This window comes from Hippoglossus stenolepis, chromosome 11, assembly GCF_022539355.2.
Source record: "Hippoglossus stenolepis isolate QCI-W04-F060 chromosome 11, HSTE1.2, whole genome shotgun sequence".
NCBI classification, from domain to species: Eukaryota; Metazoa; Chordata; class Actinopteri; order Pleuronectiformes; family Pleuronectidae; genus Hippoglossus; species Hippoglossus stenolepis.
In genome coordinates this window covers 11545258-11616215 of record NC_061493.1, presented here as the reverse complement: position 1 = coordinate 11616215, position 70958 = coordinate 11545258, and the positions used below count along the sequence as shown (strand labels likewise).

The window sequence follows — 70958 nt, the reverse complement described above, 5'->3', positions numbered from 1 at the left end:
TCGTTTGTGTGTTGGTTTTTCCACAATGCAATGTGTCACATTTCATACATGCAAAAATGACCATTCTCCAACTCTATATTTGTCAGTGATAAAGCAGATTTATTAAGATTTTACTTGATTTCTCATAGAATAATTTATGGATGTTTAAGGGACTGATGGTTATGAACGTTTGGAATTTGGTGCAGATCCAAATCTAGTGAATTTAAATGTGGGTTCACAAGCGGACTGCTGGGCCTTGGCTGAGGTGCACTTTACTGAATGCCATTCTAAAGTCTTGTGGTAAGTTGACATACACAAGTGTCAACTCTTTAATTGGTAACTTTCTTCATCTGATGTGAAAAAAGTATTGTTCAATCAGTCCATGCTGATTGTCAGGTAAACATCGAGTGAGTCCTCAAACCAGAAAGCGCTGATAAATATGACATATTAACCAGATCAGGGAAGGGACCACTGCTGACTTTGCATTTAACATCCATGACACGTGTTCTTGTGTTAGGCTTCTAAGTGTCCCTTGTCCCCTGATTCTGGGCTGACGCGTCCTAATCTAATAGAGCTGATATGGAAGCTCATTTCCTTTCCTTTCCTCCTTCTGTCTTCTATCAGACCGCCGCTGATTCGACCACCTCGTGGCTGAGACACACACACACACACAAGTTCAGTGCATGACCCACTGCATGCTCATGCTCCCCCATTGTCTCTGCTGGCATTAATTCTCCGCCCCACAATGCTGGAGAGACAGTGTTATCTAGGATGGCAGAATACCCAGGGCCTCTCCCTTCTCCTCCCCAGTCTATTTCTGTCCCTGCGTCTCTCTGCTTTCAGCAAAGTGCCTCTGACGTCTTTCTCTGCACTAAACAGATGAGGGCTGTCAGTGATGGGTATTCAGCTGAAGGTCCCAGCCCAAACCAACAGAATTTAAATAATGCCTTTTCTTTCTTTTTTTTAATCTTTTTTTACTCCCCCAGATTATGTTTCCCACCTCAATCGCTTTTTTTGGGGGAAAAAAGGAGCGTCAATGGACAATGGATGTGTTGGTGATGAGTGCAAAAACTGTGCTGTCGCTCTTTGCTCTGATTGAGAGTCATTACAGTGATGAGATGTTATTTTTATGTGCAAAAGCAATTAAGTAACGAGACATGAACGATCACTGGGAGTAAGCGGGGGGGGAGAAGAGGAGGGTGACAGAGTGCCAAGAGGACAAAGGGGATAAGGAGCGGAGGGAGCAGAGATGAGAAGAGGGGGATTATTTACAAATATTCATCCCTGAAATTGCTGAGTCACTAGAAGGGTATAAAGCTGCAGACCAGCTCTCTTCCCCCTCGTCGGTCTCTTTCTCGCCCACAAGCCCCACACCAAGTCACACAGCTTGTCTCCACCCCTGCCACCGTCACAACGAGACACACTCCTACACACACAGAGGATGACGGCTGAGGGAAAGAGGATGAGGCATTTTGTTACTCCACAGCTACACTGTGTTTTCATCATATGGACGATCACAGAAAGAAATCATAAAATCATTCAAAACTACAACAGATTGGAGACTTTGTGCTCAGATGACGTGCATTTGTTCCTAATATGTAAATATAAATAAGCATCTTTATTTTGCGTTATGTGGAGAACACTATGGCATTCGCCCTGATGGACATATCTTTCCCATATGTTTGTTGCTGTGGTTGTAAAACCTCTGACTCAGTATAAAATTTGAGCCACATGCTCCACTTACAGCTTCGCAGGTCTCCCGAGCAGAAATTAGTGTGTAAAAATTGATGATTTTACACTGCTCAGTGGGCAGAGAGCATTTATTTGATTGGTCAGGATGGATTGTATTTATAGTCGTACTTATCAGCAGTGTTTATATAACAACAGCAGCAAGTTGGGAAGAAAAGATGACAACAAACTAAAACATGTATTCTGATGAAGACTTCTCGTAAAGCAGCTAAGTTAAAAAAGTAGTTCTTATACCATATCATTGAGAGGAGTTCTGAATTCTGCTGCATTAAAATATTACTTGTAAAACTATATATACATTCTGTTGTACTCGAATAGATTCTGAACGGAGGACTTGAGTATTTTTACAATACATTACCTTCACCAAAGAGATTATGTTTTAACCCCTGTGTGTTTGTTTGTTGGTTGGTTTGAATGATTGTTAGTTTGAAAGCAAGATTACGCGTAAAAACTGATTTCCATAAAATTTTGTGGAGGGGGGGCACGACCCGAGGAAGAACCTATACAATTGTGTTGTGGATCTGGATTCAGATTTTCACTGATTAACCAGAGAATAATTCATAAATCTTAATGAAAATATGAATGAAAAATGTATGTGTGCAATTTGTTGCAGATTGAATTCAAGGGGACTGAGTGTCATTTTAGTTTCATAGTTAATTTCCGTGTAAGGTTAGAAAACTTCTTTCACTTCTAAAACTTTAACATTTTAAACATTTTTAACTAATTTATTAGTATAGTAAAGTATATAGTATGAAGTAATAGTTTAATGTAATTATTTTGTAATTAGACGTAATAGACTTTGCATTACATTTGAAACATTTTGCTCCCGATATGAATGAATAACCCGATTGGCGGTGGAATTTTGCTAAAACATTTGTTAACATTTGTTAACTGCACCCCCTGCTGTTTGTGTGATGGTGACAGGAAGAAGAGGAGAGTAGAGGAGAGGAGAGGGGAGGAGAGGAGAGAGGAGAGGAGAGGGAGAGGAGAGAGAGGGAGAGGAGAGGAGAGGAGAGGAGTCTGATGTGATCCAGTATGACTCAGGGCTATGAAGTCAGAGTGGGTTTATGCAGAAATTAAGGGATTAAAGAGCAAGGCAGAGAAAGCTTGGGCAGACAGATAGAGTCCACTAAGAGTCCAGTAGCCTGATGGAGAGTAACACAGTACTGTTACTCATCAAAATGCACTGTATCAACATCAGATGTGATCACACCTCCGGAGGATTTTCAATGTAGTCAGCACTGTTTATTTCTCAAGTACAAGCTCAAATGGTTTCTTGGGAACATGTCTGTGTCCTGTGAGGGGGCTGCCTCGGGGTCAATGAGGCTGTTCCATAATCACACAGAGTCACATCACATCTCCCCCAGAGCTACTCCTGTTGAAGTGTCCTTGAGCAAGATGCTGAGCCACTGCCGTTTACTTCAGTCACTGGAGACAGAAACAATCAAAGGGTAAATAGACCTGAAAAGCTCAGTTTCTTTAGAAAATGTAACATGACCCGCTTACTCATTGGAATATTTATAAACTCCACAACACCAAAAAGGGAAAATATGAAATAAACAAAGATGTTCATTTATGTTTTGTCTATATGAATGTCATTTAAAGTGGTGGATACTTTTACCCCACAGAGGAATAATACAGTTATAATCAATATTCCATAACATACTCATGAAGGGGTCACTCATAGTGATCGTCTCATTCAGAATTATCACCCGACTCTAAAGTTCTGTTTGTTCTTCTCTCCTGTCACCAATGTTTCCAAATGCAGCAGGCAGCTGTTTACCATATAAACAGTATAGACGGACACAAGTGACTAGTTTCCAAACATAGTGGAGCATTTAACAGCTTAAGTGCCAGTGATATTTCCCTCAGGGCTTGTTGTAAACCAAAAGCGGAGCTGGAGAAAAAGCCGATATTGGAATCATCTTGTGGTCAGAAACGAGTGATAAATAAATGATGAACGAGTGAAAATGTCGCTCTGAAACTGCTGAACATGTTATTTGGCCACTGTTTAATCACAGGTTTTTGACGTCAACTTAAAAAAGATATAGAAATGTGAGTGTCAAAAATTGTAGTTAGTGCGAGTTTATGGCTGATTGCACTCGACACAGGATACAAGACTGATTTACTACTTTTACAGAAAGTGTGTGTGTGAGTGCGTGAAAACTATGAGGGAAAAGGTTTACATAGTAGTAGAACAAATTCAAATGTGACCAAACACACTAAGAAATAGAAGTAAAGGGTTCAAAGCTCTATCAGTTCTAACTCCTCATGAGCATTATGTCATGTATGGACACAGATGTGCAGCCATTTTTCGGTGCAGTGAAATTTTACAGTATAACACCACTGTTACAGTTCTTTCTCCAAAGGTCCGGACTGGTTGATTGGGGTCAAGTACTCAAATGTCACCCACAAGACACACGCACGCATGCACGCACGCACGCACGCACACATGCATGCACACACACAGTGGTGTTAATTATAGTTGTGCATAAATGAAGGCAGATGTATTCCACCTCAGTCTTGGGGTCAATTAGCTGTGACAGCAGAAGCTAGGAAATAAGACTCAATTAATGACAGGATTTACTTATTATCACACCAACTGGATACAATTACATGAAGACATTTAGTGTTATGATGCACGGAAGATGCTCTCAGCACCACGGTTAATCATGTTAAGATAGACTAATGGCATGTACCAGATATATATATATATATATATATATGTTCACGTTCGAGGACAGTAAATCTAGTCTAAACGTTAGCTGAGGATAAGATGAGGAGCAGATGAGAAAAACTCCTGTGGGAGACCCAACCTGACACCACAGCACTTCATCATCATGTTCACCAGGACGTTAAATTATACACATAGCATCCAGAGGTGATTCATTCTCTCACCAGAATGGGTGATTTTTGGACTTTGGGGGGACTGAATATTTAAAAATGGTTTACTGGAAGCCAGAGGCAGGTGTGAACCACTGTGAACCTCTGCTGCTCACTGTGAAAACGTCCAGAAGAAAAGATATATCCTCACCGCTATGAGGAAGACATTTCTAATATGATAGACTGATATGTACATCACATATATACTGTATCAAACATGTTAAAGAGTCTCAGCACTGAAGGGGTATTATGTGTTTCATCTAAACACGAAAGGAAACACATGTGTTGTTCTGCATCTGGGGACCTTATAATGTCTGGAAACTCTTTCTACTCTTAAATGACATTATATTGTGTAATAAACCATTTATGAAATGTTATTATACTGTCTCAAAATTCTGTTACCTAAATAATAAAACTGAAGATACTGTATCGTCCTGTTTGGTCTTTATTTTGTAAAACATGTTCACACACACACGTACAGGAGCACACACACACACACACACACACACACACACACACACACACACACACACACACGCATGCACACGACTCACTGGTCGATTCAGCTCAAGAAGAAATGCATGATACAGGTATGTTACACCATCCCTTTAAAGATTCCATAGTTCAGGTTGCATAGGGATGTGTTGCTAATAATAGAGGAATTTAATCAATGTGCATGCACGTACACACATACACACACTAACCTTGGTTTGACTTTACGACTCTGCTATGCAATCTGCCTGCAGTATTTGACAAAAACCATCACCAGCATTTCTCAGCAGGGTGGAGATGGTTCTTGTGCAGGAGCGTGTGAATGATCTGTGAGTGTGTGCTCTATCCGGTAAAGCGACTGATATCTGGAAGAAGAGCAGGATGGAAGGAGAGGAGAGGAGGAGACCTCTATTTTTGGAGACGGTATTCTCATGGTGTCCCAGGGGAGAGGGGCCGCTGTGGGCTCCCCCCTCCTTGGATTGCAGCGGCGGAGAAACCTGCAGGAGAGGAGCAGCAGAAGTTGTCATTCACAGAGACGAGTAAAAAATAAGAATTCATTATTTTTTGGGGCCTGGCAGTTGAAAAACAACATTATGTTCTGTGTTAGCTTAAATTAACAGCTGGTTGCACTCTCACTCAATTATTCCACTCGCCCTGAAAACTCAATGACCTCCACGTATTTACTGGACGCCCACTGGATACAGACGAAATGTAACAAAACAACGAAGCCGGCCCATTCCTCCAAACATCCAGGCCTTCTCTGTTGCTGTGACAACAACAAGGACAAGAGGAGACAACCTTGGACGCCGGACAGCTTTGTGTCGATACAATGCTGGCTCCCTCACGAAGGCTGTCAGTCTTACAGCAACTCTGACTCACACCTCGCACAAATTCCATCTGCGGTGAACCAATCTGAAATCTCTGTGGTCAAACTGTTTAAATCCAGAATCACCAATTTATTGTTAGAAGGATTGAACTGAGGCTGTAACCGCACAAACCACCACAGCTGCTAATGAAAGACAGAAATGATGCCTCTGTGGGTAAAGCTTTCTAATTAATGGGTCTAGTTGAGAACTCTGAAATGAATTTTGGATCCTCAGTGATTGGATAAAGTCAAGTATAATGTTAACTTAGCGAATAAGCTATTTGGTTATGTAGTAACTCCACCTCTAAAGGCAGGCATACATATGTACATCATGATCAGGGCTGTAGCCAAGATTTTTAATAACAGACATCATGAAAACAAGTTTCCCCGACATTCCTTCCATCACCATCAGCAAATTTGGACCCATCGCTACATAGGTGGTTTCAATGTTTCAATCAAATGATTTGGATTTATCATATTCTATCAAATTCTGTTTATTCGTTCTGTCTTATACCCCAACATTACAGTGTAAAAGTTCACACTGCTGCAAATATGATTTGGTGATTGTATTATTAAGTTCTACTGATTCAAATGTTAAAAAAGACTAAATCGGCCTGTAAAATACTCACTGTATTTAAATAATAACCTAAACTCTCAAATTGCTAGAATACAACTGAAGGTTATGACCTCAGTGACCTCAGAGGAAGGTGTGGGCAAACTCCTAATTATCACAATGACATGAATTGCTAAATCAACACAGGTCGTGATATTATTTCAAAGGCTCGCCATGTACATAATGATGTTATATAAATTTGTATTTTTTTTCAAAAAAGGCCATGAATTTTTGTTATTCCTGTTCTGTTTGGACATTATATATCATGAATGATAAATGGGTATTCGTGTGTCAGCATTTGAAAATAAAATGAGATTTAAACATAAATAGGCCTTAGTGAATAAATAGTAAATGATTTGACACAAATGAAAGTCAAACAAATGTCGATAGTATGAATACGGCCACAGTCTTTGATACATGTGCGTGATCACGACTGATTTCTTGGTGATTGGGTGGATGCACTTTATTATTGCCACATCGCAGCTGAGTCACACACGTACAGATTGTTCGGCACAAGATAAAACAAAGAGCTTTCACCCTGAAAAAGCTGTAAGACAGGCCCCCAAGGGTACTGCATCATTCACTCTGCACACCGGCCAGTCCATCATCTGAAGTCTGTTAGAAGAGCCGGGGGCAGAGACTCTGTGTTTAGTACGACATCTTGTGGTAGAAATAAGCATTTCAGCTACATGCCATGAAACCGATCCCCCCCTCATTGTTCTATGGCAGCAAACATTTCAAATTAAAGACACATCTGGAGCAGTTTTTTGTTAAATTTATCATGTATTCATGGTGTTTGCAATGTTTGCTATTAATAAAAGGATGCAAATATCTAATTAGATATGTCAGAATGTTTGATAACATGGTAACACAATGGGGTACCATGCATTGTGAAGGAAAGCATCATTTGCATTACTGAAGATATTTGAGGCCAAAATAAAATATATGACCAAATCATGTGCCAAGCATTTTAAATAAATTACATTACATTTCATTTAGCTGACGCTTCTATCCAAAGCGACTTACAATAAGTGCATTCAACCATGAGGGTACAAACCCAGAACAACAAGAATCAAGAAAGTACTATTTCATCAAGAAAGCCAAACTACTAGTTTAAACTTTTATTCAAGGTATATACAAAATTTGTCATAGCTATAGGCTGACACAAAACTTAAACTGATAGTTTTAAGTATGTAAGACAAACAATAAACAAACAATAACAACACACACTGACAAAATAATGTTGTTATTGTTTAGGTATGTAAGATAAACAATAAACAAACACACATTGACCAAAAAGTGTTTTCTAAATAAAATACATGCAATGGAGATACAGTATTATATACATTTTAACAAGTAGTTTGTCTTAAAACAGTGTACTTTATATAAAAACGTTTTAGAAAGTATTTGTACACTCCACAAAAGTGGGAATTTGCAGGAGGGTCACAGCGACTGGAGGAAAATGTGGAATTAATCAACGTTGGATGATGTGAAATGCGGTTTTGGGACTTTCGCTGCTTCCTCATATTCAACCCCCCCCAACATATAACAATGACGCAAATACAACAATGTACCTGGTTTTAAAATACAAACAACTATTAAGCGTTCTGTGAGTTTTCAGCTACGGAAGTAAACCGAAAGAAAGCCAGTAAACCTGGCCTCAGATCCCAGAGTGCTTTGGGAGCCGCGTGTGCATCCTGGTATTTGTAGTCCACGGGACCAGAGTCGTTTCCGCGTTACTAGCCTCTGTTCGGTGGAATCTGCAAAGACAAACACATGTGAAATTATAGATCAGGTAGGAAGAACACTTTATTCCCGCGGCTCCCTCTTATTCAACTTGTCGACCACGTTATGAATACTGTTTTATTTGTCACGGTCAGTCCTTGTGTGTTCCGCTAAACCCGGCAGCGGCGACCAAGATGCAAAAAGCAGCGCTTTACATGGCGAAGCATTTCCTTTTGTTCCGCTAGCGTATGTCCAGAAATGCAGGAGGCGAATTCTCAGAACTGTTTCTAATTTATGACAAACTGGGTCTGAAATGGTTTTAACAACATGAGCTAATAGCGGCTTCTAATTATAGACACACCGCAGCTAAGCACACCCGACAGTAATGGATACGTCGACATTCATTCTCGCTAGCTCAGGTGAAGTTACATATTTATTAGCCATATAGTTGTCCGTCTAAATATACTACTGTGTTAGCATTGAGCTAGCATTAGCACGGGCTTGTCGCAGTTAGGTTGTTTACATCCGGTATTGCGGGTTGATTTGCATTTGTGTAGGACCGAGCGGAGGAGCAGCTGGGAGACACGACTCTGTTGTTACATGAAATACTGAATAATGTGAGATCTGTTGTGACCTGACAGGTCAGTGAGGGATGGGAGCGTCCTCTGGCCTCGTCACTTTCTCTAACTGACTTGTGTTGTGTCTCACAGGGTGGTGTGAATATATGGAAACATGTCAAAGAAACGGGGCAGGTAGGTTCAGACTAAACTCTGGAGCACAGTGTTTCACAGTATACTTTCTGTGACACACCAGGAGATACTTACTCATATACTCTGTCAATTAATGCCCGTTCAATAAAAACTTTTTTTCACGTTCACTTAATTTTTTCTGCATTCCTCCTCAATTCTGTTCTCGTGGCTTGAAACTTTCCCAAAACTATTTGACCTATTTTATATTCTATAAGTGCTTATATTTAATATCTTTTTTTCTCTATTCATTATTGTTTTGTGATCAGTTCTTTGGAACTTACTCTGGCTTGATAGGGTTAGGACAATCATTAATATCAAAGTTATGTGGGTTTGTCAGTATAAGACTCCTCATCAAATCATAAATCTGTAAAGTAACAGAGGTTTAAGGCAGTGGCTAATTATAGACTCTACAGATACTTTCAATGAGTTCAATTAGCTCCGATAAATCTTCACAATAATTGTTTACTAACCAACACTTCGCACCTTAATCGCAGAATCTCTGAAGTTACCTTGCCTTGTATATACTGTATAATATGTAGAGTAGAGATTTTATCTGATAGCCGATACATTATACACAGGAAATATATATTCATGTTTTATATGATTGCTTGTAATAATTTAACTTTTTTATATATATATATATATATATATATATATATATATATATGTGTGTGTGTGTGTTTATGTATATTAATGTGGCTCACACTATTCTTTGCGTACACGTGACAGTTTTGTAGAATAGAATTCTCACTATCAGGGGCGACAGTATCCATATGGCACCCCAGATGTTTGGTAAAAGGTGATGTACCTGTTCATATCTTATCTTAAAGATCGCCTTAGTCAAAGCAAATACCTCAAAACTAGAATCGCTCAAAGAAATGACCCCAAAAAGTACATCGTACTCGATCTGTAACTAATTTATCAATGCTTTCATTGGTCTTATTCCCTCCGTTGTTCCCAGGAAGCGCAGCAGTGGCGAGCTAAGTGAGAGCTCGGCGTCGACCTCGACCCTGAGCGCAGACCCTGACAACCTGCTCGGCCACAGAATCCAGCACAACTGGAGGGAAAAGGGTAACATGACCAAGTGGAAAGGCACCGTGCTGGAGCGTCTCACTGTCAACAGCTCCCTCTACATGGTTAAATATGACGGCTTTGACTGTGTCTATGGCATCGAGCTGTTCAAAGACAACCGGGTGTCTAATCTGCAGATGCTGTCAGAGAAAGTCGGTGAGTTTAATGGCATACGTATCCCTCGTCATGGACGTATTATGGCGTTGCTTGGGGTTAATTTAATAAAAATGAAGCGCTAGTTGTTTCTATGGCTCTTCTGTAGATCATTTCTCCAGTGTTGTCCCTGAACTTTAGATTGAAATTAAACAGCCCTCTGGCTTTTATTTTTAAAGATTTTCTGTTAAAGATTGAGTTTGTCTCTGCGTCAGGTCTAGTGTGGTGACTATTGTACCTAACAATAGCTACCCAGTTCTTCTGTTTACTCCAAACACACTGCTGACTGACACATGAAACATGGCCGTGTTTTTTCGTCTGCCACTGACGGTTTGTCTCAATTGTTAAAACTTTAAATTGAAGCTAAATCAAATCCTGGACGAATCATTTTATTATTATCAATTTCTTATATCCATGAGCTAATGTAAAGCTGATATTAAGCACAACTGATTGCTTTTGCGGATTTTGGTCCTAATTTACCATATCGTCTGGTTTCCATAAAGTTTTCCAGTTAAAATGCTCCTCGGTTTCTTGTCTTTCTTGCAGTGAATAATAAGATCAAGGTCCCTCCGGGGGCGGAGGAGCTGGTGGGCCGAGCTGTGGAGCATCTGTTCGAGAAGGAGGACGGCGAGAAAAACGAGTGGCGAGGCATGGTGCTGTCCAGAGCCCCCATCATGACCCACTGGTATTATATCACCTACGAGAAGGACCCAGTGCTGTACATGTACCAGCTATGGGACGACTACAAGGACGGAGATCTACGTGTCCTGCCGGAATCAGGTACGGAAATGAGATTGTCATTGTTGATGTGCACAAAACTGCTCCTGTTTCATATTTCTGATTCTCCTGGAAAGGTGGGAGTCGGGGAACAGGATACATTTACATAGTTATGCTGTATTATGAAACTCTCCACCCTCTTTGCCTTTTTTTTTTACATTTTGTGCAAAGTTACCTCTTAAGTCAAAGAGATGAGGTAAGAGAGTCCATTCTTATTAGGAGGTGACAATACTATCGAGTAGGAGTTGGAGGAGACAAGGCCAGGCACAAAAATAACCAAAGTTTGTAAGGGGTTAAGGTTCTACTTCAAACTGAAGATAATTTACTTTCTTAAGCTGGCAATTTTTTTTACAAATGTTTAAACTCTGTCTGCTTTAGAAAGAAATCACCTCTTTCTCTGGCCTTATTTTCACTTATCTGCCTTTTGTCTATGCATCTCTCCCCCAGAGAACAAACACCTGCTGCCAGCAGACAGGAAGCCTGGTGAGGAGCCAGAGAGCCTTGTGGGTAAACAGGTGGAGTATGTCACAGATAACGGTCTGAAGAGGACAGGATTGGTCATCTACCAGGTCCCAGCGAAGCCCACGGTATATTACATTAAATATGACGATGACGTTCACATCCATGTCTACGATCTAGTCAAGACCACCTAGAACTGACTGTCCGGGTTTCATCTTCAGCTGATGGCTCATCTTTGTCCCGACCAGTCGTTACCTGTTAAAGTGTTAGAGATTCCAGTCCCCCTGCAGTGGGAGACACTGTGCCGAAGATCAAAAGCCCCTTTTCATTTTTATTATTTCAAGTTTTTTTGGCCTCCAGAGGCAAACTCTTACATTGCGAGACATCTTGGTCTTTGATTCTCAGTTTTTAAGTTGACCTTGGTTTATGACTCAAAGGTCGGCTTCGGTGTAAATAAAGCAGATCTGAGAAGGGTTGTATAGCCCAACAGATGACATGAAGCTTGACGTTAGATTTGGTTCAAACACACTTGTATAGTGCAACTTTCAAATTCCAAATTCAAACTTTTTCTAAGATACACATCAAACTGAAGGAATTTAGCTTTCTTACCTATACATCTGTGTTTTATTCATATTTGATCTCACTTTTATATGCCTGTGCTATTTATTTCATCTGGAATATTTGGCTGTGCCGCCGGTAACATTTGAGCAAATCTCCTCTGGTGTGTTTTATGTGCGTCACTGGGTAGACGTTTGGTTTGCTGACTAAAGAAGTAATAGTCATTCATCCAGTGTGCTAATTTGATCATCACCAGATTTCAGCTGAAGTCTATAGTCACTGATCAGACTCTGTCACATCATGGTTAAAAAAACACACAGATTCATCTAAAATGTCATGTATCATATTTCTGTTTTTACATTATAATAATATATGAGATTTGCTGATGTTGATGTAAAGTTGTTTCCGTGGTGTTTGTGCTACACACTATTTATGTAGTTCAAATTGGCCACCAACATTGTTTAGTAGTTTGGACTGAAGTCTTTATTATTTGCCAAAAATGAAAACAATGTGATATGATATTATTCAGGCCTCAAAATATTGTTCTTTGTGACCCTTAATATGTTTTGTTGTGTAAATATAATCTTGAGACATTTTTATGAACGTTAAACAAAGCTGCTCGAAAGTGATTTCTCTCGTCCAGTTATTTGTTAAATGCCCTTGCAGTGGATTCTTTGTCCTTTCAGATAAGTGGGCACCTTCGTGGTGGTAAGAAGTACAATACATTAATTTAATCACTCAATAAAAACTTTTTATAAGATTAGGAACATGAGCAACTCACTATAGTTTTTTGGTTTATAAGAAGCACTTAAAGAGGTCTGTGAAATGAATAGAAGTCTGGATTTAAATCTGTTAGTTAATGACGTCTGTTAACATAATTGATAGTATGCTACATTTTAAGATATAATACATAATCCAAGGTTCTGATCTCATTACCTCCTTTTCGTGTCTGAGACTAAACATTGCTGATAGAGTGCCACAGTTTAACTGTTAAAAATGTGAATATTTCCATAATTAATTGCAGGTCTTATATGTTTATTAACACATGAAACTGAATGTGAAATGCCCGAATGATCTGAGAGACATCTCTATTTGACCTTTTGGAAAACAGTGAACACTGTTGAAAGGTGGACGGACTCTACACACACTTTTCTAATAAATGTTACTGGAATTCCGAAGCATCCTCATCTTTCACATAATTCCCACAATTACATTGTTGGAATACTCTGCGCATGACAGGATTACAACCAACTTTAGTAAGTGTGAGAGGAAGGTCACTAACATAAATGAGTGGCCTCAGAAAGTTGCTTTGTTTCATGTCAAAGACGAACAGAACATATGACGTCCATGTAGCTCAGGTGTTACTGTGTAAAAACACCATATTTGATTACTAGGCAACAGCTCAATCAGCCTCACTGCATAAATAAAACATGACAAACGTGTAAACCTTATTGCAAGAGGTGAGCAGACACATTGTCAAGTTGTGTTGACACATGTCACGTTCCAACATGTAGTGCTGCTTGAAGTTTACACCTATAAAACAAGAAACACTCGGGCTGACTCAGACGAGAGGAGAGTCTCTACAGCATAGGGCTCGGCGATACGTCCAAAAATGATACCAACATAAAAATATTCACATCAGTCTATATCGATAACTATCATAATAAATGTCACTTTATTAACGAATAGATCTTTGCTCCTCAGTGAAGGTTGTGATTTTAAACTCTTCTCCATTATCAGAGAATGACAAACACTTCTACCAGCAACAAAACATTTAGCAAATCCTATAGATCAGTGATATGTTTTACCTCCATTTTGCTCAGTGCATAAGCATTACATCAATGTATTTTGAACGTTTCTTATATTGCTATTAATGAAAATGACATTGCTATAGTTATTGATATTACTTAAGCTTTTCGGAGATAATAGACATTTATAGATGTTTATCTTATTGGAGCTGTTTCTTTTAGGGGTTTTGATTTCTGCTTTTTTGGTCTGTGGCCTGGTTTAAGCCGGTGATATTTGCTTTGACCAGATCAGGAACTTTCACCTCTCTTTTGTATTTCGTTTTTCATATTTACCAAAGAAACAACAGCTATTACATCTGTTACATGGACTAAACAACACTAACAAAACTTGAGCAGAAAATATTGCTCTGTGAGGCTTTACTTGGAGCAAAATGCCAACACATGCATGCTGAAATGCCCAAAATAACTCTGCTAACATGCTGTTGTTAATCAGCTCTAATGTTTGTAATGTTTAACATCATATTTGAGCAGGTTAACATGCAGAAAGCACAAAGTTCATCTAACACTGGTGGGAGTGTCAGGATCTTTGTGAAATTGGACAAATTAATATTTTGCCCTGATGATGGCACTAGATGAATTCATTCTGAGGGGACGAGGGAAATAATGATTAATCTCCTGGGAACAACCAATACCTGTACAAACCTTTATGGCCACTCGATATTTGGTGAGATATTTGTACCATGACTTCCAGCTTAATGCTTAAAATGAACTAGTATAACTCCTAAAGATAAAGTTTCCGTCTAGTTCAGCTGCTTCACCATTTTTTTGCCAGTTTTAATCAAACTCCTGATTAGCTTCTGTATTTAAAGGCCAATGAAATCAGAAGAGCAGAAACTATTAACACAGTAGCTAATTTAGGATCGGAGTCATCTGAATGTGTTGATCTTACAGCAGCAGGTTCTCTATATAAACTCAATATCATCATAATCCTTATTATTAGTTGTGCCTCATAAAGAGAGCTATCAAAACTCTGCGCACACTGACCGTGCAGCAGCAGTTATTTGTCCTACAGTCACTGGTGCATCTTAAAGGGAACATCATTAAAATGATTATAGGATCATATAATTACTCATGACTGCCTGTCGTTAATCTCTACAATTCATTTTGATGGTTTGTTTCATGTTTGTAAATGACTCGGCAACAACAAAATTATATCAGACTTGACCCTGCTCAGACATCTGCAATTATTTTTATGCCAATAACGATCTGCCGTGAGGTGGAGCTTCGGTCTGAGCTCCATCTGTGTCTGTTCGTCAAATGTCATCCTTGCTTTGATGGCGAGCAGAAATCTTCTCTCCTGATTACCCCCTCCTGGCCACACATGTAGCCACATGCTGACTGCCCGCCCCCAGAGCCCCTCTGAGGGGGCAGGGTGCTGCTGGTGACGGGTGCCAGTACAGACGTCGTGGAACAGTTGGCATACCATCACGCCAGGCTGGGCGCCCAGATAGTAACGACAACGAGGAGGAAGGACTTGCACTACGCAAGGTCTGCGCTCTTGGGAATGTGTCTGATGCAGTTTTGTCACCTGTTGTGCATTTCTCGCACTATCTTCTGCCATTGTCTTTCTTTGTGAAGCCATCTGCCTGGACTCCTGGCAACAGATCAAATTATCTGGACATAACAATTATAAACTGGAGTATATGAGCAGACTGTGAGTCCGGTCACAATGAGGCACCATATGGGCCTGTGATGTGTGATTCTGTCCCCTGCCAGTGGGGGGTGGTCACAGGTGCCTGGGGTGAGCATGTCTTCATCCCTGAAAGTGATCAGACTCTCGCCCTTCTTTTTATTAACCCAACAATAAATATGTAAAAATGATGATACCAGCTCTACAAGCAGAAAGCATCATAAAATGATCATTATCACTGCTTTCCACCTCAGTAGCTTTTTTAATTTACATTAGAGCAGGAGATTTATCTGTGGTTTGAATGTTCTGTATGAAGCTAAAACCAGCAGTTAATCAGCCAATGGTGTTTTATGGTCATTATGAGGATGCAGGAGGGAAACGTCTTGATGCACGACACTATTTAAACACCTCTATAAGATCATATTCATAGAATCCTCGCCATCTATTTTTTTTCTGGGACCTTCCCCCGAAACCTTGTAACTTTGTCTGGATTCTTATTGGCCAATGAACAAATGCACTTGACTCTTTTGTGTTGCTTAGCAACACAAGCCAGTCCCTGTTTATATATACAATGCATTTGTAATTAAAACGTTTGCAGAGACCTTCCTCCATGAAAGGGGGGCCGTGCCATAGAGTCTATATAAAAAAGGGGCAGCACACATTGTTAGAGATCATCTCAACAGGAGATGGAGACGTGATTGATTTTATTTCTTCACTGTCAGTGAAGATAAAGATGATTCATCATTTTGATGTAACTTCCTGCCTTCATGTCAGCTTAGGATTTTAAAAATGGTGAAACTGCCCTTACTTTGTATCCATCTCATGGGATTTAATATAAACAAAGTAACTAGAAATTAGAAATTAGCTAGATTTTATCTTCTGAACACCATGTTTGCCATACATTAAAAATTGGGGATGCATAGTCAGTTATCTCATACAGCAATCCAGGTTATAACAGAATAAACAGTATGTCGTATGTTTTCATATTGTTTTTTTTAATGAATTTCAATAGGTTTATCTATGCTTTCCTTACAGTATCTTAGTGTGTTGGTGTTATTTGTCTGTGTCTGTTACTGGATTTTTCCTTCTCTTCTGTCAGTTAATTTTCCTCAACCACATGACCATAGTGTCAGAGAGCAGGATCAGACTTGTGTCTTCACCGATGTGTGAACACACCTCTGGGTCTTTGTGGTGACTGTATATCTTTTATTTGCTCCGGCCTGTTTTCTAATCTGTTTACTAACCTGATTAATATGATTCATTTATTAATCAAAACTCAAAAAACAGCCCAGGTCTGCATCCACCCCTTACAAAGACTAAATAATGGCACTAAAATGTAGCACAGGCTAAAAAAAAAAACTTACTCACAAGGATAGATGCTCGCTCCTTGTTTTTTCTGATCCTATAGGGACCTAACACTACTTCTAAGTTCACACTGCTTGGTCTTCTTTCACACCATGCAGCTCGGCAGTGTCACTTTGTAGAAATTCAGGTCAGACTCACACTTGGATCCTGACACTTGACTCTCATAGTTGTTTTTTGATACCGTCATTATTTTGTGTGTATTACACACTCACCACCATGTTGACCTCTCCTGCAAAACTAGGAACCTGTCTCCCCTTTTAATTCTCATGGTCAGTCTGAGCCGTCACATACTGAACATACAGGAGTGCTAACCACTTGAGATGTACACCCCTCTTACTGATGGAGGACATATAGGAACCGATTTTTGGAATTTCCTACCTACAGAATAAACAGATCTGAAGACATTAAATGTCAAATTAAGTAATCTTACATGATAACTTTACTCATTTGATAATGTCTTTCATCTGTGTCTGATTAATTCATAATTTCATTCTAACAATGTATTGTGACCTTTTTAGATTAGAAAAGCTGAACCAGATCCAGGGATTGCAAATCAGCCTTGGCTAGAAATCCCACACACATCACATCACTTGTGTATCAAGTTCCTGCGACCTGTTACAACAATGTCACTGTCGATTAAACAAATAAATTCAAATAGTAAGGCATCTAGTTTTCTGTCAGCAGGTCATCTCATCAAGGAAGGTTCATATGTTATAGAAGAACAGAGGGGACTGAAGAGAGGGCTTTGTTTTCTTTGTTATCTTCTCTGCATCCAGTGTGTGTTGAATGAGAGGATTTCAGGTCTAACCCGCATGTTGGTACTGATGTGAGAAAAGGCAGAAACAGAGGTTTAAATTGAGAGGTTTTTATTTCACATATACAAAAGGCGAGTTCCAGTACAGATTAATGGATGAACATTTAGACATGAGCTGAAAACAGTAATACCAGGTTATTCGAGTCTGTTCAGAACAAAATGTGCTCCTGTGTGTCGTTATTACAGAATTTCCCCAGGGTTATGGAGCAGCTTTCAATGAATATCGCCAGTTAAATGATGCTTTTGATTGCAATTTTTTTGAGTGTAATTAACATATCTGAATCCACACATTACACATCAGGGCTGGATCAGAACATTGTTCGTGAGTTTTAAAGGGCAGATTTCACGTTTTCCTGAATAAAGCCGGCAGTGAGCCAGCAAACAGATTCTGAACCTAAGATGCGTGCAGGCTGACGTGGACTGAAGAGCCCTGCTTGTGCTGAGAGGCAGACTGGGACTTGTTGTTCTATCATCAGCGTCACAACAAAATCACTAGTCTTCCACTCAGCACCACCAACACTTTCCCTCCTCGTCCCCTCCTTTCACTGTCCACGTCAACTGCTTCAATCTGTAATAAAAAAGAAAAAGGGACAAGCTTTTTACACCACCGAGCCTCCAAGTACTTACGCCTCAACATTTCCTCCACTGTACTGCTGTTAAAAATATTATGTATTGATTATATCACCAATATTAGGAGGGAGGGAGCATTTCAGGATATATGTGTGTGCAGAGCGTTAGACCACCGGCGAGTGGTGTGTTGATAGCTTGTGAACTTTAGATGTTGGAGATGGGAGACACTTCCTGTCTCTGTGCTTCCCCTCAACCTATTTCTCTCTGAAGCCTGTTGACATTCCATCCTCCCTTTGTTGTTGTAATGCTAACCTTTCAGCTCCTCTCAAAAAAAGGGGACAGGAGGAGGAGGAGGTGAGGAACACACATATACAGAGAACGAGAGCAAGAGAGAAACAGAGATAGAGGGGGTCACAGCAAAACACTTAGAAAATACCAAAATGTAATTAACAGAAACTCTAAAAGCTGAAAACTAAAAGGACAGAAGTGTGAACGCATAACATCCACAACAGTGTTTTGTGTGTGTGTGTTTTCCTATCCAATAAGTCACAACTGGACTGAGAGAGAGCGAGAGGGAGGGAGGAGAGCGAGGAGACAGACAGATTGTCCTGCATCTCTAGTATTTTTCTGAGCTGGTAGCTATGCAACAAGACTGGGAGTCAGTGGAAGAGGGGGATGGGAAGCTGGGGACAGTTTAGTGAGAGGAAGGAAGCGAGGAAGGTAGGAAGCGAGGGAAGGATGGATATAAAAGGAGGAGGAGGAGCAGGAGGGGGTCCTTGAGTGCAAACTGGAGAAAAGAGGAGTGCTGAGCAAGGCAACAAGAGTACACCCCACAGCAGATGGCCAATAAAGTCATTTCAATTTGGTATTGATTAAAGAAAAATAATCACTATATTTGCTTTGGCTCTTGACATTCAAGCATATGCCACTGGTAAAATCTCCAGTTTAGTTTCCTGCATTGAACTGGTTGTGTTAATAATCAGCAGACACGTCAGCGTGATTTAAAAAAAAGAAGCAAATAAACGTGTTTGATCGCAGCTTCAAATGAAAGTGAGCAGCCCTCGACGTGCAGGGAGCTGTCCAGCGCGTCGGTGCTGAATGACGCCCTACTTTTTTCCTCCGCGTCCATCTCCTCCTCAGCATCTCGACTCCGGCCCGCGAAGAAAAAAAAAAAAAAAAAAACCAGGCCACCTGTTGCTGCACCGAAGTTTTCTCTCTGGAGGTTTTAAAGCCAGGTTGACCTCTGATGTGCGACGTGCATCCTGTGTCGCGGGTGCTGGTGCTGATCTGGAGTAAAAGCTCAGGCACATTTTCTGTCAAATCACAGCAACATGTCATGATAAACATTCACCCCCCCACCCTCCTCCCCTCATCCAGCACCCACCACCACCTTCAGGCGAGGCAGGAAGAGGAGGAAGCGGCTGGTATTTCATTTCCATTTCTATTTCCCCCTCTTCCATCCATTGGCTTCATCATATTTCTCATCTCTCGTGGGGGAAAAAAGCATTGCAAACATATTGACATCCTGCAGAAATAACCAGCCCTGCATCCTCTCCACAAACCCTCCGGCGCGAGAGACGCACTCACCGTTTATCGTCGGGGAACAACAGGTGCTGTTTGGGCTTTTCTTTGAGGGATCGGGGAGCCTGTGCGCCCTCCCATCATCCACAGCTCCGCGTAATGATGGTGGTCGTATGGTGATGTTACTGGGTAGGCTGGCGTGGAGGGGGGACGTGAGCGCTGCGTTTATATACGTCTGCTGCCCGGAGAGAACAAGGCGGGGGCGGGTCGCTGCTGAGTGACGACTGAGAGAGGAGGCCAATTGACGAGCTTTCTCTTTTTTCTTTTCCATTTTTTTCTCCTTTTTTTCCTTTTTTTTCTCCAGACCTTGTTAAGGGTGCGGCCCCAAAGCAGCAGCCAAATTACATTATATGAAGGTTATAAGGGCGCGTATGAATAAAACATATGGAGGCCCAGGGTGTACATGGGTGGAATATACCCCTCTGGGTTCTATTTTAAGAAAACAGCTTGTCACCAATACCGGCTCATGATTGCCGAGAGTCATCTGAAATTATGTCATGATTAAAATCTTCTGATGATTTGTTTGTCTCCCATACTGCATCCTACTCCTCACTGGCGTTGTGAAGTGAGTGTTGATTTATAGGTTTTAAGTGTGTCGGCTGTAGCGCCTCTAGATACACAAGAATATCTCTAATTAATGCCATTGAACTCCCTATTTTTAATAGATGGAATCAATTACATAGGCTGTATATGGAAACATAGAAAATATGTTTAATACTCAATTGAAATCACGCGTCCCATAAGAGCAGATGTGATTGTATTAAAGCTGAACTGTTGAGTTCCCGATTAGGCCTCTAATTAACTGGCAATGGAAACAACAGGAGTGGAATGTTACACACCTGCAGGGCTGTGGGACCTGCACAACCACAACACAACAAATTGTTGAGTTGCTGCAAAACACACCTGCTGATTTACCCTCCAGTGAAAATACATTCACACACTTTATATACACATTATATAATTACAACACGTGTTTGTATAGTTTGTTCAGTCAAGGATAAACCTCAAAGACAGTAAATACACGAAATACACAAATGACCGTACAACTTAAATGAATGCATAAAAACTGCATCACAAAATAATGAATGAATAAGCTTTTTTCTCAAAGCTAACGTCGTCTTTGTGTTGTAGCAAAAGATGACCTCATGATTTATTATACATTACATATCCAAGTCTGGACCATATTTCTGCTCTGTTTACTATATTTTTCATTCTGTTGTACATAACAATACCGGATTCATTGTACCACTTGAAGTTGTTTACACCACAAGCTCAAGCACATCAGACAATGTACCGGTTGCCGTCATTTTTGTGTACCTATGTGTACTTCATTCTTCTTATTGTTCCTATATAGTTCTATTTTATTCTATTCTGCTTTTATATTATATATTATAGAAACAATATAACAGTCAATGAAGTATTATCTTATCTTGTCTTAAAATAGGGTTTCCCATACACTGGAACTGGAACCTTTTGTCCATTGAGAGAAATTGTCAGAAGTCTCTTTTGCAATTTATAGGAGATGATAATCAGAACTCATCTATTATTCTCTCACTGCAGCCCTTTTAAATGACTTGGTAGAATAATAATAATCAACTTTTACTGTTACTCATTGTTTTTTAACCTCCTGACAGTTTAGCAGTTAATGTAGGATGGTAGAGAACAAGGTAGAGGTTTGGTTTGAAATCACTGGTATTGGATTTTGTATTGAGTAACAGTGACCGCATTAGTCCCGAGAGTCGTGTTTGCATGAAGTAAGCTTTATTGTCACAGTGATTAGGTGGGAGTCTATACTGACACCAAACACAATGATGTGTAGGAAGCATTTCCTCCCTTTAACATGCACTAATTGAAATGTGAAAATTTGACTTAATTCTATCTTTAAGCAGTGGATAGTTTTAGCCTTAGTATCACAACTAAAATAGTACTCATTAGAGCGTATACCTCCGCCCAGGCCCAACCGTCTCCTTGAATTCAACCAAGCTGCACCAAATTTGACACACTTAGATATCAGTCCCTTAAATACGCCTCATCTCACAATGTTAAAGGAAGTGTAAAGACAGTTCTGGATCCGCCCCCTGACCAGGATCAGCACCAAAATGTATGGTTTCATTCTTGACCCAACCTGTTTCGTGGAAATCCATCCAGGAGTTTTTGAGTAATGTTGCTATCTAACAGCCAAACAAATAAAACAAATAAAGAAACATATAATATATAACAAAACTGTTAAGTAAGCATTTAATATTAAAAACCTTTGTCAAGAATTAGATATATGGATTCGCCTTAAAGAAGTCTTCAAGTATCCATATAATGTGTATATATATCATATGGACGTATAGACTATTATATACATACACTATAGGAAATAACTCAAAATGTATCCAGATTTATTGCAAAATTTAAAACATTTGTACAAAGACATGAATAATCCTGTTCCTCATTCAATGTTAGTCTATTCACCAAGAATATGAAACCAAAAGTGATTTGTAGTTACACTCAGAGAAAACTGTTAATATTTTCAAGGCACTATGGAGTATTTTTACTAAATAAAACTGGAACCTGCTTATTTTGTTGTATCAGCCAACAGCAGACATTACAGCGGGGGTTAATTTAAGGACAATTTCAATTTCATTTCCCCCCCCCAAGAAAAACAATAAATGGCTCCATGACAAAATGTTTCCCGTTGCTTTCAGCGTCGCGTGTGTGGCCTGTTTTTACAAAAATCTTCATGAAATCAGCCTCCACCAAATCTTTATGTTGTTCTGTGATCCCTTTGTTTCCCCAGAGGGAGCTATTCAAATCAGAGCATCTTCTCTGACACCTGCCAGACGACAGCTCATTACAGTTTACAGGCTGTGGAAAAAAGCACGCCACTCATTTATCATTGCAAAGGTGCTTCAGGGGTGAGGGACTATAGTGTCTATTTGTACATAAGGCACACGAGTGACCCTCTCCGTGCTCTGTTCCCTCTGACAAAATGACCAAACGGGAGTCTGGGTGGCTGCAACCATTACTTATCACAAAGGCCGTGTTCCTTTGATACCCTCGTAGGCTGGTTATCAATGCAACTCAAGAGACGGGCTTAGCGAGGAACCTGGGGGAAGATCCTGCTCTCTGTGCTGTGAGGCTTTAGTTGTATAACGAACATCGCTCTCTGTGCCTCTTGATAGAAACATCAGGAGGTAGGATTATGCATATTAGCCATCCCCCTCTGTTCTCCCCTCTTCTTTCAGGGCTTAATGTTAACATCTGCCCACCGAGAGCCACAGATGAGCTGGGAGACCGTGCTGAATGTCTTCCATTCAGGTGATTTATCTGATCACTATAATGGACCATGCGTGTTATTTAGATGACATTATAATGGAGTCTGAAGGGGGAGAAAAGGCTCGGGCTCTCTGTGGTGTTTGGAGAAGCTGAGTCACGTATGGTACCTGATCTTCATCACCAAAGAAAAAAAAAAAATCACTCCAGGATAAAGACCTTCACCTTTTGAAATCATGAAATTGAAATTGGTGTTCTTCATTATTTCTTCTGTCCTTTGTGAATGTCAGCCCTGGCCGAGGACGATTTGCTGTTTTCTGTCTGTAAATTTGTCAAAAACACTGGAGCACAATCACTGAAGATGCCTTTTTTTTTTTTCTTGGTGCATTTAGAGCCTCCAGCTGTTGTTTACACTGATACAAATCCATTTGCTGTTTAAATGTGTAAGAGTGGGTTTGGATGGGCCACAGGGCACAAGCAGACGTGTGGGAGCTTTGGGAGGTGGTGAACATTTGTTATTTTTCATGCTCTGGGTCAAAACTATGCTTGCGTGGGACGAACTGGGAATATGATAAATATTTACAGATTTCCAGGGAACAAGGTGAAGCCACGGGGTGTTTTGCGGCTTTTAGAAACTCTCCTCCTAACAAACGTGGTCCTAAACTCAGGATGAAGTGAAATCAGATAACCTTGTGGTGATGTTATCTGTCTGTTGGGATGTTTGACCTTCCTCATAACCTGTTACCCAGGCAGCCAACATTACTGCTGCTAGTTTCCTCTAGTGAGCTCTGAATCAGATTCTCACCTTTAAGGTGGTTGATGCTGATTGTGCAAGTGGGGTGGCAGCAGTGTTTGTTGAAACTGCTCATGGGAGAGCTCCCTCTGGTGTTCACTTTGTATTCTGACGCCAAAAAAAGCCACAACATTCAGACAGGTAACATTAAAAAAAAGGGCGACACCAAACGATTCAGCAGAATTTATAAACTATGCGAGTTATATGGAATAGAGTAGCTAGCACAGTCACAATTAAGTTGACATTTATTGGAGATTTTGATCTGATGTGTTAGATTCCTCATCAAACACCAAATGAGGGACTATTTATACTATAAAGCTTCTAGTGATGGACTATAGAGCTTCAAAGATGGAGAACTGAAGGTCATGGCTGCCCAACATCTTTCTAATACACTTACTAACTTTCTTTAAATACACCACTTGTCTGTACTTATTTTGCTCAGTATGACATTTATTGCTATGTGACAACTTGAGTATCTTACATATCTATTTGTCAGAGAAGCATTACTTGATGTGCTGACGTATATTGCTATAAAAATTTCTTAAAATGTTCCTGTATTATAGTGTTTTTACATCCTGCTGTTGTGAATACTCAAATCTTCAATGTGTGTTACTCTGCAGTTGAAAAATAGTCCTCAACAAAGCCATGAAGTACTTGGGTAAGGATTTTCTCCAGTGTCGAGTATTTATTATATATATATATTAAATCAAATATATTATTGTATGTTTGTGTGACGTTGATGAAGATTTACCTCTTCCTAGGAAATGACTGGGCTTAGGGGTGAGTGCCACAGACAGTAAGGATGTGAAATATTGAGAGATGTCTTGATTTCAGCAGCAGCCTGATTTTATTGACATCCACTCTCTGGTAATGGGACAATAAAACAGCGACGACATAGGGTACAAGATATGGTCATTTAATTGTTGATTATCTCTCAGTACAGAAATATTTTTTCTTCTTAACATTCTTTCTGTAATTCAAGTTGGCAGCATCGTCTTGATGTTGAAGTGGTATTAAAGTAAATTTCCACAGAGTTTAGCAGTGAACCTGCTCTTCACCTCCCCTCAGATAACATTAGTAAACAAACATCCCACCTCTGTACAAGAACCTTTCACAACACAAATAAATAGCATTCATTTAAATGTGGCACGCTAGCTGACTCCAACATTCATACAGGGGAAGAACAAAAAACCCAAATTGGAAATAATGCTACAGATGATTTTGTTTGATTAAAAAAAAAATAAGAGCATGACTGCTCAACACAGAAATGGTCTGAAGTAGCAAAGACAAGTGCCCCAAGCTTGAATATCTTAGTCGACACGTCACAGAACAGCAATACAGCTGCCTGGTCTCATTTGAAATGTTGTAACTGTGCACTTTAGTTACCATTTCAAACTCATCTGATAAACTCAAGTGTTTTTCTTTACTTTCCTTCCTGATTATCATTTAAGAAACAAGACTTACACACACGTCACATTAAAATCTTCAATTTTGAACATGAATTATTTCTGTAAGCGACTGTTCTACAGTACGGTGTTACTTTCTTCTAAGATGTGCCGACTTCTCTTTAGAAACGATGAAACAATATTTGCCAAAACTGCTCAATATCATTTAAGTAAAATGAACTTAATGTCATGTTTAAAAAAAGGAGATGAGGCCCATTCGGCCAACCGTTATCATTCCTTGAAATGGCACAGTGTTATGAAATCTGTCATCAGTGTACATGAGATATTATTGCCTGTCGGTAAAATACAAAAAGACAAGCTTGGATGTTTATGTAAACCTGAACAAAGCCAAACACGCTCAAAAACTGCAGTTACACATAATGGGGATCTAACAGCCTCTGAAACAAACACACGAGTAAGAATTTGGGTTAAAATAAGTAAAAAAAAACAACAACTCAATAAAATAAATAGACAATCAAAGACAAACTTAATATTTGGCAGGTACGCACAACGTCAGTCTGTAAACAAAACATAAATCGCACCAGGGACATAAAGCCCCTAAAATCCTCCTCATCCTCAGAGCTCTCTGGTGGCCTGGAGGAGGCAGTGGCTCCACCATTACTCAGGAGGAGGTGGAATACTGTGTGTACTGAACGTATGTCCTCTGCCCTCCACACTCCTGATCCTCCAACCTCCCAGCAAAACAGCTCGGCTCAATAAACTAAGGGCAATCGAGGGGAGGTCCTCCGTAGACCACCGAGGTGAAGACTCAAAGAAGGGCGCCAACTTACAGCTCGACACATGCAACAAAGAATTCCCTTCCCGCCTTTGTTCCCCTCGTAGAACAGGGGGCGTGCTCACTACCGGATCCTTGTGAAGAGGTTCAGCACCGACACCGATTCCTGAAGGAGGGAGGGAGACAAAAGAAAGTAAGAAAAAGACCATTGAAAAAATATCAAGGATATAGATAGTCGAACAGTTTTTGAAATCGAATGGAGAGATTTAACAAATGGAGAGAAGAGAACAGCACAAAACAAAACCAAGAGCAAGACGTTAATATGAGTGAGAACAAATGGAGTAAATACCTTAGTGGATCTCATCTTGCTGAAGACGTTCCAGAACCGCAGAGTTTCATCTCCAGCCCCCGTCACAATGGCCTCTCCGTCAGGGGACATGGCCTGAACACAACTCTTTATTATACACTGAAGAGACTGTTTAACAACAGCATGTAATCGGTTCATTAGCCTTGTTTATCGATCTATTCAAATTTTTGTGTGGGTGGATTTGCTGCTGCTTGTTCAGAGAAGGAAAGTGCTCATGGATGTTTAATAATTAAAACTTTCAGAAGTTAATGAAAACATAAATCTGCGCTTATAAAAATATATGAACAATCAGAATACTACTAACACTTCTTTTAGAGAACACATGTTTCTGGTAGTTTTCCTTTATCCACAATCGATTTTGTTTCAAGTCTTTTCAAGGTATTTTACTTTGTCGTACTTTGTAACCTTGGATCGACGTCCTGCAGACAAACATAAACAAACACATAGTGTACAGTATACTGACCAGGTAGAGAACTCTGTAGGAATGCCCTGTGAGTTTGGCCACTTGAGTTAGCGAGGGGTACTTCCACACCAAGATCTGGTTCTGGGAATAACCATGAGTGCTGACCTGCAGGATGATTAGAAAATGATGGAAAATATGAGATTCAGTGAAATGGCTTTGCTAATGGTTGAAAGCAAAGTTTATACAAAATAACAGTTATCTGAAACTGTTATTTACAAGTTGCATCTCAGTAACCTGCATATTTTATAACTACTGTGTGCAAAGCCGGCGTCTTTACTATGAAAACAGGATGCACTGAATGCTAAGTTCTGGGTGAACAGTAAAGCACATTTAATCTTCTCATCTGACTCCAGGTAACATCATTAACAATTTATCAAAGATGTAGTTCCTTTTACAATGTACACTTTTCTGCTTCTGCATCTTCTTCACAACAGAACTGTCCAGATCAGAGACTTGAGGACCCTCACCAGTTCGTTTGTGTGCTTGGACCAGGCCAGGTTGCAGACTTGAGAGCCGGTGTCGGTGCACTGCAGCGGCTGGCCTGTCAGAGTGTTCCAGAAGCGGATGCAGCGGTCGGCGGTGCCGCCACCAGAGGCCAGTAAGCCGTGCTGGTGGGGAGACCAGGCGATGGCCTTCACTGCGGCCAAGTGCTCTGTGTACTGCTGCACCGGGAGGACGCTCGAGTGGTTCCACACGAGCAGCTGCAGACAGCAGAATGAAACAAGTAGGGCCAGGGAAGGAAAGGAAATAAGTTTGTGGTAATTGAACGTGGTGCTGGTGCAGAAGTACAGGTGAGATTCTCTGTCTGCGTACCTTGTTATCATTTCCACCGGATGCAAGCAGCTGATGGTCCGTGCTCCACTTGAGCCCGCATACTTCCTGTCTGTGTCCTTGGAGGCGGCGCTCAGACTGGAGAGGCGGGGCTCTGATGTCCCGCTGTAGGATCACCCGATCACGGCTCCCTGACGACAGCTGGTCGGCATTCCACGCTAACGCACCTGGCAGCAGAGAATGAAACATCCAAGCGAAGATGATTCACTGACCATGAATGAGAGATGTTGCTGAACAACTGCGAGAAAACGAAGGCAATGATGTTTCAACTCCGGCAACTGCCTCCGTCACGACAGCCTCGCTCTACTCACCCACTCTGGCTGTGTGTCCCTCTAGTACAGACAGCTTCTTTCCCGCTGCTGCATCCCAGATCTGTACGTAGCCTTTATGAGTCCCCACTGCCACCAGGTTACCCTAAAAATAGACAGCACACTTTTAATATTAAACTGACGTATAAAGAAAAAAAACTAGCTCACGAAAGGATGAATCGGAACACACACACACAGTGACTCTTTGTCAGATTATTAGTGAATCTCAGCCATATTTTCTTTTGGTTAGTGTAACCTCGATGACAACAGATAACTGAGAAACTCACCCTCTCAGACCAGCCCACTGATGTTACTGAATCTCCTTCTACAGAAAGATCACATAGACGTGTCACCTAAAGAAATGGAAAGGAGACAAAAAGATTGACATGCATCCAGAAAGCAGTTCCATTATATTTAAAGACTCTTTTAGTTAATGTGTATGACACAGAGGCAATAAAAGCCTTTGTGTACAGATCCAGTGTGATTAGAAACATTTGAGGGAGAAATTTATACTTTTAGATTGTTTGTAACCACAGTGAAGGCCACTGCTTCAGGCCTCTTTGACCCCATTCAGACCTGGAAGTAACATTCGTCCTAAGTAATCCGATCACAAGTGGTCAGCGTTAAGTTCAGGTCTCAACGCAGCTGAATGTGTCCTGAGATCCAATCACTCAGACCAAATTCCAAGGTGGACTTTTCTTAAATTGGTACAACAGTTAAAAAATATCAGCATTCATTCTCTCCATCTCTCTCTCACTCCTGCTCAGACACAGACACACACACTAACACCATAAGACTCATTTGTAAACTCAAAATGAGTAAAAACAACATAATTTTGTCTCTCATAACGGTCATGTTTATTTACATATAGAGCTGGGAAGCGAAATCCAATCACAAGTGGTCATTTAGGATGCATTTCAATACCAGGTATGAACAAAAAATGATCAGATCTGTCAGGACGGATGTTAATACCAGGTCTCAACAGGCCGCTTTGCTCAGTGCAGTCAGATCATATACACACACACACACACACACACCTGGCTGGTGCAGGCACTCCACAGGTAGACACAGGTACCCAGTCCAACACTGAGCACATTCAGAGAGGACCAGTCCACAAGGTTGAGGTAGAAGTCATCCTGAAGCTCTGGAGCATCCAGAACTTTGAACGGAATTTTGGATATTTTGCGCGTAGGTTTCCTTGGCGACCGTAGCAGTTTCTGGCTGCAATGCAACAACACAAAATAGTGAGGGAGGGATATTAGGCTCTTTTCCTCTTGAATTGAAGCGCTAATATCTGATGTGTTACCTGTTGCTACTGACAGGTGATAGAGAATATGGAGATACTGTATTTCCATCCTCTTCTGGCAGAGCTCTCTTTGCACTGACAGAGTACTAAAAACACAAACAGATGATTACTGATGCAGGAAAAATACAGCAAAAACCAGTAGCGTAGAGTAGAGCTGTGTTAACGGTCTTTACACTAAAAAGGCTCCTTTTGGCAGGAGTGGACGGCTGCAGGCGGCGATCTTCTGACTGCGGGTCCTGGACTTTCTCGATACCAGCTCCTAGCAGCTCGTTCTTCAGCAGAGCCGAGTACGCCAGCCCATCCGCTGAAGGAAGAGACAGAAATTATTCACTTCAAACTGGTTTTCTCCCTTTGCAATTTCATTTCTCAAGTTTCCATGAGCCTGCCTACACTCAGTAAACAAGAGGGTCAAAGGATCAACTCAGACCCCAGCAGACAGAGATACCGGTGAAAACTCCCACTAAATATCCAGCAACAACAAAGAATAATATCTGTGTTTGGGGCTGAGAATCACAGGTTAAAACATGATATATTAATATTATCATTATTAGACCCTTTTCCACTCGTTAGAAAACCCACTAACGCCCGCCAACATCTGGCTTTTGTCTGAAATGGATACAGTCGGCATTCACACCTGGATCAAATGACTCTGCAGTGGGCACAGGTTTTAATCGGCTCTGATCAGCAGGGATGGAAACATGAGACCTGAGTGAACATGCTATGTTGACCAGAGAGGGCCACAGTTTCCGGCACATTCATGCTGTTGAACATGACGCACTAAGGTAAAAAGTGAAAGGCAAACTCCTCTACTGACGATGGAAAAAAAGTTAATTGCCTTTTTTAGTGGGTTTAGCTGTGTTTAAAACAGTATACCCTCTAATTTTGGTGACGCAGATGTTTATGTTATCTCAGGAGTCATAATACGCAGGATTTCTAAATACACAACATACTGAAAGGCTACAATTAAAGTAAAACAAGTAAACATCAAGAGTTTTCAGTTTCAAGTCTTTTAGATAAAGCAACAAACTGGTGCCATCTGTGAAAATTTCCAACAGCAATGACAAAAAAAATGAAATGTCTCAAAGAAGAACAGTTTAAAATGTCTGCAGTAAAAGAAGGACGCACCTGTCTCCTAATAGCAGAGCAGAATATTTCATAATATTGGTGCCAGTTATCATGTCAAGATACATTTTCATTTGCTTGAATCTCTTCTCTCTTGGTAGAAAAGTATATTGATTACCTTTGTTGCTGTCTGTCGTGCCATCTTTGGTTTTCCTATTTTGATTATGCGACTTTTCAATTTCCTGCAAAAAAATTGAAACAAATGAATAACCATTCTGAAACCTAATCTGAGCAAGTTACAACAGACTAATTGACAGAAAATGCTAAAACTTTATGTTCATCCTGAGATCATTGTTCTTTTGGTGGAAGAAGAAGACAGTGAAAGGCTTGAGTGTTTCACAGCAGACTCACATTGATGCGGTGGAAGTTGACACTCCAGTTGGCTCCGGCCCGGGAGGGAATGAAGCGATCACCATGCTTGCTAGGGGAGGACAGGGGGGAGCTGGTGGGTGTTAGAGCTCGCGCAGCACCTACAGCTTTCTACACAGGGGTGGAGAGAAAAGAGCATTTTCTGACTAGAGGACAAACACAAACAAGCTTCAGACGGTGGTTTGAAAACTTGATGACAAAACAGGACGATCATTTAGGTGGCAGATGGTGCATTTGTTGAAGGCGATAACAACAGGAGGCAACATTCACAAAACCCAGTCATTTGGCTGGTAAGATCTTGTTTTCACTCAACACTAGTGACACCGTCAAATGAAAGAGACTAGCCTGTTGAAGTATTTACGCTGCCAACACAGAGAGTAACACCCTGTCCGCCCATCTTAATACTACTACTTAATCCACTTTGGGGGGGGCAAACAGTATACTATAGTCAAGATGATGACTAATAGAAGAATTATTATACTAGTCAAGACTGTACGCCTTTTTTTTAAGGAAGTATTAGTTCAAATGCACAATGACAGGGACATAATAGACAAAAATACAAGTGATCGTATTCTTTACTTACTACGGGGCTTGCATTCTCATTCTGGATGTTGATCTGCCTGAGCAGCCTGCACTCATAGTCCTGATCCATGATACCTGGAAAACATGATATAAATAATCAACACTATCATAAAGTGATCATAAAAAAACAGTTTTTAAATGAACATGTCAGATGGCAGAAGACTAACAGAGAGATTTATCCCGACTTGCTGACTTCTGGTTATTTAGTCTGACTCAGCATAGGGCCGAGTAAAAAAATATCAATAACCATCGCAATATAATTTTCATCAATAACAATATAATAAAAAGTCAAATATATATAAAGCGTATGCATTGTGCAAGCATAGCGAGGACATTTAACACCCAATCGATATATACCTCCTTAACTCTTCTTTATGGATAGAAGTTGACAAATAACAATGAGCACAGTAAACGATGACAGAGAAGAGTGTTCACATTAAAGAAGCCGGAATCTGCAAAGGTTTGACATTAGATTGACGAGCTACTAAAACAACGATTGGATTTCAAGTTGTTAGTTTTGTGCAGACCAGCCCATTGATTATTCCACCAGTAGTTTCAGCAACACTAACCTGTGTGTCTGTGACATGTCAAAATGACTAGTATGACTGCTTATTGAAATGACCACAACCTGAAGGCTACCAGACGAGCTGGTGATTCTATTACAGGAGAGGAAGGATCACACTTATCAGCCGGGTGTGTTTTTAAAAAAGGTAAATAAATGAGTTAATGACCGTCATCACATTAAAGTGGTTGTTAATGACAAAACAAACTTCACAGTCACCTTCAGGACACACTGGTAGAAACAACCCGGGGATAAACCCCACACCCGGATTTATCTGCGGTGATAAAGTAGACAGCAACTCTGTCTATTACAATTCAATGTTGCAAACAAAGAACATATAATTTAATAATGCAGCATACGGAGCTAGGCTAATGCTAACGCTAGCTCAGCTGACTAACCTAAGGTAAAATACGCTAGCTATCCTGCTAACCCATTAGCAACATTGTTTGTCCACCATCCACACTTGTTTTCACACTTTCTGCGTGTCGATGCGCTCTTTCCGTTACGTACCGTGGAACTAGTTTCCCTCGCTGCGTCGATTCCAGTAGAAAGTTTTTCGTTCGACGCTTTTTTACTATTAAAAAACAGAGCATAGAAGATGTAAATGTTTCCTTCAGCCGATGGTTCAATCTGGGTTCGCTAAGCACCACGGGAAGAGCGTGACGTCACTGCTTTTTTGAATCGCACATTTGGCCGTTGCTAAGGAAACGTGTCTCTCTCGTTCATACACACGCACGCGCACACATACACGCTCTCTCTCTCTCGCTCTCTCATACACACGCACGCTCGCACACAGGAGCTCTTTATCAGGACACTGTTTACCTCCCGCTGCTGCCTCTGAATTCATGGTGAACAATAAAAACGCGTTTAATGATGTGAAAGCGAGCGCGTGCGTGAGTGAGCGAGCGCGTGCCTCATAAACACTCTGGATCCTGACACACAGAAGAACATCTGGAAATGTAACAGCTGCTTGTATTTATTCCTCTTTAGCACCAGTGTTCTCTCTCTTTTCTTCTATCCACCGATTCACATCTGCACATTTCTTCATATCGCTGTGACTCTCAAACTATGTGATGAACACAAGCTGAAGACATTTTGAATCCACTGCTGACAGTAGCTCAATACTACTATTGAAGGGTTGTCAAGGGAAACACTTAGGGACCCATGCTGAGAGGTGGGGCCCCAGAATCAGCTGATTACATAAGTGCACAAAAAGACTAAAAACAAAAGAAAAAAACGAACATACAGTATTTTACCACTCACCCAAAGGGAGGTATTATCACACACCTAAGCTTAGGGTGGATTTGGTTTGAAACCCTTATCAAAATACAGTGTGAGGTGCAAGTGCCCTATGAGTTGATATAAGCTGCTTTCAGTCACGCACTGAAGTTCACACATTTTCTTGAACATTTCTGGAGGGGCTGTATGTGAGGACGCAGATGTCAGTTGCTCCAGACAATTTCTCGGGTCGGGAAAACAGTGAAACAAGGACTAACAAATGCCTCGTACACTGCAGGGCTGAAATTTGGTGCAATGAATTAGTGAAAGTTGAAGGCCTGCAGCGTGGGAGACACTAGTTTGAATGTGTGTTTGTGTACCAAATCATTTTTGAAACATTTTAAAAAGAACCAACGTTTTCATCTTGACCGACACATTGCACAGTGCAGGGATTTACAGTAGCTTTCAAATGGCTTTATTAATTAAAAAAAATAAAATAATAGGAAGAAACAAACAGTCTAACATGAAGTAAAAACAGAATGAAGACATTCCATGTGCAAAAGGTTTTAAAACTGGAGACACATTTAATGACATATCCTGTTTGTGGTTAAGACTGTTGACTGGTGAAGTCAATATTTCACCTATCTGCAGGATACAGCAATGGCCTGCAGTGAAATGTGGTTGAGAGCTAAATTAGAGCTCATGATTACACTACACTGACAAAAAGAAATAATATATTTTTAAAATCATGTCAAGAGCCTTGTTTCTCAGCGTGGTCCAACAGCTTATCTAAAACAATCAAAGTGCCACAGAAAAGGTACAGTAGGTTCAAGTAAATTAATGAAATTCTAATCATAAAAAAACCTTAAAACCAAGTTAAGTAATATGTGCAAAATTATAGTTTTTTTTAAACTAAATATTCTATATGGGCTGGCTCATAAATACATACTGGAGTGTTGGAGTAAAATGTGTGGCTCAACTGAGCAGATCAAATGGCTCATGCAGTTCAAATTAAGACAGTGAAGACTGCCTAAGGTTTTTTTCTGAATTGGCCATGCACTTCTTCAACAGTGTGCATTAACATCCTGAACTGATTCTCAGTCAAGCTAATTTCACAAATAGTCCTGATAGAAAGTCACAGTCCCGTCTGTACAAGACAAGTATGATCAGAATAGATCCGATAACATGAATGTTCAGCTTGTCCAGTAGTAGACACAGTATAAAAACACATTTTATACATTTAACTGATTAACCAAGGCAGAGGTCTGAAGATGAAGTGGCAAGAACAGTCCCTTAAACAGAAAAAATAAGACAGCGTTGATTTTACCCAAGCCCTGTGTTACCTGTAATGACCAGCAATGACAGAAGAGAAGTAGTTGATTATCAGACACCCTGCCAGAAGTATCGAGCAACACTAAACATAATCAAAGCATTGAAATTCTAAAAGTCTAGAGTGTGCACAGTAATGCCATGGCTTTCAAATGAGTAAGGACTAGGATTTGGAATGGCGGAACGCTGGTCTACAGGGAGGAGCTGTCACCAGGCGTAAGTTGCAGCCCGTTGCTGACCTGGAAGCGCGTCTCATCTGATATACCATACTGCTCCAGGGGGTCCTGCAGAGACAAGAGACCATGAGCAAAGACTGTAAGAAAACAGTTGAGTGTGCAACAGAACAAATGCTCTGTTGTTGAATAGAATTAGATCTTAGATAACGTTGTTAGTTCAGGTAAATAACACAAAACACAAAGACAAATAAGAAAAAAAAACATAAAGTAGTTTACCATTTAACCAGAATGGTGTCTACACTTGCAACAAAGTTTGGGTTGGATTTAGTGAAGTTTTGAGATCTTTGAGACCTCAAAATATGGTGTGTGATGTGGGCAAAATTTAATTTTAACAAATCTACACACCATCCAAACAAAGAGAGGGCAGTAGTTTGAGTAGAGTATGAGTATAAGCAGCTTTCAGCACTGAAGTTCGGACATTTTCTCGAAGTTTACTGGAGGGACTGCTTGTGAGAAAGCAAATGTCCATGTCAGTCGCTCCAGATGTTATGTTCTAAAATGGGACAGTGTTTAGTTTAAAAAGGCAGAGAGGTAATGGTGTCCGATCGGCTGAGCGGGCCACATGGTTTTCATAGTACTGCCATACAGGCCAGTAGCCAGTCAGATTTACCTTTAGCCTCAGGGTACCCTTGTTGATTACAAGCCTAAACACTTGATAATGCTATGGTGCACAACTGAAGTTATGTCCCTAACTGATGCTGATGGCTGCTAACACCTGTTAACATCTAATGGCAGTTGGTAACTTAAATTGTGCAAAAGACCTTCAAACATACAAGGTTTTCTATAATGCTTTACGTGACGATATAAATTTTGAGTGCATTACTACATAACTCTGTTATAACCACATTAGTACATTACTGTACTTCAGTGTCCCAAGTCTCAGCTACAAAACTTTACCCCACAAAATCCAAACTAAGCATGACTCAAACACTGCCAGTGTATTTCAGAGTGTGGGCAGGGAGACGCTCCATCTGTTTGGCATTTAGTGCTGTGAAGGGTCTTACCTTGCCAGTGAGCCTGTGGATTTCAGTTCGATAAAATACCAGATTCTTCCTCATGAACTCGTAACTGCAGGAGATGAGAAGAGTTATTTTGACATGTGACGAGAAAAATGTTTCTAAGTGAATACAGTAGAGATTATACCTGCAAGTATTTGTGATCAGTTCAGTTCATCTCTATAAACTTAATCATGTATTACATAATGTACAACATTTTGTCTTTGGGGACCACTGCATCATTCATTAAATTTGTAACAGTGTTGAATCAACATCCTGCAGCAGAACAACACCAAAGAAGTAATGATCACTGCACATATGTAACCATAACAAAATGTTCATTTTTATGGCTATAGTTAATAAGATGAAACAACAAAGACATATTTCCTTGTTTCCTTGTATAGGTGTCTTTATCTTCACAGAAACAATGCTGGTCTAATCTATGGTCGAAATCTTTGTTTGTGGTTTCAAGGTGGAAGAATGAAGGAGTCATGACTACCTGGCTTTGATGATGGAGTCGACCCACTCCCCACACTGTTCCTCTGAGTCACACTCGAACAGATACTTCCTCTCTGCTTCATCCAGGAAAGCTGGAATCAGATCAAAAGATTTGAAGTTTAATGGTGATCCATAGTGCAAATTTACATATTAGAAATTGTAATAATAAATCCAATAATACTGGACTTTAATTCATTTCTCTGTGGCTGCTCTGTGATAAGTTTAACAATGCATAACAATTTGAATAGTATCTGCACAAACAATGAGCTCAGTAATGCAAACAGTCAGTGTGTGTGTCACCTGACGTGAAATGAAAACGAAAGGAGGCTGAAGCTCACCCAAGGAGAAGCTCTGACTGTCCTCTCTCTCCACCCTGCACTGCTCCAGCAGCAGAGCTCCAATCGGCTGACGAACCAATAAAATAATGACTTTAATAACATGATTATTATTGATTATTAAAACGGATCAGCTGTTTAAATGTTTCTCCAGCTCACCTCCTCCTCATCAGTCCGGAAGTAAAAGAGGAAGTTGACTACGAGCTTCACCAGCCTCCTCTTTACAACTGATTATAAAACAGAAAGAGCTGAGGTGAAACTTCACAACAATCAGCAGACAAGACAACTACAGTGTGAAGCCACAGATCAGCTGCTGCTCGCATGACGTTAGACAGAAGATAAGAGTGGTGTGTGTGTGTGTGTGTGTGTGTGTGTGTGTGTGTGTGTGTGTGTGTGTGTGTGTGTGTGCTGGAATAAACAGTTACCGTCTCCTTTCTTGGGTCCTCTCATCCCCAGCTCAGCTGCCTTCTCTGACGGCTGCCGGCTCAGAAACACCAGCTCCTTCTCGTTGAACCGCATCACTGACGCGGACACCCACAGTCTGTAGTCACAGACACACACAGAAGCTACAGGCGACACACGACATAACAACGCAGCAGCTAACAGCGGCACGAAGCTACAGGCGTGTTCTTTAAATATCGCGTGGTTCCTTATCTGCCGCCGCGCAAAAGTGACGGAGGGAGTTTGGTCATTTCTGATGGAGAACGGAGGGCTCGGACCTGTCCTTCATGTTACACACACCGGACACGGACACACACACACACACCGCTCCGTGTACACTGACACGCCTCACTAGAAACAGCACGGCGGCCGATGAGGGCCAAACTAGTAAAAGCGCGAGTGTAGAAACCCTGGAGGGATCCTCAGCCAGAGCGCAGCACATTATACAACTAGAAATACACACATTGCCACTACAGACATTTACAAAATGACCCCAAAGACATAAAATGACCACTACATGATCACAAGAGCGACAAAATGACCCACAAAGACATATAACTGACCACTACATGACCACAAGAGGCACAAAATATCCACTAAGACCAACAAAATGACCACTACATGTCCACAAGAGGCACAAATGGTCACACAATGACCACAACATGACCACAAGAGGCACATAATTACCACAAAAACACACAAAATGACCACTACATGATCACAAGAGAGACACAAAGACACAGAACTGACCACAAGAGGCAGGAAATGACCACAAAGATACACAACAGGGCCACGAATCAACCTCACTGAAACACAAAACAACCACAAAGAGACAAAATGACCACATGAAGACAGTTTGCTCTCATTGCATGTCTGACCCCAGGGGCACGGTGATCGCAGCTTGCAGTCTATTTTTATTTTCACAGAAAGATGAACTGCGTTTGGAAGTGTGTGTTTTTTGCCAACAATAACATTGGATGAGTTGTCTAGAGCTCATCGACTGTAGTCAATGATTTGAGGAATAAGTGAAAAGACTTTTTGTGAGAATGGTCACAGATCCAAAATAAACCATTTCAATCTTCAGGGCACAATTCACAAAAATAACTATTTATCATTAAAAAAGGAAATGGGGCATTTAATCAATCGCCTCCTCTAAAATTCAGATGCTGAATTGCACATTTTGTTCCACTTAAAACCAGACAAAGAATATTTCAGGCCAGTTCGGCCTCTGCTCCAGTCCGGCAGGGGGCAGTAATAAGCCTGAAGCTGCCGAAAAAAGCGGATGTAGAGAAAGCCACTTGGGCACGCGCAGTACGAGTTTACTGTGGCGTGATTCTAACGTTGTGGACTCGGTGAGTGTTTTGGACAAAGAACGCTGTTTATACGGTTTCCTCGTGTATACTTCTAATTGTGTCCTATGATTTACAAAGTTATTATCACGTACTACGTTTCACTCTTAGTTTGATCGTTCGGATTCGTTAAAAACCATTCATTGCGAGCTATAACACCGCTAGCTTAGCGTTAGCATTTCGCATAACGTCCGCTAGCATATTGCAGCTAAATGGATTTTGAAGAGAGTGATTTTATAGAAAGCTTTTGTGTCGTAGCGTATTAAACCAAATCATTTAATGTGACTCGGAAACATTTGTTTGAATTACTTTGCTGTTGTCTTTTGCTTTACTTCCCAGTAGTTAGACCTATCCCATGCAAGCTAAGCTAGCATCAAGAACTGTTTGGTCCAATTTAGCATATTGATGATTTTTATTTCCTTCATCTACTCACCAACCGCTTAAATAAACATAATATACATGTTTATTGAAATTATAATTTGTCACATGTACAATAAAGTAAATTATCATTACAGTTAAAACAGAGTCTTAAAAGTTTGGTAATATATGTGAGTCCATCCTGGGCAGCAATGTCTGAATGTTCTACGTTTGTTTTCCAGAGAATCAGGAAGGATCTTCTTGAAGGACCTGTCCAGGTTGGACTGGACACTCAGCTGTGCGTTTGAGTCCAGAACTTTGCAAAGATGGATTTCCAGCACCGAGCTGGAGGGAAGACGGGGAGTGGAGGGGTGGCGTCTTCCTCCGAGAGTAACCGAGACAGACGGGAGCGGTTACGGCAGCTGGCCCTAGAGACCATTGACATCAACAAAGATCCCTATTTTATGAAGAATCACTTGGGTTCATATGAGTGCAAGCTTTGTCTGACACTTCATAACAATGAGGTGAGGGGACACACGATGGAACTTCCCTCAATTACCTGAACGTCGCAATATTTTGAACGTTTTGAAAATTACAAATTACTCTCTTCATTACAGGGGAGTTACTTGGCGCATACACAAGGAAAGAAACATCAGACCAACTTGTGAGTCCACATCTTGTTTTTACCCTAACAAATGAAAAATGTTTTGTCTCTTAGGTTTAGTTCAGTTGCTTATTCTTATTTTGTGTTTACTTCAATACTTCACTTGCCCACGACTGAGAAACCAAAGTTAATGTTTCCAGTGTATTGAATAACGGAAGAGAAAACTTTTTGTTTGATTCAGAGCACGACGAGCAGCCAAAGAGGCGAAAGAAGCTCCTGCTCAGCCGGCTCCAGCCAAAGTCAAAGTTGAGGTCAAGAAATTTGTCAAAATCGGTCGACCAGGATACAAAGGTAAGCGGGCTATGGGTTATATATCAGTGCATTGTGTAGGTTATGTGGATAGTAATATGACTGCATATACATTGTATTTTAACACATGGTCCGTATTTCTGTCTTCTTTAGTCACCAAACAGAGAGACTCCGAAACTGGACAGCAGTCTTTACTTTTCCAGGTTTGTGTTCTTTGGGAATCCTCATGAAATTCTGTAGATTTTAAAGGATTTTTGTTATTTAGAGAATATTATTAATAAGGAAATTCATATTTAATTTTCCCTTTACTTTGGTATTTGCATTTAGTAAACAAGAGAAATTATAATTATCTTCTCCTCACAGTAATACTTCTCAACTTATACATATAGTGAATTTTGTGTATTTTCATTGTCTTACTGATCTGTAATTCAGTGCTGCATGCAAAAGCTCATACTCTGTTTGTCTATTGTTATGTCTTCTTTATAGAGGAATCAGCAAGCTTGTGGTTCACAGTGTACACTGTTGATTGATTTGATTAAAAATCCCACACAATCTGTTTTTGTGTGATTATTCTGTGATAAATAGCATCTCTACACTAAAATAGTTTAAAATGGGTTCAAAGCAGCACCTCATATGTACTGCTGCAGTGATGTTCTATCCATCAGAGAAAAGACATTAGGACAAACCTGTAAACAAGCTGTTTTTTTGTTTCTCTGTCCATCAGATCGACTACCCAGAGATCGCTGAAGGAATCGGACCGAGGCACCGTTTCATGTCTGCCTATGAGCAGCGCATTGAGCCCCCTGATCGTCGCTGGCAGTACCTGCTGCTTGCTGCTGAGCCATATGAGACTATTGCCTTCAAGGTGAGAGGAAGATGCTCTTTTGTTTCTCTGCTTTTATACGATTTTATTCTTCCTGCGGTGACATCATTATTTTTGGTCCTTCAGGTCCCCAGTAGAGAAATTGATAAAGCAGAAAACCGCTTCTGGACCCACTGGAACAGAGAAACTAAACAGGTACTGATAAGCTGATTTATTATCACAAAGGTAACCTAGGTATTTTATTTAGAAAATAGGATATATGTGATGTAATCCATCTTTCATGTTGTTTTTTTTCATTTCCAGTTCTTCCTGCAATTTCACTTCAAAATGGAGAAAGCTATTCCCCAGTCCACTGGTCCAGTGCCTCCTGCAGGTGTGAAGCGCCCCCTTCCTCTCATGACTGGAGTTGGACCCCGGTCACTAAATGATTCAATGCCCCCTCCCCCACCAGGAGGGATGTCTGTGCCCCCACTCCCACCTGGTGCCCCGGGTGCCCCCCAGATGCCCATGCCCCCCATGCCAATGAGGCCGCCACCTCCCGATGGACTCTCATTATCTAATAATTGATCATCTACCAGTGGATCATGATTGCTTTCTTTCATGGTCTGCAGTCCCACTTCCCTGCCTGCGGTGTCCATCTCACCGTAGGCACTGCAGGTACATTCAGTTTTTATTTTCCCTTCAGTTGATGTTTAAAGTCCACATTAGTAGATTTTTATACATTTGTTTGGTTTATCTAAATGTGTGAGGCAGTCTGCAACATTGTCATAACTACGCTGTACTGTTTTGTATAAATGCTTGGAGTCAGATCTTTTAAGAGTCTGTTTTTGTAATTAAATGATGAGGAGAAAAAACATTTCCATTTTTATGTCTTGCTTTTCCAAAGACATCACACACAAAAATGTATTGATGTAACAGCGATTGGGAGAGTGGGTCACAGCATAAGAAACACAAAAGAAAAGAGTAAGCTAGTGATGGTATTGACTCAGAATTTCTCTTGATCATAAAAACTGAAAATTCACCAAGACCTTTTATCTCTTCAAAGCAGCTCTCGGATGACAGAGTAGGGATCCAAAATGTTGATTAAAATGCAAACGTGATCCATGTTCCCATATTCTGCCTCTTCTGTAAGAATTAGATATTTCTGGCTTCACATTTCAAACAGCTGAGTGAACTGGAAACCTTCATAAGCAGCTGACAGACTGAAATAAGTTTTATTTATTTTAACACTATAAAGAGAGAAATCTGTTAATTACATGGATATTTCAAGTGACAGTGACTTCGCTGGTGAATCAAACAGAATCCTCGATCAAACACGGCAACAAAAAGCTGGAGCACAACGTTTCTGTGTCCTGGAAGCATAGATTACTTTTGAGTTTTAAAGATTGAATTCAAAAGATTCAAATTAGAAAATCATTGTTGATGAATTAGAAAATTAATTGGTGTCTGACAGAAGAAATAATAAACTCATTCCTTTTGAGTCTTTTTCTTCTCTCTCTTCTCCTCCAACCTTTTATTCTTCTCAGGTACTATCTCCTCATCATCGCCTTGATCTTCGTCTTCTTCCCTCGCTGCTTCTTCGAGTTCCTCCTCCTCATCTATTTTGTTCTTGTCTTTGGTTTCTTCATCCCTGGCTTTCCTGACCCTCCTGTCCTTTAATTTCCCATCTCTTTGCTTCGTGAGCTTTTTGTCCGGTAGCGGCCTGTTTCTGAGACCTCTAGGTGTTCGTGCCATTGCTCCTCTCTTTGCTCTCCCTCTTTTCACTTCTACGTCGTCGTCTTCTTCCTCCTCATCCTCTTCGTCATCAAGGTCTGGCAGCCACAACAACATTAATTCCCACAGAGATGTCTGAGGCTAGAGGGGGGGAGAGCACATGAAGTGGGTGCAGCAGTAAAACTAAGATTGAATAACAAAGTAATAAATAACCAATAGTAATTTACCTCTGATGGTTGTCCTCTGTGACGTGATGTTTCTGACCATCTCACCTTCAGTCCAACAACTTCTTCCTCCTGACCGCGCGAAGTCCCCTGACTACGCAAAGTTTCTGTATTTTTTTTAAAGAAACAACTCATTTACAGCAGTTATTCCATTTTTGTGCGTCATGTTCTACTTTCCTTCTAGTTTACTTTACCATGAAGCCTCTGAAAGCCCGAGGTGAGCACGAGGATGGTGATGGCCACAAACAGACATCGGTTCAGAGTGACGTTCTCCCACGGTGTTTCTATCTGGGCCGGGTTTTGTGTGGACAAGGTTTTAGGCAAGGATGCTGGGGGAAGACAAGAAAGGGAAGAATATATCAAAAGGAAGGACAAATTGCGTACTCTCTTTTTGTTGATCTGTTCCCCTCTTATAACTGAAGCTACAGCCAGCAGCCGCTAAATTTAGATTAGTATAAAGACTAAAGACAGAGAAAAGCTTACTCTGGCTCAAGCAACTAAATCTTAATATGTTATATTGTGTCTTTTTAAATGATACAAAAATTCAAGTAGGAATGCAACAATTTTCTACTTTATGGGGGTTTATATTAGAGTCCAACCGATATGGGTTTTTGGGGGCTGATATTGGGGATTACAAGACATTTCTGATATCGATGTATTTGTTTAAAATAACTGGTAATGATTCTTAAGATGTAAGATCTACCTAGCTACCTATACCCATAAATAAAAAGGGAAAAAAACTTAAATTAAGAAAATAGTTACTTTTCTTACATATAATGTAAACATAGATAGTTGGGCTCGCTCTGTGTTATATGCTGGAGTACTTGTTGGGTGGGTGTAGTGACTTTCATTGGTGATGGCAAATAACCCAAAAATATTAAAGTTATTGTTTTCACAGTTACATGTTTGAATTTTAAAATCAATCAAATGACATTGTAACAGTTGTCACCTTTTACAGAGTGTTTTTCTGTTTAGCCTGCTGGCTCCCACCACACAAAGACAAAGTCGTCTTGACAAGAAAATGAATCAGCTAATATACTTCAATGTTGAATCATGTCCTTGAAAAGCTGAGGGTTACACAGAATAAAAGAAATGGCTCACGTGTTCTAGGGAAGCTTGGTTCTCTGAGTAAAGTCTTGGGTTCTGCCCTTGGTTGTTGTGAAGCTGGAGCCATTTCCTGTTGGAGAGCAACATGTAGTTGAGAATGAAAGAGATATCAGTGGGGGGGGAGACAGTGAAACATTTTTCATGTTGGTTCATTTCCAACTAACCTCTCTGATTTTCCTTGCAGCATACATTTCTGAAACAGACAGATATAGAGTTACTGAGGGGGGGTGCAGTATCATAAACCAAAAACAAACAAAAGTCTGAACAACCATGCCCTCAATATAAAGTTCATTTATCCACATATGTTTAAACCTATTCAGAAATTCGTTTTGACAACATTTTAATAATCCAAATAGAAAATAATAATGGGACATGTATCGTGATTATTATCGATATCGACTGACATTTTTTATTTTCATATAATTTCACCCAGCCCTAGTCTTATTACCAATATACCACGATTGTGTTTAGATGAGCTGAGGCCTACTACAGTTCTCTGACAAGTGAAACAATCTGTTCCCCAACCATCCGTCCAACACGGCCAAGGTGCATTATCACTGTGCTCACTTTGACCAGGAGTCATATTTCAGCGCCTCCCTTCGCTGATGCTCGTAAGTATTTATAGAGTTGGACAATACAACGGATGAGTGCTTTATGTGCAGGCATTACAGATTCTGTGTACGTGTGTGTTAGGATGTGTGTCGCCACCTGGTCTGCGGATCTGTCGAACAGGCTTGTGTGGAGGAGGATCTGCTCTTGATGTCCCTAACTCCTCCTCAAATGTCTCATAGCTTTCTTCCATCCCTTCCCTGACAGAGAGAGGGTGAGAGGAAAATGGAAGGAGCTCAAAACTAAGTTTGTTTCAAAAGGATGTGGCATTTTTAGACATTTGCAGAAGATGCAGTCAGAGTTCAGCTGAATATATGCTGAATATATGATGAATGGCAAAAAGTAACTTCTATTGTCTTATCAGTGCTTCATGTTAAAGGTCGACTTCTGAAGCAGCTTCTTGACCTTCCCGTTTACAGATGAAAGCTGTAAGCCTTATGGGTTGCATGACATTTCTAAATGGACACTGAACAAATGTCCCAGCAGCTATAAATAGATGAAGCAATGCCACTGCAGAGACATGGAAGTGGATGGATACACGCCACATATAAATACACACAAAACAAGAAGAATACCTGATTCTGCTGTAGTATACGTCCGGCTATAGCTCCACTAGTGATGAAACATAACCTCTGACCCTGGTTAATATATAACGACCTACCTGCCTCCACATGTATGGTCCCCAGGGCAGCGTCGGGGAAGCTTTGTCACAGAGTCCGTTGTTCCTCTGCTGAGATGGCAGCAGAGTCATTCTCTGAGCTGTGTGACGGCCGAGCACAGGTGCTGGAGAAGGAAAAAACAAAAAGCACTGAGTGACGGCCAGTCAGACGTGTTGAATGAGGCTGGGCTGACATTACCGTGCACCGTACAGCTGTCACACCCCAGGAGATGGCACAGAGGGGAATACAAGGTTTTACCAAGTTGTGGTAAATGTTGGAAAAATCTAATTCTATTGTATTATTTATAAAAGTAATCAAAATGAATCAATGTCACAGATTTAAAGCAACTATAGGGCAACACCCCTATACATAAAAAACTGTATTTTGTCTGCATACAAAAACAAAAGGACAAAAAGTTCCGCAAATGTCAAGTAAATTCATTTTTTTAGATGCTTTGTATATTGCTCTTCTGTCTGGAAATCTGTTCCGCAGTTCACCAGCAGAGGGCGTCACTCTACTTGGTAAATGGCGTTTACAGCTTTGCTGTAAGTCTGTGTCAGACTTGCCATCATGGAGATTAACAGAGGGGCCAACACATTTTCTCTTTATGATCTGACCATCAGCTGCACCCTCTCTATCAGACAGTTTAGAAACACATGGACAATTTATCATTCTTGTATTTACATAAATACTTTATTGCACATTTCCTCAGCCTATATTGTTCATTGAGCGGGGACAGTATTTATCCCAATGCTGTGTGTGTCTGTTGTGAGGCTTTGAGGCAAACTCCCCACCAACCAGAAGCTGTGTAAAGAGAAAAAGTAAAGATTACAGGGTTATATCAGGGTGAGGAGGTGGCGTCCTCGATTATGTGGGAGGTGAGAGGAAAGGAGGTGTTGGTAAACAGACGAGAGCAATGTTGATGACTCATACCTTTGCTGTGACTCTGCCCAAATCCCCTGAACCGCACAACAGTGTGCCCATCAGTAATCGCTCTGAATGGGACATAAGCTCTGTAACCTTTGCTGCAGGCAGGCTGGCCAATAGACACCGTGTCAAAGTGGTGCACGCGACTCTGTGATAATGCAGCTTACATTCCAATGATGCACAAAAACTGACATAATTGATCGTGTTTGTTCAAGTTACAAAGTGTACAATATGTTGTATGTGGATGTGCTGTAGGTTGACACAGTCCAGTACAACAGTTCACATATCACTATGCACTATGAAGATGTGTTCTTTCAGTGGTGGTTTGTCAAAATTATAACACGAATGAAACTCCTTCTGCTTTTAGCATCAACATCTTCCCCTATCTTGCTCCATCTGAAATTGTGTCTGGTTTCCTTATAGCACATCTCAAACTCATGTGACCATAGATACTGAGAATAGAAGACATCACAATCCAATGCTATTTTTATTATTTTGAGTTTTCAGCTGGGAGATGTCAGGTTGAATTAAATCTTCCTTGGCTGTTCCACAATGTCCTCCAGTTGGGGGGGGGGGGTCGGCAGGGACTGACAATAACTGCCCGTCTTCTCCTGGCTTGAAGTTCAGCTCCTCCCTCTTGTTCCACTGACAAAAATACCCTTTTTGCTCCTGACCCCAAACCAGCTGTCTTTCTCCCTCTCTGTGCTACTACCAGGAGGTTGAGCATCTTCCACAGGGAGTCTACTTGGATGAAGGCGACTTCTACTCCCGGATGAGCTGCATAGATTTAGCTGGTCTCACGTGGATCTGATGCCTTTTCTGTCTCTTGTTTCAGCCTGTGCTTTGGGGACCTTGTTATGACACCTTCTGTATCGCCCCTGGGTAAGTGTGATCTTGCACAGCACCAGTATGTGCACCGGTGGGTCTCACCTTCTATAACTTATATAATGGGTCCCTTCTCATTTCCCACCTGTGCAGGTTTGTTGGTGTTGATAAGGTCCTTCTTTGTCCACTCGCCCTGTCAACCAAGTTCCACACCACCTCTGTCTTCGGCCCCTTCCTCCTCCAGGTGTCAGACTTCAGCTGGGATCACGTGTTTCCTCTGACTAGGGTCTGATTTATAGAGTGCTGGAAGTAGGTGGTTCTGAGTCCTCTTCCCAAGTCTCCCTGTGAAAGAGGTCTAGATGATGTCCTGCATCTTAAGTATGGTGTCTCAGAACATCAAAAACAACCCATAGCAAATTCCATCCTTCCATCTATCATTTGCAAATTCCTAAAACTTGGCACAACCACTCATCCTGTTATTGCACATGGAATAAGGACTGTTTGTGTGATCAGACTCACTGTGACCTTTAATGAAATGATGATACATAAGTATATATTCATATAACCGTATGAGTATTTGTAGATAATTGTATCATTCCACTACACCATCTAACTATCCCTCTATCCATCCATCTATCTATCAGTCCGTACATATGTCCATCCATCCATCCAATAATTTATCGTGTTTGTTCAAGGTACAAAGTGTACAATATGTTGTATGAAGATGTGTTCTTTTAGTCTTATTCTCTTAAACTGAGCATGTCTCCAGACTCAATAAACCAAATGCACAATATCATTCTGCTAATTTATCGGTGCTTATTAGTCTCACAACTTAGACGTCATCATCTGTGTGAACGGTTTCCATTACCACTGGAAAGCATTTGATTATGACACATTCATTCTAATGTATCAACTATACCATGTGAATCTTAAGACTCAGGAGTTTCGTCCGTCTTATTCTCAGCTGGTGTCGATGTTAAAGAAAAGTGAAACTCAGCCATTTTTGGGCCAAAGCCTTTAAGAGTGTTTCAAGGGCGACACATGGCCTCTGTGGACACAATAAAGGGAGCAAATATTGCCCGTGGGTGTCTATGTTCCAAATTCGGGCTCCAGAGGGATGTGAGCTTTGTCAGGCTTTTTGTCCCCTTTTGTCCTTTCATAATGAGGAGGACAGACTGTTCGGCACCAAGTGGGAGCTGCTCTGTGACCTTCCTCACCGAAGAATATGGTTGAGCCTGAAACAACACTACCTGTATTACACTACCTGGATCTCAAAGGCCTCAATGACTTGTATGTGGGACTAATGGAGTGAATTATTTAGCTTTGGTTTGCTGTGAAAGAGCTGATGTCTCTTTAAAAAAAAGCAAACATTTAAAGATGATGCTGTCAGAGCAGTATAGACTTCATGAGTCAGACGTAAGGACTTAGCTTCAAATAAAGCTGACAATCTGACAGTTTTGCCCAAACAACTGGTTGTGTGTAAACAGGTGAGACAGCGCGCAGGATTTGAATGTTTCTTTCAAACTCAGACATGTACTTATATATAACCTACAGAATATATCTGTTATTTAACTGGGTAGAAGTCTCACTGAGATTAAAATCTTTAACAAGAGAGACCTGGCAAAGCAAAACAGTATTATAAGAATGAGTTGACAAAACAGACAATTACAGTTGCCATACACCAGATACACAATACACATACAATCTTCGAGGTGAATTTCAATAAAAACTTTGAGAGCATCCAGAGCCACCATAGTGACCTATTTTCTAAACCCTATACATTTCACATCCTTATGTAGATTAGAGAGGGCAGCATGTTTTAAAGCTTTTTTGTAGAATATTGTCCATTGTCACATCACTTTTTGTGTGCATGACTGAATTTATGACCAACTTTTAAGGTGAAGGTGTAAACGTATCCCTGTTTTGTAGACCTATACTATATTGCTCCTCTCCATGATCATTTCTTCAGGACTCTCGTCCATGTCACATGGTCTTCTTCTGCAAATGGAGGTGTTCAGCTGTCATGGAGATGGATCTGTTGACATCCAGAAAATAGTTGTTACAGTTTCATCCGTAGTGCTTCTGTGTGTTAGTTGAGAAAACTAGGACTAAGAACTCATTGTTGAGATCGTAAATTGTTCGTGCAAAACTACCAAACGTAAATGAACATCGATTAAGGATGGCTCGTTAACAAAGCTAATACAAAAATCTGAGGGTTTGAATCCCTGCTTGGTCGTGGTTTGCAGGTTCTCCCTGGGCCTCCAGGTACTCCGGCCTCCTCCCACGGTCCAAAGACATGCAGCTTGGGGTTTGGTTAACTGGGGACTATAGACTGAAGCTGTGAGTGTGAATGGTTGGTTGTCTTTGTATGTTGGCCCTGTGATACGCTGGCGACCTGTCCAAGATGATGGATATATGACTTGACCTGAACTCAGACCAGTGACTCAAAAAACAAAACTTTTTTTATAGTTGATAGAGATTGAGATAGTGACGCTTGTTGCACAGAGATCTTTAAAAAGGAACCAGAACTGTGTGTGTTCAGTGGATAAATAGATACTTGTAAAGATTGAGATGAGGAAACCTCGCTGCCTGACAATAAGAAAAACTATCCTACATATTTTGTTCCAGAAATCTTTCTTTGTAGTTACAAATTGTTCCATTCAGCTCTATCTGGAGTGCTGAGCTTCATTAATTCAAGTCTCAATGGAGCTGCGTCAGAACTTCTAATTCAAATTATTCACATATAGAGGACAGACATGAGTATCTGCTCAATGTTCAAATGAGGAATATGAGTTAGAGTTTATTCACACCACAATATATGTTGGTTCAAATGTTTTAGCATAGATCTGACTGCCTTGTGTGTTAGTGTAATGATGCCAAATCATACAGTGACAAGTGTTTCTGTTCTCTCAGCCCACAATTCCCCATAGAGACCTGTGTGTATAGAAGAAAGTGAACCCTTATATATCTTTAATGGGTCCTATATAACAGATTTTAAACAGTTTTACTCTCATGTTGATTTATTGTGGCATTTTACTGCTTCATTAACTTTGTCTCTTTGTTCCATTTAAAAAACAACATTAAGATTATTATGCACTGAACAAGCAGCCCTGCCAGTCGCTGGATCTGCACCAACGACCCTCATTTGCCAGAACAGCCTCACAGGACCTGCTCGCCTTCCAGCTCACACATCTGCCTGTGAGTTCAACCTCCTCCTTCTCAGATGTGCTGACACTGTAAAACCTGTATTTGAAGAGGAACGACACTGTATCCACAAGGATTCAGGCGAATGACTCGGTGCTGCTCGACTTTCACTTTGAATCTCATACCAAAGCCTTCAAGTTCCTCTCGGAGCCGCAGTGGGACTCGTGTGTTTCTCTGGATCTCTTCAGGCAGCTCGCTCAGCTCTTTTGATCTTTTAGAAACTACAACATGCAACGGGCCGGATGGCGAGTACGACTCTTGCCAGGGGTTCACGGGGGAGAGCTGCTCATGCTGTAATCCGGACTACGCCCTCGGGCAGATAATGTCCTGGCAATTTGATAATCTGTCCCTCACTTTGCCATCGCAGGAGGTGTTACGTCCAGAGAGATCTCTCTCTGAATGAGCTGGAAGATGAGATGCGGGGCCCAGAGGAATGCTGGGACGTGCTGGAGGATGACTCTGACGGGAGGGTGGGGGGTGATCTGAGGAGAAAATCAGTTATCTGGAAGCCCTGTTTCATCATTATAGGATGAGATCCAGGGAAGATGAGAGAGCTGAAAAGAAAAGATGAGAGAAGGGTAATTGGTTGGAGATATTGGATTTCTTAAAAGTCAATGGAAATCCAATTTGTTGAGTTCGATAGTGAATATTAAGTTCAACTTATCTCCCTTCTTCAGAGCACGTTGCCTGTTTTAATGAAACTTTGATGCCAAGGTGTTAAGATACTGATATGTTTTGTTTTAGTGTCCTGCACTTCATCTTTTTCTGGTTTTGTGTTCTCCTTCATAACCTTTCATTCCAATTTAACCTTTCAAAATCAGTTCAACAACTACTTTTTCATCCTTTTTCCCCACCTACTTCAGTGATGGGCTCTCTCCCCCGCTAACACTTCACTTTCACAGTCACACCAGAGTTTCTTGGCCGAATGTGTACAGGTTTCCCCCGCTCCCTCCCTCCTTCCCTCTATGGCTCCCTCCCTGTCTCTCATTGTATCTGCAGGCCACTTTATTGATGGAGTAATTTGCCCTGAGATTGTACTGCAGTCTCCCGGGTGCTATGTGTATTAATTACCATCTATTCATCTGAGGCTGTTCAGCCTTTCAGCGTGCTGCAGATCAGCAGTTCCAGGCCAGTGCTTCACAGCTCCTGTCATGGCCCTAATGCTCCGGCGCGAAGCGTGTGTGCCTGTGGAGAGGCGAGTAATGTGAAACCTCATGCACCGAGGAAGAGTGAGATTTATAACTGCTGCCCCGGCGCTGACCACTTCCTTGGCGTGTGGAAGGGACACAACACACACACACGTCCAGTTTGGACAAGCAAGATTTTTTAGCTCTGATCACGCGATGAGATGCTGTTTGTCTTCATCGGGGTCCTCACCCCCTTAGTCAAGCAAGTTTGTGCATGTTACTTGTGCAGGCCTATAATCAATAACTCATTCCAGTGTCTTCAACTCATTATAAATTAGTGAAACTGCAAATGAATTTCAGATAAAGCCTTAATTTGTACACAGTGAGAACTGGAATGACGCATGTACCCCCGCCAGGGCCCAACAGTCATGATTCTGAGTGCTGTTTTTTTTGCATCAAGATCTATTAATTATTCCCTGGGAAATTTGGAAAAAAGACCCCATCACACAGTGTGACAGAAAGTGTAAATAAAATCCCTTCATCTGGATCCTTCCACCAAGTGTCATAGAAATCCATCCCTTAGTTTTTGTGTATAGTCTTCCTTGTTTAAACCAGCCAACAAACAGACAGCGGTGAAAACATAACCTCTATTACGAAGGTAATGAGAGGGGAAGATGGAGAGGTGTGTGTGTGTGTGTGTGTGTGTGTGTGTGTGTGTGTGTGTGTGTGTGTGTGTGTGTGTGTGTGTGTGTGTGTGTGTGTGTGTGTGTGTGTGTGTGTGTGTGTGTGTGTGTGTGTGTGTGTGTGTGTGTGTGTGTGTTCTGTGTGTGGGCTATAAAACCCATAGAGGTAAATTACACCCTGACTCCCACTATCATCGCTCATCTGAGCCCAGTGAGAGGGTTACAGACTGGTCGTTTTTCTCTCTCTCTGAGGATGCAAGGTCAGTTTTATTACACACTCGCTTTCCCAAAAAGGTCTTTTTTAATCCTCGATTTCTATCTCACTCTTAAAATACAGCTGTTAAGAGGAATGACAGCCTCCTCAACCCTCATCTGACTCATCTAACTGGCTTCTTCTTCTTCTTCAGCTTATTCAAGGAGCCTGTTTTTTCCCCGATGTGAGCATCAGTGGCAGCGTTCAACTTGTGCTCTTAGGAATTTAATCCTCTTGAGTTTTTTTTTGGCTGGGATGACACACTGTTCTGTTTCTGCACATGTAGGCTCAACCACTGAGATGTTTTTAAATAAAGAAGGGGTAAATTACAGTCTGAGTAAAAATGCATTCAAGTAAATGTGAAAAATGAAAACCATACTGTAGATCTTTGAGTTAAAATGAACTCTGACCATATCCAACAGACAAAACATATTGAATTGAAATGAAATCTGACTTTTCAAATATGAATGACCTTGACAATATTACATATTCTTTATCAGTACATGCACTTTTCTGAGTTGTAGCAGCAGAATTGAATTTTTTCGCTATACACAGTTCAATGACAAACTGTTGCCCAGACGATTGACTCTTTTCACTTGACTTTTCATTACAGAAGCTTCAAAATTGAACGTTAAAAGACTGTAAACTGCACCAGAGTGTGTGATCAGCTGCCACTGCCTCCTTATAGATGATGTGTCAGACAGCAGACAGATATATGCAGACATTCACACAGGATTTATTAAGGTGTGATGTACATTTGTAAAAGCAAAGATAAAAGGCCTGGAGATTTTATACACATGTTGTTATTCAAAATTCACGGCAACAAGAATAGAGCTTCAGACAAACGCACAACCATGAAATGTGTTTATTCAGGGGCAAATCTAGGGGTGGGGGCCAGGGGGCAATGGCCCCAGCAGAAATCTAATTGTACCTCTGTCCTCTAGTCACATACTAACAATACTGATTGTATTATAAATATATAAATATGTTAATATTTATTATTCTCTAAGGTTTTTTTAAGTACACAATGTGCTTGAACAAGAATTAAAAATATATATATATTAAATGACGTGTGGCTTTGCTCAAAGCTGTAGAGCTGACAGTAAACAAGCAATGGCTTAAATCTGCATCTAAGTGAATCAGGAACTGTGTATGGATGTTGGACATACCATAATAGGCCCCTCTGTGTAAATTGTTGGCTTTTTACAGCCCCTGATTCCATCATTGTCTTATTTCTATTTTATACATTACCTCTGCCCAGAGTTTTCACTCTTGTCCTGTGTTTATCGGTTGGTTGGTTGTATGTAAGCAAGATGACACAAAAACTACTTGACAGATTTCCTCGAAACTTGGTAGAAGGATGTGGTATGTGTCAGAGAAGAACCCATTGACTTCTGGTGTGGATCCAGGATTTCTCTTTCACTTTCTTTAACATTGCGAGAAAGGGTGTTTTCAACATTTTCCCAAGGAATGATTCATGGCTCTTGATTTTTTTTTTAAAGAAGAAAAAAAACTGTCACATTTAAAAAACTGATATCTATGAGTGTGAAATACGGATTATATCTAAGGGACTGTTGAGCCTTCGCGGAGTTTTGCACTCGACTGAGTGCCATTCTAGTTGTTTATATACTCTCTCTTTATTTCATTTTTTGATTGTGTGTCTCTTTTATGCAGAAGTTCTTTGGGACATCTAGGAAGCTGCTGTATAGATAAACAGATGGGTACTTTGGAGAGGCAAACAACATTTGGTCGGATACAGATACAGAAAACTGTAGAGACAATAGCCACTTCACATCTGCAAAGCTTCTTTTGTGCTTGTGTTTTTCACAACCTCGCTGCCTGATTTTGAAACTAGCGTCGCCACCATTTTTTTCCTTTTCTCTCCCAGAGATATTTTTTCCTTGCTCCCCGACGCTGTTTGTGTGCGAGCAGCCTTTCAGCCAGTCTCTGGTTGTCAACTGATTGTAGATAATTACAGCTATTTGACTGCAGCTTTCACAGCCCGTCCTTTCTGGAGGCACTTACAGAGGAAGAACATGCCAAGCGAGAGCTCTTAACTGCCTCTGCAGATAGCAGACACAATGACACAGTGAGTGTGATGGAATATAAATCACATATGTGACTTATCAGATGTTCACGGATAAAAAATCTCCTCTTTTTTAAAATCCTCTATATGTAAACAGACGGATTTTGCATTGATTTATCATCCAAAGCACCAAATTACATTCCTAAACATTAAGTACTGCACTCAAGTGCTGCAGCAAATTATAAAATCACACCCTCTTTTTCACGATCTAAGCATTTTCAGCAAGAAATGTTGTTTAAAGTCGATAGAGTGCAAATAAAAATAGCTGCACTTGTCTTGTTAGAAAAATGAAATGCAACCACAGATGATTTAGTGGCAGCGATGGAGGAAATTCTCCCTCTGTCCAGTTTTGTGGACACTGACCCCCTCCCTCACATGTTATGAGCCTAATCCTGGTTTGAAGGAATGTAATTGTTCTTGAGCTGTCATACATTAGCTACATGCCTCTCAGCTGAGAGCTATATCCAGAACAGTAGGAATGAGTCAGAGTCTTTATGATGACAGCTCTCCCCGTTTTCCTCCGTCTCCCTCTTTCTCTCGCTGCCTGTCTGACACTCTTTTTTGTCTCATCCCCCTTCTTTTTCGTCTCCACTCGGTGTCTTCTGCGCCCTCCTTCCATCCCTCTTTTGACGTCTCCTGCTTACATAAGCTGAGCTGTGTGCCGCGGCGGTGGAGACTTGAGGACCCATCACAGCCGTCACTCATTGGGAAACCCCCAACCCCTTCTCTCTGTCTGTCTCCTTGTTTCTCAGGGAACCATGACAGCTGCACACTTGACCGCAGGCAAAAGTGGAAAACAGCAAGAGGGATTAAAGCAGAAAAACATAGCCGACACATGCACTTTTCTCTATTCCATCTTTCTCCATCTGTTCCTCACACAGGCCTTTTCCTCTAACTCTCACATGAGAACATGAGGTTCAGTACTTTCACAGCAGGCCTACAAGTTCATATATGAATATATTTTTAATATTACTCTCACCATGTAGAGTATATAGATTTATACAACACTGTCACCATTTTGACATTACAGATGGTTGACTGAAGTTGGAGGGGAAATGTAACTTTAAAGGATCAGTTCAGAATTGTTTCATGTATTTCTTAATACAGTTCTCACATGCCCATGCACATTCGCTGCATCTCAATTCAGGGGCTGCATCCTCCGGAGGCTGCATTTGAAGACTGATTTCGTCACAGCAGTGTGACTAAGCTTTCCCACTCTGAAGGCTCCTTCAAATGCAGCCAACATATACATCCCCGAGAAAGGAAGGCTCCAACATGTGGATCCAACCCCGGCCCAACCTATCCCACTGCTTTTTAAAGAAGTAGCGACATTACGTCCAATGCTTGTGTAAGACGCTTCAACTCAACTGAACAGCTAGCAGTGCACATGTAAAAAAGACCAAGGGGCATTAACGCGGTCTGCGCAGGTAGAGGCCGCCCCTGAATTGGGAAACAGCTACTGAGAGCGTGTTTGTTGTAGCTAAAGCAACTCAGATGTAAGTGGTGGGGGAAAAATCCAACATGTCTTCTTAGAGGAAAAGAATAATTACAACAATCACTCACTTAGTGTACATAAAGGCATGTGAGAATTGTTTTAAAACAGGCTTGAAACTACAGTGACACTCAGTAGAGCGCAAACCGTGCATTGTTTTTGTGTAATGTTGCTTAAAGACAAAGAAACAAACCAAAGAAATAACAGATATAGGTGAAAACATCAAACAAACTCTTTGGCAGAGGTAAAAAACAGATCCTATAATTGGAAGATTTATTTTTCACAGACACTGTCAAATTATTCTTTTTGTATGAGCCTCATTAAATGCAATAAAAAAAATTGCTGCATTATGATCGGCTAACATGAAAATATCAAATAGCCACTGGTCTCAGTTTGTGTTTATGGGCTGTGAAATGAGGCGTCCAGAGGAAAAAAAGAAGGAGATGAAAGAACTAAGGAGGGGAAAAAAATGGCAACGAATTTATGATTATTGAACTGAAATATACCCCAGGTCTCCATTGAGCTTGTGAGGCGGAGATTCAGATGCATTCACACTCAAACGCACACACAAACACGCACACACACACACACACACACACACACACACACACACACACACACACACACACACACACACACACACACACACACACACTGATAAATGGGCATGCCTTGCTTTTTGTTTATCTCACTGCTGCAGGCAGTCGGACGAACCCCTTCTGATTCCACATGCAGCCTCACATGTGTCACTGTGATGCACTGACTGACTGTTTGCTGGCATCTGATGACAGATTTCCTGTTACCTGTTTGCTGAGTGCGCGTTCACGTTATGTACTCGCCTGTGCACGTTTGTGTGCAGTGATGAGAATTCTCGCTCAAACAAGAACCATTTCTTTAAACATTCGGGAGACGAGGATGCTTTGATCCACATTTTATTCCCTGTTTGACAGAGTTTGCTCTTTTGCACGTGGGAACGGTTGCAAAGACGAGAAGGATTTTTGCTGTCACTTGCTTTGATTCATCCCTCTGGGCTCTTTGGATCATTCTGACCCTGTAATGCTGTCACAAAAGTTTTCTTTCCTTGTTTTATAGCTCTGGAGTTACAGTTACAGCTTCAGTAACCCAAGGAGCCAGATATACGGTCCAGTTCAAAACAGAACAGCAATGAAAAATAACAATCAATACTCAGATCAATACAGGGGGGTGGGGGTGCTGCTTGGGTGCACTGTACGTATAATGGATTGTGTGTTTGATTGTGCGTTTGTGTGTCTGTTTGTGTGTAGCTGCCATTAAGGACGATCAATCTATGCCTGGTAATAACAGTCCAAGTGTTTCCATCTTAGCCGTACAGTCTCACGCCAGGTGCCAAAATAAAATAGGATTACTATTTATTTGTTTCAGTGCAGTAAGAGAGCAGTAATTAATGCAAACCCGAGCATCATTTATCAAAGTTTTCTTCTCTGGATGCGTGAGATGTCGTTTTACTTGACTAACTGCTTGTTAATTTGTTAATATATCACAAGGTAATTGGTGCCTTCTGTGAATGTAAACAGAGCTCATACCGACAAACCTTTCTACAAATATGATGAATTATAGAACAAAAACACAGTGATTTTTTTTCCCCCTGACATCCCTTTGCCAAGGCCTGTGCTGGGGCCATAACTCACTATGTATGCGCTCTCTGTAACAATGAGGTGTGTGTCAGCTGTGGTCCACGGTGCTGCAGTGGCCCCCGGTCTCAGGTGTTAGGTGGTCATGCCAGGCTAAAAAGCAGCCCAGCCTGCATCAGCACACAGCATCCATCCCCCTCAGTCTCATTCTCCGCCGGGAGATAGAGCTCTCATCGCTCACCAGTCCCCATCAGCCCCGGTGATTGGCTTATTATCAGATGTCCCGCACGGAGGAAGAATGGGCCATGCATCACTGCACACATCGCTGCCTCCACACACACACACACACACACACACACACACACACACACACAGACACTCACTGACTACACAAACACACACATCAAGGAACCTAAAAGGATAACACCCTTTTTGTCCCCGTCAGTTGTAATAGCCTGGTGGGACGACTCGGGCACGCACTTGAATGTGAATACGCGGTGGTACATAAACTGCAGAAGAAGGCAGGAGCATCTCAAACCCACTAGTTACTGACACAACACCTAATGCTGATACTACACCATAAAAAACAACACGTGCAGAGTTTACCTTGAAGATGAATGAAGATAATTACCTCCACCAAGCAGGTTTTCATCAGCGTTTGTTTGTTTGCTCGCTGCATTGCAAAGACGTCAACCATAAAACGTAGTGGAACAATGCACTATGAGTCAGGGAATAACACATCAAATGTCGGTATGCATCCTGATCAGAGGGTGGATCAGGGATTTTTTTTTTCTTTCGCTTTCTTAAATATTGTGAGAATTTAGTGCAGATCCAAATAAAACTCCAGATCTTTAAATGTGGTTTCATAAGGGGGCTGATGGGCCGTGGCGAATGGTTTGTGCTCTCTGAGTGCCATTCTGGTTTCACATGTCATTTACTGCATACTGGTCACGTGTGGAAATGATCATGTAATGTCCTTTGTTCGTGTGAAGGAAGCTTTGCCATGTCTGAGAAAATAACCCTGATGACGTCATAACGATGTCATCGGTGCAACAATGAGAGAAGTGGTGGTGGCGGTGTTGGTGGTGGGGGTCTTTCCAGGGTATGTGTCGTGCTCTTCTCTGCATGCGTCTGCAGCGGAGCATGGCTCTGGTGAAATAAACTGCACTGTGCTGGAATAATCTCTCCGTGTTTCAGGCCTGATTTCACCTCAGCTATAGAGCGAGGAAAGAGATAGACAAAGACAGGGAGGGAAAGTGCGGTGGCACGGGCTCCATGTTGGCGTCTAGGGGTCAGCCGATCGGCATCCTCCCTCGTGTGTATAAGCGTGTGTACGATGCGGAGCCAGACGTGGGAGTGCAGCTTTGCCTATAGCGGAGGATCTATTTTTTTAGTGTGAGGTAAACGGAGGTAACAGCCAAAAGCCTCAACCAGCTCCCACCTTCTTTCTCCTTTATCCTCTTTGCACAATCCTTTCACTTTCTGGCCTCCCCAGCCATCATGTCTGCAAACGCACGCTAATTCTGCAACCAATTTGATACTGTATGCCAAAGTCTTCATTTTCCCTTCACTTCTACCCACTCACTTGTCAATCTTCAAGCTTTGTATTTTTTTCATTTATACCTCCCTCTCTCAGGCCAGTTAATCTCTCCCTCTGCTGCTCTAGTTCCCACCTTTCACTTTCCCTCTTCAGGATCTTTTCCTCTTTCTGTGCTTCATCCCTCCGTGCCCTTCTCTCTGTCCTCCTCCAGCCTGGCTCTGAGCCTTCCCTCTCTAAACCCTGTGAAATGCCCTGAGTGCTTAAACAGCATGGAGCTGCGCCGCTTTTCAGAGAGGAGAGCTCGAAAGGTGTGTGAGGCTCAGTATCCTTAATGTGTGTGTGAGTGTTTTGGGTGTGTGTGTTTTAGAAACTGTCTCTAGGGAGTTGTAAGTAGTACCCTTGTTGATTAATGTTCGCTCCGCTCATGCAGATCGGACATTCTCAAAGGGGAAAGGCAGGACAAGGACAGGAAGTGGGGCAGCGGGAAGGAGGAAGTCAGTTAATGAAATATTTAGTTTCCACTTAGATTCAAGGATATGTGCCGGTATGTCAACGTAGGAGGGAGAACGACCATGTTACATTCAGTAGCTGTGTTTTTTTTTATGGAAGAAAAGGTTCACGGCGTGTTCCTTAAGTTAATGCAGGGCAGCAGCGGAGGTCTAAAGGTCGGATGGTGAGAGGAGGTCTGGAAAGTGTGGGTGGAAGAGATGAATGGAGAAAATGTCTCAGTGTTGCGGCACTTTCTCCTGGAGTGCCCTTGAGAGAAGTTGCTGGAGGTCAATACCAGGGGTTTTATATATTCTTATCCTGTCAGATAAAAAGTGCATGTACCCACCAGCTGCTGGCTTCCACTCATTTAACAACAATCTGAAAATTGACACTCAACACTGGAGACACAGTGTAGGTGATTCAGACCATTAGCCCTCAGAATAACGGCCATATTAGATGGGTTTGCGCCCCCTTAATAATATGCATCTGCCGCCAGCGTTTGGTAACAGGGAATAAAGTGGTGTGCCTTATCTGGAGTGGCGGGAGAGTAATGATGTGAAGGTCAGGGAGGTGGATGGGCGAGTTCACTCCCCATTCCCGGCTTATGATTAACATTTTTGTGTTTATTAACCATAACCAACTGTTTAAGCTGCTTAACCCCAACCATATACTCAACCCACAACCACAATCATTCCCCCTCCCAACATTTATAATTTCAACAAAATGTGGGGGGGGGCGCACTACTTTCTAATATCTACGAATATGGCAAATAATGCACAATGATTGACATGTTAATGATGTGCAGACATATACAATGTGGAGATAAATCCTGTACCTACAGGAAGCATAAGGCAGATGCTTTTATCCGAAGCAAATTTGTGGTTCATTGTCTCAAAAGGACACTTCAGCAGGTCAGGACAGATCAAACCACCAAACTATTGACAACCTGCTCTAGTGTAATGTCTGAGCTGCACTTGAGCCTCGCAGTGTCAGCAACTATCTTAAAATTCATATGTTTGCATAATCCTTTAAAATGTAAGAAACAGCATCATTCATATTCTAGTCTTCTTGTCACAACACCCACATTTTCCTGTATTGGCCAAAAAATATGCATAAACAATTACATATATGAATAGATTAAATAAAGCAGTGTGAGCGTATATTCTGCCTCTTAATTTGACATCTACCTGTATCCATACCAGCCATGTCTTTAAATTCTATATCAATACCTCCACCAAGGCCTAACAGTCCCCTAAAGCTGGAGATATACTTGCTGTGGTACCGGCTGCGTCGTGAACGTAGTTGTTCACATACTTGTCGATGTACTCCGCATGTTACCGGAGGATACCACTAGAGGGCACACCGGAGAAATCAGACCGTGTAGGACTTCTGGATTTGCATGACGTAAACAATAAACATGGCGACACAGTGAGCGTCCCTAAGTTCCGCTACACTGCCCCTACCGGTCAAGTGCATATTGCATCTGGCTTACGCGTAGCGTTAATTTCTGAGGATGCGCACAACCGAAGCTCCAAATAGACGCAGGATACGCGAGGCAGCCATCATGCGCACACGTATGCGTAGTTCACAGCAAGTATATCTCCGGCTTTATGAGACCACATTTAAATTAATTCAAAAAATTAATTCATCCAGATTTATGGGGATCCGAACCAAATGACACACACTCATAAATATCAGTCCCCTAAAGATGCCAGATTCTTTACATCAAGATCCATGAGATCAATGAGAAATCAGCCAAAATGTTTTTAAAAATTGCAATGCAAGTAATGAAAGATAATTATGGATCTGCCCCAGATCTGCACCAAAATAAGAAGGGTTCCTTCTTGCGTCATGCCCCAGCCCTCCACAAAATTACATGGGAATCATTCCAGCAGTTTTAGTATATTCCTGCAAACTAACAAACATACAAACGAAAACATAACCTCCTTGGCGGTGGTAATTATGAACACTGACGTAGGACCTCGTAAAATGATGGCCTGTAATGGTCGCTTGTAATTTAAAATGTTCATGATTTCAACGTTCGTGATTGAAGTAAATTGTTCACATGTCTTCTTATCCCCAACAACTCTCGTCTCCAGAGCTGTGTCGACCTAAATGGAAAATGTTGGCACAATGCATAATGCTGAGGTGGGAGTATGTTTATTTGTGGAACTTTAAGCTGGGGGGGCTGATGAAAAAAAAGAGTATCTCTTCTCAGCCCCTTCATTCCTGGATGGATTCTTTAAACGAGAGTAGTTGGGTGGATGGATGTGGTCATGAGGGGTGATAAGGGCTTTGAAAAAATAATTGCAATTCTCCCACGGAGGCTTGGGCTTGACTCCAGGTTACATTCTGTTTGCTGGAGGTATAGAGCAGGTGGACGGAGGCTGATATACGCATTGGAAATTAATTAAAATTCCCCCTCTCCTCCTCCTCGCCTTTCATGCATATACACAGTCGCTCACTGCTGATCACCACGGGGCTGAAGGGTCACAGTACTGGAAGGAGGGCAGAGAATGAAAGGTGAGAGTGGGGGAGGGAGAAATAGAGGGAGGTAGCAGAGGGAGGAAGGTGAGAGATTAATAACAGCTTAGTCCTTCACTAACAGGTTACCACATGGAGTTAAATCCCCTGTCGCCATTGTGTACGCGAGTGTTTATTGACATTTGTCAGGGTTAGATTAACACACACACACACACACACACACACACACACACACACACACACACACACACACACACACACACACACGCACGCACGCACACACACACACACACACAAAAGTCATGTCCCCATGACTTCAGAGGACATTGCATTGACTTACTCTAACTTTAACCATACCACTGACATACCCTAACCTAAATCTAACCTTAACCTAAACCTGATTCTAAACCTAGACCTAAACAATCCGAACCTGAACCTGAACCTAAATCTAAAACTAACCTTAACCTTAACCTTAACCTTAACCTAATTCTAAACCTAAGCCTAACCCCCAAAAAACCGAACCTGAACCTAAATCTAAACCTAAACCTAAACCTGACCCTCATGTGGACTTGTTTTTTGTCCCCAGATTTAGTTCCACAGATTAAAGTCCCCACAACATGAGTAATATCTGGACAACACATAAACACAAAGACCAACATATACAAACTCCTGTTGAAGTCGCTAAGTACATATTCTATAAATGATGATTATCCCCAAAACTATAACTGCTCTTTAATTGACATAATAATTAATGATTAATTGTCCTCCAAAGACCAATGACCGAATCTGACGAAACCTTTTAGTAGCTTCAATATTAAAACACTGGCGATTGCAGTTTCTTTCTCATCTACTACTGATTCTGTGTCTTGTAACCATGACCACAATCATTGCTGAACCTAAGCCAGTGTTTATTACTGTAGCCATGACAACAGAACTCCCCTGCAGTAACAAAATGCTGTCATTCTTACCCAGGCCACAATGTTTCCCCTCAACCCAACAAAGTCATCATTGTGCTTAAACTCAACCAAACCTTCACACAGCTCTGTCACTTCAACAAACGTATTTACAACAGTGATTAGTACTATGAGATGACACATTTGGGGAACTTCTGTATGCTTGTTTGTAGACAACAATAATTTGGGCCATTATCCGCTGACCTATGCTGCACACTGCACATTTTCCCAATCATTAATGCTAAATCACATACGTCCCCTCCTTTACCTGGAAAGTTTTAAATGAAGCTCCACCAGCAACATGAAACTACAGCCACAGCGTGTGCTAATGTGTCTGTGTGCTCCCCATCACACTGTGAAATTGGACCTTATTCTTTATTTTACTCAGTGCATATCATCCTCAGACAGGGTTCCTGGTACATGAAATTTATTCTTTTCAGGCAAGCTGAACACACCCACACACCCCTGATTACACTTACATTTATTTGTGATGTATTGGAGCCTTTTTCTGTGCAACTCTGAACTAATGTGCTTTTTACTTCTAGTGCATCAACTAAACTAAATGGTTTGGAGTTCGAGACAGAGAGATTGTGTTTTCAAAACTGTGTGTTTGTGTGTATGGGTGTATGTGTGTGAGGACCATTTTGTGCCTATAACTCACAGCATGATCATTTTTTGGGAACATTTGTACATTTTGGTTGGTCCTCACTATTTGAAAAGGGCTTTTTGAAGGTTAAGATTTGATCTTGCGGTTGGAGTTAGGATTATGTTTAGTTTAGGTTTAGTTTTAGTGTTAGGGTTGGAATACGGGTTGGGGATTTAGTTGTGATGGTTAAGGTTAGGGGAGAGGGAACGCACTATGAGTGTCTTCAGTAATGTAATAAGTACGAGGTGTGTGTGTGTGTGTGTGTGTGTGTGTGTGTGTGTGTGAGTGTGTGCATCTATTTGAGTGTTCTCATTGAGTTTTTAATCAGGGTGTCACGCTCTCGGTTCCGATTAGGTACAGAAGGTAGGGCTCTCTCCAGCCGGCTGCTTTTGAACAACACCCTCTAAAAAGCAGATAATGCTTTGACTCTCACAGACTCGAAGAAAATCAACAGCTCTCTCTCTCTCTTTCCACTCCACATCTGCGGCCCACATCAGATCGATGCGGTGAGAAAATGAAACTCCACGTTAACGGGAAGGTGAGAGCAGCCTCAGGAATGAGATAAGTCTTGTCACGTGAGAAAAGAAAAACAACAGAATCTAATATGAGGAGCAATCAATGTGATTCAGTGTCCTGTCCTCCGGCGTTCCACATGCCACTAAACATTTTCAAAGATCATCAGATGCACACGCACGCACACGCACACGCAATGCACACACGCACACATACACATACACATACACACACACACAGATGCCCACAAACCGCACAGTCGAATACGGCCGTTGTTCTTGTGTTCGCTCATCTGCAGTGACAATATGTGATCCTCACACTTCATCCCACATGTCACAAGACATTATTCTTGTTGCTTCCCATTAATTGACTCATCTTTTTTTCATTTCATCTCTGGCCGGCATGTACGCGGACTCCTTCAGGCTCTGCAGCGTTACGAGGAGCAGAAAACTGGAGAGCAATGAAGATTAATATGTGCATAAGCAATTGTGCCCGATGTATGTGATTCTATGTACAGTCTCTCTGCGGTCCAGCTTTTCATCCAGTGAAGTTTGGATCATGATATATGAAAATAGCTCCTGTACCGGAGGAGCGAGGGCAACTCTGCATTACCTCCTTTGTCTTCCAATGTATTCATATATATAATTCAGCAGCAGACACAGTAGACACAATGCACACCTGGACGCCCACACAGTATCACACAGCTCAGTACAACCTACTGTGAGATGAGCAGAAAACACAAGAGAGAGACAATGGATTTTAATACCACGGAAAAAAATGCACTGCTAAACTTCTTTGTTTCAGTTTCCAAAGCAAAGTAAAAAATTGTACGTATAAGTTCTCTACTCACCACAGTACTGTTATCATTTATCTTTATGTGTCAATCAATATTTGGTAGATTTGTTAATAGAATAATCTCCTTCTGGAAATCCATGATGGGCTCTTGACCCCGATTATTGCAATATATTGTTAAAATTCTTTCTCCAAATAAAATTATAGTTGAATTCATTTGTATTTTAACCAGCCCCACAATCTTTCCCTAAACATAACCAAGTTGTTTCTGTGCTTACACCAAACTGTGACCATTCCACCTCAACGTCATAACCATAAACGGTTCATCTGCATCATGATGACAAAAATCCTGCACGCCTGCCGCTTTATTGGTGCTATTTGAGGAGTTGCCCCTGTAGGTCATATCCAAGGGGAGAAACCAATCACAAGAATCCACCCCCCTTTTTATTCCGCACTTTATTGTGTTGTAGATTTAGTTGTCAATGGATAAAATGACAATTTTTACCAATCAACCTTCACTCAATAACCTATGAAGTCCACACTAAATTCTTATGAACATTCACTAAGAATCAAATGAAGTGAAATGTGTTAATAAAATTTACAAAAGCATCCAGATGGTTAATCCAGTAATTTATAAAAGCAGCTTCGGGTGGTACCTGAATTTCAGCGGTCAAACCTGTTCTTCCTGACGGATCTCTCAAGCTGCATTAAATCGGATGGGAAGTTTCTGTGAGATGCCATCTCAGAAGTCTGACTTTGAGTCCCAGTGAAACCCAACTTCTTCAGTTAACAATTATTGAATCCACTGTGCTCCTGGTAACACTCAAATCTTTACGCTTTATATAGTTCTAATACCTTTGCCCTGATCCATGTCCCAACTCAATTTGATCACAGACATCCGGAGAGAGTTCCGTGGACCCGATGGCTTGGTTCTTATCCTGACCTGCAGTGAGAATTGTGGAAACTTATATACACAGTTGTGTAGCCTTTACCAGGTGGAGCACAGTCCAGCTCAGGACACATGTAAAGGATAATTGTAAGTAAAAAAGATGACACTAACCACAGTTTGGAGCACCACAGCAAAGGGTCTGAATACTTTTATACAGGGGGACACAAATGTCTTAACTACCCTGCATGGTTATCTATCTGATAATTGTTAAAACATTTCATTCAATATCGAAAATGGGAACCTTTGGAGCTGCAGGAAAAGCCCTTTCCCACTGGTCAAAAACCCACTAACAACCACTAACATTGGTCTTTTGTCTGCAATGGGAAAGGATACAATTCTGCATTCACTCCCAGGTCAAACAGGTTTTTTATCGGCTCCGGCTCTAATCTGCCGTGATGGCAACGTGACACCCTGGGGTGAACACGCTAATTTCTTCTTCTTTATGTTTATTTTTAGCAGTCTACACAGATGCTACACAATGTAACGACTCACATTAAACTTCCAGGCATCGGTGCATTAAATAGCCACAATTATTTTGTTACATCTTTGGAACAATGTGCAACAGCGATTTCTTTCTTTGCATCGTGCAAGATGTAGCACTAGCAGGACAGTGGAGTAAGAGAGCTTCTCTGGTACATTCGTGACGTCGTACCTGAATCATGGGGAAAACAGAAAGGCAAAGTCTTCTACTGGCAGTCGGAAATATCTTTTTTTAGAGGGTTTACCTTTGTTTAAAAAAGCCACATATATCTGCTAATTTTGATGTCGAAGAGGTATAAGTTACCCAAGTCATTAGTCGTCATCCTTTTGGAACGTTAAATGTCTAAACCAAAATGTACTGTAAATCCAAGCCGTAGTTGTTGCAGTATTTCAGGTAGTACAACCAACAGACACACTAACAGACATTCATTGCTTTAACTAGAGCCATGCTGCTGTCATCGCTATTTCTTTAGAGGTGTGAATGTGAGAGTCTTAACGTGTCAGACAATAACCTGTCCAGTATAGGTATATGTTTAATATGTGTGTGAACGCATGCTAAACTCCAAAAATGACACCTCAATGAACAATAGAGATTTAACATAGAAAGGTGTATGCAGTGTTGCGGCACATCCTCAGCCCCGTTGTTATCTGCAATCCACTCACAGAAAGACAACATACTGTAATAAAATGCTTGGTTAGACACCCACAACTTGCCTATAACCCATATGGTCTGGAATGACTATGTGATGGAATATTACGTGGCCAACTGTGGCAGATGCCCTGTTACTGCTCTGAATGGAAACTGTTGATTCACAGGGAGGGTGCCTTCTGTTTATCCCCGCCACATATTTGATGACAATATCATATCGGCAGGTGATAGTGAGAGGCAGGCAATCAGCCAACGCCCCTCCACCGCACTCACTTCGCTCCATACATATCCGAGTTTTTGCAGTCAGTGAGATATTGCACACTTTCAGAAAGTGAAAGGTGAGACGATATATTCTCCTCTGGCTCCACATGTGTCCCGCTGTAAACACACACCAGACAGCCCTCTGCTGCTCTCCTCCCTGCAGGGCCCTCCGGTGAGTTTTAGATTTAATAGCAAAGTTTTAATTATTTTATAAAAGGCCTCAGTGGGTCTGCTGGCTGATTCCATTTGCAGGCAGCTATTTCAGTGTGAGGGCCCCCGGGTCCCCGCAGGATTCCTGACCATTAGAGTCGACACGCGAATTAAGAAGTAGCCAAGCCTTTCTTCTTTATTCTGAAACTAACAGAGCCTCTAAATCTCTGGCTGTGCGAGAGGCAAAATGACCTCCTGGAACCAGAGAGTAATCTCTCACACACAGTATATCCATTGTATTCGTTGGGTCCCTATTGGCTGTGAGGTGGATGAGGCAGGGAAACAGCAGCAAAAGAGACTATCACTTTTGAGGCTGTAGCTCAATGTGTGAAATCATGTGTGAAGGAACGTAAGGACCAAATCCAGGTATTTATAATCGGTCTTTCTAGTTCAGAAAAGTTCACAGTATACTCTCGTCTTAAAGGAGCCCCCACAAAACATGCAAAAGCAAAGAAGTATGTTTATTATACCAAAAGATTTGATTTTTGTCTCAAAAGCTGATGGATTTTTGTTGCATTTGGTTCAGGTCTTATGGTCCCCGTGAATCTGATCGAGACTTTTTCTCTAGCGCCACCACAAGGTTCAAATTAGTATTTTTGTAGTCGTAAATGTTTTCAAAACTATTGAATTGATTTTTGGGATCATTAGCCTTAGCTGTATGCTACATTGTGATGCTAAACTATAAAGATGAACATGATATACATTATACCTGCTGAACATCAACACGTTACCATGTGTGCTTGCCGACACTAGCATTTAGCTTAACTAGTGCAGTGCCCATTCTTAACCTGCCTGTGATGGGCCGTTTGTTTGGCCTGCGGTGAAGCCTTTCTGAAACTGTTAAAGTGACCTGCAGTAATTGAGCCATGGCAAGTGAAGACAGGCTGCTGGACTCAGTCCACAGAACCCTGCAGCCTCGCCACTGCTGCTGCACAAAGAGCTGTTGAAGCTCAACTCAGTGCATAGAACCCCAAACTGGAGAACCAGCTGTTGTTGCCATTGTTGTGAAAGTACTGTTGTGATCGACAATCTCTCCTGCGTTTAAGAGTCCCAGCCCCCGCTGCTACAGAGCGCTGCTACGTATCATGTGTCCAAATTGGACTAAATTCTACACTGCTCTTCCCTTGGACCTTAACAATACCCATGCCAAGTATAAAATGGATACTCGAGGCATTTCCATATCTCGAGAAATGCGAGACAGATGGACGGATATTGCTGTGAATATGCATCATTGTGCCAAAGCGTCACAGAGCAGCCACCATAACTGTTAAGTCAGAGCTGATTTCTTATATTGATTTCAGAAACTTGTGTAAACTCGTAAACAATGTTGTGTTTGAAAATCTATCAGAAGAGAAAGTAGCAACAAAACATAGACGTGAGACATTCAAAAGATGGAACCAACACGGCACATCCTGGAACAGCAAGTACTATTTCCAGAAAATACACACATAAAGTCTGATATCTCATTGTGAATCATGAATGATAAAAACGATATATAATCATCTATGTGGCTGCCACTGCCTGAAGCCCACAGACAAGGCTATAGGTAAATCGTACAGGCTGTGAATCTGTCGCACTGCAGACTCTGCACAGGACACACGCTTATAGGACAAGTGATCAATGATCTGACTTGATGGACTGAGAGTCTGGTGGTCTCTGGGTCGATGACCAAAGACAGGTGCGGTACCTGGTATTCAGGCCATCCGAGGCCCTGTTTAACCCTGTGTGAGGGTGAAACAGATGAAAATGAGCTTTTAAGCTGCAGCTAGTGAAACAGCATTCTCTTGAGCTACCTCATTTATCCCCCCTCATCCTCTCCTAAGCTGGGGATCCAGACAGCCGCTGGGTGGCTGAGTTTTTTACCGTAAGAGTCATTTGGGACAATGACCCAGATGCCCCGGTCCTCTGTCTGTAATGCCCCCATCCCCCGTTAGAGACCTGAAATATGTTCATCTCCGAGAAGCCGAGCCCGTCACTGTCTTGGCTCCCAGGAATGTTCTGACTAAGAGCCCTGTGGTCTGCGGTGGCACGATAACAATAACACCTCCTCCCTGTTGCTGCGAGCTCTTATCTCCTCTCATGGTGAAAAAAAAACATCGGGCGTGGATTGGTAAATGACCGATAACATTTCTTTTTTTTCTGTAATTGCACTGTCACACCTGTTTTGTCTCTACGTGGTGGTAGAGGCTGTTGGATTTCAGTTTCCATGGTTTCTTCTGTTTTGATCTTTCTTATATAATGTTATTGGTGGCTGGTTGCTGTGAGAAATGAACACACGGACGCACACGCTCACAGTTTGTGTCAGTAAATGTTGCTAACCACCCCCACATCCTTGTCCTTCCTCGAAGAGAGCAGCCTGAGGACAAACAACAGCTCCTCTCACATCGTCTTCCTCTCGCTCATATTCATCACACCCTCTCTCTCTCTTTTCCATCACCCTCTCGCCCCTTCTCTCTATACCTTCGTTGCCCTTCTCTCAGCTTTATTGTCACCGTTCTCTCTCTCTCTCCCTCCTCTCTTGCCCCAATTCTCCCTCAATCCACTTCATCCCTCTCCAGTAAGAGGCGTATTGATTTTTGCAGGGCCTCTCCTGTCATATCTCCATATCTCTTAATTCTCGCACACACTCCATCGCTCTCAGGCTTGTTAACATTTTCACACACACACTATCTCCCCCTCCCTCTCTATCATTTTGTTATCGCCAGCCATCTCTGTCACACACTCTGTCTTTCCCTTCCAGATATCATTATCCTTAATGCCTTTTTCTGCACTTCTATTCTATCAATCTCCTCAGGATGGGAAATATACAATATCTCTATATATACCCCCTTAAAAAACACATATGTCTCTCTCCCATTTCTACAAGATTTGACACTGCTTTTCATTTCCTCTCTTCTCACCTCTTTTACTTAAATGTCACGAAGCACTGAGGAAACAGAGGCATGTTTGAGGCTTCAGGCTGTTTGTGCATAGACTCACGATTTGTTCGAGAGTTTTTTGCTTTGGATAAAATCGACAGTACAAGACAAGTTAATGATGCCATCCTCAAACAGAGTAAACACTTCTTGTCCCTATGAGCATCCTGACTTGAAGCTACTCTTATTAATAAGATAGAATTAAAATTATAATTTGGTATTCCACACATCACTTGACTCAGCAGTTTCCCTTAAAACCACCAAGTTTTCAACTGTCTCCAGCCTGAACGACTGTGGTTCATTTGTCCCCACCCTCTCAAAGAACCCACCTGAAACTTTTCTCCTACTGTGGCAGTTGTGCTGGACCTTTTTCATCACGGTTGGTTACAATAATTAATGATAAGTAAATGAATTACTAAGCTTATTGAATGTTATGCTTTGGTTAGAATAGCAGCAGCTTTACGAGGTTTAGGTGAAGCTTTATTAAGGATTAATGAAGGACCTTTGTCATCATGGTTACAATAATAAACACATGCTTTGTCTTTTGTTTTTCATCACCTCAGCCACTTCTGTGTCCAACATTGCTGTTAGGTTTTATTCCCAGCATCAATTTCTGCAGCAGTGGGCGGCTGGTTTCTCAAAATGTTTGGCAAGAGTCCAAAAACGAGCTCAAACCAATTCAGCATTCATCGGTTGGCGAGAAACACAAGTCCCAATGAGAGATGATGCTGCTCTGTCAGTTGCATGAGTAACTAAAAAAACTGTTAACATGTTATGTAAGTGTTTTAATCCATTGTGAGAATTTGATGCCACCATGTACACTCCCAGTCACAGGTTTTTGGACACCTCCAGTTTTTCAGTTTATTTTGAAATTACAGCAATTTAAGTCCAGTAAATAAGGTATCAAAGTTTTTGGTCACCGAAACCAAACAGTTTTTTATCCCTGCTGCAAAGGAAATAAATGAAGCCTTTGAAGTCAACAGTGCCCCACTTGCAAACCTCCTGTCTAAGCAAAGGCAGAGATGGAACAAATTGTGTTCCTACATCCTCTGATGAATGATAAGGAGTAAAAAAGTAC

The 70958-nt window shown here is 41.3% G+C and overlaps 5 protein-coding genes across 11 annotated transcripts; 2 read left to right on the top strand and 3 right to left on the bottom strand.

Annotated features, from left to right (window-relative positions):
• Window positions 1-8239: 8239 nt before the first annotated feature.
• On the top strand, window positions 8240-12702 carry LOC118117881 (spindlin-1). Of its 5 annotated transcripts, none has more exons than XM_035170512.2 (6): window positions 8240-8376; window positions 9017-9058; window positions 9798-9854; window positions 10017-10282; window positions 10826-11059; window positions 11504-12702. In XM_035170512.2, the coding sequence occupies exons 2-6, from the start codon at window positions 9039-9041 to the stop codon at window positions 11707-11709; spliced, it is 783 nt and encodes a 260-aa protein (XP_035026403.1). In that variant the 5' UTR covers window positions 8240-8376; window positions 9017-9038; the 3' UTR covers window positions 11710-12702. The 5 variants fall into 5 exon arrangements, with proteins under 5 accessions (XP_035026403.1, XP_035026406.1, XP_035026405.1 ...); XM_035170514.2 differs by having other exon boundaries at window positions 8293-8376; window positions 9785-9854; XM_035170513.2 differs by lacking the exon at window positions 8240-8376 and adding an exon at window positions 8764-8923.
• Window positions 12703-24795: 12093 nt separating this feature from the next.
• Window positions 24796-32662, bottom strand: LOC118118155 (fizzy-related protein homolog). Its single transcript, XM_035171079.2, has 14 exons — window positions 32497-32662; window positions 31426-31499; window positions 30825-30953; window positions 30592-30655; window positions 29525-29655; window positions 29352-29437; window positions 29083-29266; window positions 28333-28398; window positions 28049-28151; window positions 27720-27904; window positions 27374-27607; window positions 26907-27011; window positions 26426-26518; window positions 24796-26242 (listed from the first exon to the last, which is right to left on the bottom strand). Exons 2-14 carry the CDS (start codon window positions 31492-31494, stop codon window positions 26201-26203), a joined length of 1491 nt encoding a protein of 496 aa, XP_035026970.1. The 5' UTR covers window positions 31495-31499; window positions 32497-32662; the 3' UTR covers window positions 24796-26200.
• Window positions 32663-33656: 994 nt separating this feature from the next.
• Window positions 33657-37399, bottom strand: plekhj1 (pleckstrin homology domain containing, family J member 1). The gene is made up of 6 exons (XM_035171556.2): window positions 37023-37399; window positions 36757-36824; window positions 36601-36667; window positions 36264-36354; window positions 35774-35837; window positions 33657-34817 (listed from the first exon to the last, which is right to left on the bottom strand). The coding sequence occupies exons 1-6, from the start codon at window positions 37114-37116 to the stop codon at window positions 34725-34727; spliced, it is 477 nt and encodes a 158-aa protein (XP_035027447.1). The 5' UTR covers window positions 37117-37399; the 3' UTR covers window positions 33657-34724.
• Window positions 37400-38299: 900 nt separating this feature from the next.
• sf3a2 (splicing factor 3a, subunit 2) lies at window positions 38300-41336 on the top strand. The gene is made up of 8 exons (XM_035171298.2): window positions 38300-38390; window positions 38987-39268; window positions 39362-39408; window positions 39590-39699; window positions 39811-39860; window positions 40382-40522; window positions 40607-40675; window positions 40784-41336. Exons 2-8 carry the CDS (start codon window positions 39071-39073, stop codon window positions 41045-41047), a joined length of 879 nt encoding a protein of 292 aa, XP_035027189.1. The 5' UTR covers window positions 38300-38390; window positions 38987-39070; the 3' UTR covers window positions 41048-41336.
• A 339-nt stretch (window positions 41337-41675) lies between these two features.
• LOC118118255 (junctional sarcoplasmic reticulum protein 1) lies at window positions 41676-44911 on the bottom strand. Of its 3 annotated transcripts, XM_035171297.2 has the most exons (8): window positions 44795-44901; window positions 44230-44333; window positions 44092-44132; window positions 43689-43717; window positions 43519-43594; window positions 42612-42746; window positions 42421-42524; window positions 41676-42334 (listed from the first exon to the last, which is right to left on the bottom strand). In XM_035171297.2, the coding sequence occupies exons 3-8, from the start codon at window positions 44105-44107 to the stop codon at window positions 41948-41950; spliced, it is 747 nt and encodes a 248-aa protein (XP_035027188.1). In that variant the 5' UTR covers window positions 44108-44132; window positions 44230-44333; window positions 44795-44901; the 3' UTR covers window positions 41676-41947. The 3 variants fall into 3 exon arrangements, with proteins under 3 accessions (XP_035027188.1, XP_035027186.1, XP_035027187.1); XM_035171295.2 differs by lacking the exon at window positions 44092-44132 and having other exon boundaries at window positions 44233-44333; window positions 44799-44911; XM_035171296.2 differs by lacking the exon at window positions 44092-44132 and having other exon boundaries at window positions 44233-44333.
• Window positions 44912-70958: the final 26047 nt, after the last annotated feature.

Bases quoted from the DNA above. Each gene is read 5' to 3' on its own strand.
- LOC118117881 (XM_035170512.2), top strand. From the start codon at position 9,039: ATGTCAAAGAAACGGGGCAG. The intron at 9,855-10,016 runs GTGATGTACCTG...CGTTGTTCCCAG, and splicing joins CCCCAGATGTTTGGTAAAAG to GAAGCGCAGCAGTGGCGAGC. The intron at 11,060-11,503 runs GTACGGAAATGA...TCTCTCCCCCAG, and splicing joins ACGTGTCCTGCCGGAATCAG to AGAACAAACACCTGCTGCCA.
- LOC118118155 (XM_035171079.2), bottom strand. From the start codon at position 31,494: ATGGATCAGGACTATGAGTGCAGGCTGCTCAGGCAGATCAACATCCAG. The intron at 27,012-27,373 runs GTGAGGGTCCTC...ATCATCCTGCAG, and splicing joins CCAAGCACACAAACGAACTG to GTCAGCACTCATGGTTATTC. The intron at 26,243-26,425 runs GTATTTACTCCA...TCCCTCCTTCAG, and splicing joins GCAAGATGAGATCCACTAAG to GAATCGGTGTCGGTGCTGAA.
- plekhj1 (XM_035171556.2), bottom strand. From the start codon at position 37,116: ATGCGGTTCAACGAGAAGGAGCTGGTGTTTCTGAGCCGGCAGCCGTCA. The intron at 36,825-37,022 runs GTAACTGTTTAT...TTTTATAATCAG, and splicing joins AGGACCCAAGAAAGGAGACG to TTGTAAAGAGGAGGCTGGTG. The intron at 36,668-36,756 runs GTGAGCTGGAGA...TTGGTTCGTCAG, and splicing joins TCCGGACTGATGAGGAGGAG to CCGATTGGAGCTCTGCTGCT.
- sf3a2 (XM_035171298.2), top strand. From the start codon at position 39,071: ATGGATTTCCAGCACCGAGCTGGAGGGAAGACGGGGAGTGGAGGGGTG. The intron at 39,700-39,810 runs GTAAGCGGGCTA...TGTCTTCTTTAG, and splicing joins CGGTCGACCAGGATACAAAG to TCACCAAACAGAGAGACTCC. The intron at 40,523-40,606 runs GTGAGAGGAAGA...TTGGTCCTTCAG, and splicing joins ATGAGACTATTGCCTTCAAG to GTCCCCAGTAGAGAAATTGA.
- LOC118118255 (XM_035171295.2), bottom strand. From the start codon at position 44,884: ATGACTCTGCTGCCATCTCAGCAGAGGAACAACGGACTCTGTGACAAA. The intron at 43,718-44,232 runs GTGGCGACACAC...TGTCTGTTTCAG, and splicing joins TCGACAGATCCGCAGACCAG to AAATGTATGCTGCAAGGAAA. The intron at 43,595-43,688 runs GTTAGTTGGAAA...GCTCTCCAACAG, and splicing joins CTGCAAGGAAAATCAGAGAG to GAAATGGCTCCAGCTTCACA.